Raw genomic sequence first — 72,089 nt, forward strand, 5'->3', positions numbered from 1 at the left:
ATTTCACTTACTTTATGGTAAAGTGAGACCTTTTATGAAATGATGTGTATATATTCTACTCTACATGATATGTGTAATAATCCATCTATTTAAATAGTGATAATATGAGCATAATTTATTATATGCCAGTGACACTCGTGTGGAGTGAACAGTATAGATTCAGAAGTCAAATTATCTGGGTTGAAATGCCATCTTGGTCGGTCCCTTGCTGACTAAGATCATGTCATCTTGGACAAGTTACTTTGCATCTCTGGGCCTCTATTTTCTTATTTTTTTAATGGGAATAACAACAGCACCTACCTTTCAAGACTAGCGCCTGTGCGTGTCTCACAGTCAGTGTATGTTAGCCCGATACTTCCTGAGCACGTAGGCACAACAAAGATCTGCGTGGAGTGTTATCTCCATTAATCCTTCAGCAGTACCAGAACTGTCCCACTATTATGCCTATTTTACAGGTGAGGTAATTGAGTTTGTGGTTGTTTAATCCCCGCCCTTATGGCTGTTGTTTTTCATATATGTATCTGATCTGTCTGACGCTCCCTTCTTGATTAGAAATAAATCCCTGATTTTATCATTGTTCCCATGAGAAAATAATATCTCCTTTGCAACAATTTGTGTATGGCGGTATTTGGGGAAATGCACTGAAGCAAAACATGAAATGAAATGAGAAATTCACTAAATGAAATAAAGGAAAAGGAAGTATAAAGCCGGCCTGGTACAGTCGAAATAAAGAACATCAACCTGAGGCCCCTGACACCCAGGTTCTGCTCCTGTTTTGCCTCTAATTGTCACCTGTAAAACCACAGGGCTGCTGTGCGGTGACGAGGTTCCCTCCCGTCTGTGTACGCCGCGGCTGGAGAGCAAGGAGACCTGAACCCTTGTTCTCGTTGCTTCTTTTCTCTGACTCCAGATTTCTTTCTTTTTTTATTATTAAATCATAGCTGTGTATATTAATGCGATGATGGGGCACCATACACTGGTTTTATAGACCATTTGACACATTTTCTTTTTTTTTTTTTTTTGTAGAGACAGAGTCTCACATTATGGCCCTCGGTAGAGTGCCATGGCATCACACAGCTCACAGCAACCTCCAACTCCTGGGCTTAAGCGATCCTCTTGCCTCAGCCTCCCGAGTAGCTGGGACTACAGGCGCCCGCCACAACGCCCGGCTATTTTTTGGTTGCAGTTCAGCTGGGGCTGGGTTTGAACCCGCCACCCTCGGCATATGGGGCCGGCACCCTACTCACTGAGCCACAGGTGATTTTCATCACACTGGTTAACATGGCCTTCCTGGCATTTTCTTAGTTATTGTGTTAAGACATTTACATTCTACATTTACTAAGTTTCACATATACCCTTGTAAGATGCACCACAGGTGTAATCCCACCCATCCCCCTCCCTGTGCCCACCTCCCCCCTCCCTCCCCTCCCTTTCCCCCTTCCCCCTATTCTTGGGTTATAACTGGGTTATAGCTTTCATGTGAAAGCCATAAATTAGTTTCATAGTAGGGCTGAGTACATTGGATACTTTTTCTTCTATTCTTGAGATTCTTCACTAAGAAGAGTATGTTCCGGCTCCATCCATTTCTTGCCTGTCACCTCGGTAGATTGAAGCCAGGAGCCTCAAGACTCACTTTCTATTCTAATATTCCCTTTGCCAGAAAAGTTATCCCCTTTATCAGAAGTTACATGGCTCAAAGTTTCTAGAGACAGTCAGTTACTGGCGCTGAGGAAGCAGCAATGCGTCGAAGGTTGATAGATTTATTAGACAGTCTCGTTTAGTATTATCACAGATTTATTATACAGTCTTATGTGGTATTACTACAGATTTATTACACAATTATTAATTTGGGGAATGTATTGCTCAAAGGCAGCCACAACTTTCTGCTGTATGGTCTTGTTACCATGTGTTTGTTTTATACGATTGGGACATTGGGAAGAACTTCCCTTTGTGGGGAAGGATAAGAACATGTTACTTTTGTTATAACACTCGATATCCCTACTCCGTGGGATCCTACATGCACACTGCACAAACTGGAAAACGTTTTGAACAGATGGCATAAGCAAATCCAGATGAAACTGATTATTTCATCAGATTAACCTCTTTCCTTGGCTGATGACATGAACTTTCCAGCATTCCCATTTGTTATAACTTTAATCAGTTTGGACCCCCTTGGTTTTCAAGTATCTATGTCAGAAACAGTCACATTTAGGAAAAAACAGTTGAACTCTCTCCAAATTCTAATGTGAAACTTTTAAACCAAGCTCTAGTCTGGAAGGAAAGAAAATTTGGGAAGAGTGACATGTGACATGCAACAGGGGCTCAGAAATTTCTGATTTTGCCTGTGCTGTAGCTAGTGACTTCACCTGGGGCCCAGAGCAACTGCTCTCACTACCTAGGTCTCATTTACCCCAACTGTAAAGTGAGGATAATAGCTATTTATATACCTCGAAGGGGTAAGGTGGTGATGAATTAGTTAATGTGTTTAGTGTGCTTTGAAGTGCTAAGTGCTATTAAGCCTCATTTAGATTACCCAAATAATTTCATGAACTCAGGGTTCTTTCCACCCATTCAGGAGTTGGGAATCTCTTGATCAGATTTTTCAAATGGCAGAGCAGTTAAAATGCAAACACTGTCTCAAAACTGGTTCATACTGGTATTTGCAATTAATAAAAAGAAAGAGTTAAACAGTTAAGCAATTGCTATGTCCAAGCGTACCAAAGGGCAGACTAATCTCCCCACGATACTGGAGGTAAATATTAGTTCCTTTTCCCCTGTTTGTGTGATTCCCTCTCCCCTAGTCTCTTATATCTCAATATCTTCTAGAATTTCACAGTTCAAGAAGTTTGAAACAGAAACTCAAAGTGATGACCTTCCACAGCTCCAGAACCACAGCGGGCAGTGTGCTGGCTGGACCCTTTCTGCTGACCGGTCCTGAGAACACAATGCCAGTTGACATGGGCTGGGCTGGGTATTTACTGCTGCCAGCCACATGGTTTCAGCAGGTGTGCAGTGGGGGCTTGATTTATCATCTAAGCCCCAGTCGAAGAATACCCGAGAAGATGAGGCTTTCAAACAGGCTTACTCTGATGAGGCACCAAAACTATTTGAAAACAGTTAATTTGAAACAAGAGCTTGGGGTTGTGCACACAAGATGTCACGTTGTCTTTTAGGCACTTCCTTGGTAGGGTGGTAGGGCAGGGCTGGTGGCCCAGCTGGGGCTCATGCCCCGCACTCTCCTCCCTGACTCATGGTCAAGGCACACACTGGGCAAGCTGCCTGGCGCCAACCTCTCCCCACCCCCCAGATAAACCTCCTGCAGGTGTGTCAGTCAGGGCTATGGGAACCAACAGCAAGTGTGACGGCAGTGTTGCCCAGCGGTCAGGGAAACAAAACCTTTCCACTGTTAGTGGTGTGCCCTCATCTAAAACTATCAGGCGGTGGGTTAGAAGTAAATCCAGATCATCAGCATCATGGGGACAGTGCTAACAAGAGGGGAAACTCAGTGAAACTCCACTCCCCAGGCCAGGCCGACTGGCTCTTAGGAGAACCACTCTAATAACTCAGTCCTGTCATCACTCGTCCACTGTAAGAGCTACACAGGAGTCCTGGGCACAATGTCAGGAAATCCTTCGGGATGGAAGTGCAGGCTTCATTTGTAAAAATTTTATGGAAGAAAATTATACTGCTAAAGATCTGCCTATTTCTTACTTTTCTTCCTTCTTTCAATAAATATCTTTCATTTTTATGGCTCCTACTTGGGATTGCGTGACATATAGTACTACTTATCTCTCTTTTGAAAAGTATATTTAATCAGCATTTTTGGAATCCGGATATAGGAGAAAATATTTTCGATTTTTTTTCATTTAGTAGGTTCATATGATTCTGATGTAAGATAAGACACCCTTGCTTGGTTTTGCTTCCCTGCTGGAGATAAACATTTCTAATATATATAGTATGTGTATCACGGACACAGCACAGGCGATAGAACTGTGATAACTTGCTGGACCTTTTCCAAAGTGTGGGCTGGGTGGTTTCATTCCTGGCCTGGCCAGTGGTGCATGAGGCGAAGTTTGTGTGGTCTGATTGGCAGGCCTGACCACGCTGCCCCCAGACCTCCAGGTGTTTGTTTACGAGAGAGGGATGGAGACATCCTAGCTGGGATAGAACAGTATGAACTGTCTGAAAAACAGGCTTCAGGGATGATGATTCCTCTTAAGCTACTTTACTAAGTGCACTTTGTATGCATTCTTAAAAATTTGTAACAGTTAGAAATAGCCCTGAAAAGGGTATCAGCCTACACGTTAACATAAATCATAATGAATATCTTTTACAGAAAAATTGGAATGTAGTAATTGACTTAGGAAATGAGTTTAGTGAGTCTAACTTATTTTTTTCTTGCAGTCTTCCTAAGGATTGAGCAAAATATCCATTTTTGTTTGCTTGCTTCAAGTCTTTGCATATTTTTTCCCCTAAAATTACCTGCATATTTTTTCCGGCCTTGCTACATTCGGGAAATTGGACTTAGCTAAATTGTTTTGGTCACTAAGCAGCAGGCCCAGCCTCTGTGGAACCCGGTCAGGACACACTGGCTGGACTTCTCCCCTCTGTCTGCCTCCCTGGACTTTCCACTGCAGAGGTACTTTAAGGAACAGAAGGAGGATGTGAAGCAAGATCCATGGAAAATCCATATCCTGCTTCATTGGGATGAAGAACTGATTACAGTCGTCAGAGCAGTGTCTGGATAGTGGGACACACTGGGACTGTCATGTGCAACAAAGGGATTCTGCTACTTGGGACATTATAAAGCCTAGTATGACTCCACCCTTATCACCTAACAGACAACAACATACTTTCACACCTTGTTTAATTAGAATTAGATGACTGTGGGTGATAAACTCCATAATTGGAGCGTTATGCTTTTTTTCCAGGCTCCTTTCTCAAGGGCTGGAGAACAGCACACAGCCACCAAGGTTCCTTGCCTGTCCCTGGTCTGCTTGTGCTGGGTGCTATGCACAGAGGTCATGGTTCCTGTTCTGTTCTGCCCTGGGATGGTGTAGCTGCCTCTCCCATGAGGACGTCTGAACCCACTGCCATACTCACTAACTTTTCCTGTCTCCCACTGCTTGTTCAGACTGAATGGGATCACCTATACAGTTGCGTCTGTGTACCACCAAGACCCAAAGGGCTCTCCCTTCAACACACTGTTCAAACGACAGTGCCTAGCTGGGCGTTGTGGTAGGCACCTGTAGTCCCAGCAGGGTCAGCCTCCAGCCTACAGATCCCACCTTGAGTCAGCAACCGGGGCATAGTTGAGCAACAGCCGTACCCACCCTAGAGAAATGCAAAATCCCTGGGGCGGCCTGAGAACTAGTTCACAACTTATCTAAGAAACCGTCAGTGTTGATCAAGGGTATGGCTTGTGATAGCATTTTCACTTAATACTCCAAGTAGAATGACCTAACTTGCCACACCTGTGAACTTTGAGTCTGAATTAGGTTTAGTCACAAAGGAGAAAATACTAGAAGTTTTGCAAAAAGTGGGGTTTTGTTTTGTTTGTTTTGTTGTTTGTTATTCAATGTATGTCTAGAACAGGGACTGACCACCTTTTTCTATATGGGACCCAAGAGTAAACATTTTGGGCTTTGTGGACCATGTTGTATCTGTCACAGCTCTGCTGTGCAGCATGACACAGCTGCAGGCAGTACAGAAACACAGGGGCATGGCTGTTTTCCAATAAAACTTTATTTACAAAAGCAACTGGTTTGTGGCCCACAGTTTTGTGGCTCCTAGTTTTTTTTTTGTTGTTGTTTTGTTTTGTTTTTGAGACAGAGTCTTACTATGTCACCCTTGGTAGAGTGCCATGGCAGCACAGCTCACAGCAACCTCAAACTCTTGGGCTTAAGTGATTCTCTTGCCTCAGCCTCCCAAGTAACTGGGACTATAGGTGCCCTACACAACAGCTGGCTATTTTTTGGTGGTAGTTCTCATTGTCATTTGGCAACTCCAAGCTGGGTTTGAATCTGTCAGCTCTGGTGTATGTGGCTGGCACCCTAGCCGCTGAGGTACAGGTGCCAGTGGCTCCTGGTTTAAAAAAAATAAGGGTATAATGTTCTCTGAATTCCTTGATGTGGGTTTTTCAATAGCCAGGCTTCCTATAGGCGTGTAGAGGCCAGGGCAGAGAAGAGGCTGTGTCCTCCTGGGGAGCTGTGGGGGACCACTCTCTGCCCTGGGCAGCCTCTGCCCCACCTCCTTGTCCTCTGCCCTGAATCCTGTTGTGCAATTTACCTAGAAGTTCTCAGAGCACAGGTGGGATCCCCAGGCTGGAATCCTGGGACTAGCAGAAGCTCTGAGTCTTTCTAGTTCACCTACATGACTGAACTATTCATTGAAACCTCTTTGTATTTGTGTCTAAGCCTAGATTTTACTTCACAAACTTCTAGAATATGAAGCCTGCTCTTGGTAAACCAAACCTCCAAGACTCTCAATTATTAAAGAAGAATGGAAAATCTAGACTCATCATGTCCATGGAGAATCAACCAAACACACAAAAATGTTTGAAATCTTACCTAAAATGACCTGAACTGGAGATGAATGAGGAATATGAATGATTTCAAAATTAAACTCCCAAAAGTTACCTGAATCAGTGTTGTTAGCTTTGGTAGACAAAGTATTTTGTCTTGTTTGTTTTGTTGGGAGTTCACATCATATTCATATCACCTTTGCTATATCAGATTTTGGATATTTAGGAGACCAAGAGGCTAGGAAGACATGATGCTAGCTTTTCCACATGTTCTGCCTAAACTGCTCTTCCTAGCGTCTGTATTAACAGGAGAACAACAGGAGACTACCTCCTAATAGATAGTAATCTTGGGCAAATTAGTAAAGAAGAAACATTCTGAACAGGCTTTGGGAACAGAAAAGTGGATTTAAATAAAATAACCAACATTCAAATTCCTCATCTGTGGGATATTTCCAAAACAAATTTGGTGCTTGCTTTGGCCAGAGTTTGTTTGGTTCTAAGGAATAAAACCCCACCAGAACATAATAAAAGGAAGCACTACTAGAATTATACGGGATCCTCGGGGACCAAGGGCAGGTGTAGGAGCAGGAATGGTACCCGAGCTCCCTCTGGTCCCAGGCCTCCCATCCCTAGTTTAATGTGGGGACATGTACATTTCCCAGCATTGCTTTGCAAACTAGCCTTTCTAGCTTAGTCACCCATATTCCCCGGAAAAGCACCTCATTCCTACATTCCCACATCTCAAAGAGGGTCAGACACACAGAAAGCCCTTTGTAAATATTTATTAGCTGATCCCTTGGCAAGATTGAGTAAGTTTGGTGTTCATACCTGACTAGAAATTCCTTGGCCAAACTTCACATTCCAGGCATGGAGATATTAATTGATGCATCTTGAACCTGTGTCCACTGCTTGTCCCTTCAGCCTGAGGCTGTGACTCTCTGAATGGAGGAACCTGACCTGACATTGTGGAAGTAATTTTCAGAAGGCAATTTTGGGGACCTGGGCTCCCCAAAAGGTACTTACTCTTCTGCTCTCACTTTAAAACCCCGGTTGCTGAAATTAAATGAGATGTCAATTTAATAAGTGACTTTCATCATGTCAGAGCCCAGACAACTTAGTGGCCTCCTGCTTATATGTTTGTTTAAATCTTACATAAATTGACTAAGATGACCTGAATTTGAGATGAACAGGGAAGATGTGACCCTGTTGTGTATGTTATTGCCGACTCTTGGTAGGAGGGGAAGTGTGGACTTCAGTGGAATATGATTATCCCACAAACAGCCTGGAGTTCTTTGTCTGTTATTTATCCCTCTTACATTGGGGTCAGGAGGACATTGATGGATTAATGATAATGTACCTTTTAGTATCATAAGTTTAAGCAGTGGCATATACCATGCTCTTGACTAGAATGTTCCACCAAAGAAAAATGCATCAGCCCTAAGGGCACCACCCTACATAAGGGTGACCATCTGTGCTGGTTTTCCTGAGACCATCCCAGTTTTAGCATTAAAAGTCCTATGTCCTGGAAAATCCCAGTGTCAGGCAGGTTGGACATCCTACTCTACAAACACTTCAAGCCATAAGAGTGTGGCTATGGGTCGCCAGCCCTCTGCTAATCCAGTCACATACAACCATCTCTACGTTGGTTCTGGAAGTGGACTCAGCATTAGGAATGTCTGTTGAGTTAGTGGCTACCTCCCTGTGTATTTCCTTAACTTGTGCTAGCAACATCTTTACTTTCTAGCAGCTGTGCACTATAAAGATTTTTATTCTGGAAACCAGGCCTGAAGTTTGGTTCAGCACCTCAGCCACCTGGCAGAGAACACTGTCATAGCCCATCACTTCCTCAGTTTGAGAACATTGGGGTTTGCCTGTCTTCGTCTCTTTGGGTCGCACTAACAAAACCACCACAGACTTGGTGGTTTATTAATAACAGAAATGAATTCCTCACAGTTCTGGAAGCTGGAGCCTGAGATCAGCATGCTGGTGCTGTTGATTCTGGTTGCAGGTTGCAGGCTGCTGACTTTTTGTTGTATCCTCACAGAGGGATGAAGATGAGGGAGCTCTCTGAGATCCCTTTTATAAGGGCACTAATCTCATTCATGGGGACTCCACCCTCATGACCCAAATGCCCTATCTCCTAATGCTGTCACATTGGGGTCAGGATTTCAACATACGAATTTTGAGGGGAAACAAACATTCAGTTCATTGCATTGCCCTCAAGCAGTCAGCAGGGAGAAGGACTTGCCCACCCAAAAGGCACCTCTAGTCTAGAGAGGATAAGAAGTCACACATAATAACACACAGCTTTCACCACTGACAGCATCCCATATGGGAGTCTGATGTGAAAATACTTATCCATCCATTTACTGCTTCCTGTGGAATGTGTGTATCTTTTTTTTTTTTCTTTTGAGACAAAGTCTCACAATGTCACCCTGTGTAGAGTGCTGTGGCATCATAGCTCATAGCAACCTCAAATACTTGGGCTCAAGTGATCCTCTTGCCTTAGCCTCCTGAGTAGCTGGGAATACAGGTTCCCGCCACAACACCTGGCTATTTTTAGAGATGGGGGTCTCACTCTTGCTCAAGATGATCTCAAACAACTGAGCGCAGGCAATCCACCTGCCTTGACCTCCCAGAGTGCTACAATTACAGGTGTGAGCCACTGTGCCCCACCTGAATGTGTCTATCTTGAAGATGAAGATTTTATTTTTATTTTTTGTAGATGGTATGTCCCCAGGGCCAAGAACAGTGAGTAGTGTGTAGTATGGACACCTAATAGGCTCTTAACAAACACTCATTGAGTGAATGAGAACAAATGAAGGAAGGAACTTAAGGTAGAGAGACCAGTTAGATAGATAAATGAAACAGTCTAGGTAACAGATAATAAATAAAGGCTAAACTAGGTTGGTGGTTAGGGGAAGGAATTAGAAAGACCCTCTTGTTCTCTGCCTGGGTATTGCACAACCATCCATTTTCTTCTCTTGGGATATTTTCAGCCACTTCCTCCTTTCCCTGTTGTCCCTCCAACTATGCCCTCAACATGGTTTTTGTAATTCCTGTTCGTATTCCTGTATCTTTGTATGCACATTTGTGCATCTGTCCATATATATATATAATTGCTTAAAAAATTATAAGGAAAATCCAAAACATGAATAAAATGGAAAGAAGATCATGCTGAGCCTCAGGTGCCCACCCCCAGCATCCGCTGTGATCAGCATGTGATCCATCTTGCTTCATCCATGTCCCACCCATGTCTCCCACGTCCCAGATTAGCAGAGAAGAAAATCTCAGAAACCATAGGATTTCATTGGTATGACATTTGCTTTTTAAAGAACTTACTACTACTGTTAAAATTGGTAGGTATTTGTCAGGAACCCAATTAGAGAAGGAGGAAACAGACAAGGGAAGTATGGAAGCTCAGCCACACTGGCTGCTCTACGGAGTGCTGCCAGTGTCTGACGGTGTAGGTATGACTTGGGCATGCTTGCCTGTGGTCGTGGTGGCAATGGATGGTACGTGACTCCCCAAATAGCTTACAAGCTCTTAAGCTCTTAAGCCAGACACAGAGCCTTGTTCATCATAATGTCCTAAATACTCAGCCTATGGAAAGTCCCTAATAAATATGTCCCTATAAACATTGATTTTTCAATGAATTCTATGGAAACATGGGCCAAGCTACTAGGAAGAGAATTTGGTACTAGGCTTGGCACCAGAGTGAGTAACTGAAGACAGGTGACACCATCACTCCAGCCAGGGAGCCGGCCGGGAGGTGCTGAGTTGGGATTGGCAGAGTGGAGTCCAAGATGCCTGCTGGGTGCTGGACTGAGGAGTTTAGCCAGCTCACCCTAGAGAAGTGATTCTCAACTTGGGTGCTGTGAAAGGATCTTAAGGGTGCCTTAAAAAATTTTTAAAGATCATTAATCAAATTATTTTCAAAAGAAGTTTAAAGAACAATAAGGATATTCTATTTTCACTCCTTTGTTTTTGGTCAACATAATTTAAGTATGCCGTGAGATTTTTAAAAAGGTTGAAAAACACTGCTCTAGAGACTAAGGTTGGAATGCTTACCAGTTAGAATGCTGAGTTCTGAGAATGAAATCGAGGGAACCAGGATGGGAAGCCCAGGGTGGGAACAAGGGCAGGAATGTAAAGGCTAGAAAAGGAAGAGATGAAACAAAGAATTATTGCATGTGAGAAGTGGAGATATAGGAAGATCATTTGAACAGTCCATTTTAATTCAAGATAAAGGAATTGAGCATACAGTATGAATGTACTTTAGGCCACCAAATTGCACTTGAAAAAGTCAAGAGGGTAAGTTTTGTGTTAACCACACACACACACACACACACACACACGATAGGGGAATTGCAAGGTCCCAGGAGCACAGGAGAGAGTAAGCATCCATGCCGTGCTGAGGGAGAGCTGAGTACCAGACATCTATTTGGCAAGTATGCTGTCATTGCCACTGTCCTGCCACTGGCAGTGCAACAGAGGCACAAGGGCTGCAGGGGAGGGAGATGAGATGAATAGACTTCAAGGAAGGATTTGGCTTTAGAGAAAGATGGTAGACCCTTTGGACAGTGGCTTAAGGCAATTGTTTCTCCATGAGTGGTCCTTGAATCAACCACATCACGATCATCTGGAACATCCATTATAAGAGCCTTGGGTCCAGCCCAGATGTGTTGAGTCAGACATCTCAGGGACAGAAGCTGCTTCTTAGACAAGTGCAGGCGGTGCTAATGGACTGCATGGTGTAAGCTGGAAGGTTATCTGGTGGAAGAAAGTGCTTCAAGATGAGTGTATGTGAGCGCGTTTCCAGCAAAAATCAGGTGGAGAGGAAAATGTTTAGAATTTGGTGATGGGATGGTGGCCTCAGATAAATGCTGGAGAAGACCAGAAGATCCTGAATGAATGTGTCAATGAATAAAGGAGCTGGGGTGGGGGAAATGGTCAGGAACAGGACCCCATCCTGGCTGTGATAGACCAAGGGAGCCGAAGATGAAGGGCTGGAGTAGCCCAGCTGTGTAACTGAGCTGTTTAGCTGAGATGGTCTCACATATGTCCAGCAGAGCTCTGGAGTAGTCTTGGGTCTCAGGGAAGACAGATAGCAGATGCTACCCAGGGCACAGTGCAGAAAGCTAGGGCTGGCACAGATCAGGGGAGGGACAGTTGTGTAGGGGAGGCCAGAAGAAGGAAAAGAAGCTTGAGGACAGTGAGTAGGGAAAGGGGATGGCTGTCACCCGTGGTTGGAGGGGGCTTTGGAGAAGGACTTGCTCTGCAGGGGTGGGTGGCATGTGTCTAGCAGCCAGGTGTGAGCCTCAGTCGATGTGCAGGACTTCTCTACGAACATATGTGAGCACCGTCAGGAGCTGCCAAGTACAGTATTCAGTTGACAAGATGGAACTGCATTTCCTATGGATTCCATTATTCACACTATTACTCTGTTGAAAGGCTTTTGTCTCAATCCCAAGAAACCTTGGTTGGCTGGTATTTCCTTTATCTGGGTTCTCTCACATTCCCTCCGAGGGAAGAAGCTTTGAAATACCAGCTGGAGGTGGTGAAGGGGAGCTCCTGGCAGGGGTTAGGCTGGCATGGCCCCTCAGAAGTGAGCTCTGCACCCCCTTCTGCTCCCCAAGAGTGCGAGGATTATGCCTTTTGCATTACAAGGTGCAAGGAGTAAATGGAAAACTGGAAAGTAATTAGCTCATTATCTGGCATGCATAAGCCTTTAACAAATGAAGCTGTGGTAGAGGTGATAGTTATTATTACCGTTATTGTCATTATTACTGGAAGAAGCTACCGAGACAGTGCTCTGATGCAGACACTAGAAACCTCTGGGGGGTCTTCAGGAGAACCCCCTCCCCTCCACCCTAGGCCTCCATCCTTCTCAGTGCTTCTCATGCCTGGCTGCACATTAAATTGGAAGTCTGAGAGATTCCTTCAGCCAGTCCTGCCCCAGCTGGACACAGAATCTGAGGTCCAGATGGTACTCCTTTCAGAAGCTCCTCAGAGGATTTCCAGGCACCGCCCAAGGCAAACACTGCTGACTGGACCCTAAGCACAAGTGATGGGATGGGGACGTGCAAGATGCCACAAGCAGGTGAGAAGTTACTGCCACAAGATTTCAGGTGAGCAAAGGAAAGCGCGTGGGGCCCCACCGCACCTCCTGTCCCTGCACCCCAGCTGCATGCCAGCTTTGACAGCTTATTTTCCCCATCAGGACCAAAATGATGTTTTAATGTGAATGGATGTCTCAATGTGGATAAAAACAGCTGTTGGGTGAGAGGGCAAGTCTGTGTGATGCCTGGATTCTCCTTCTACATCCCACCTTGGCCGGGCAGATGTCTTGGGAGACCCCAAGCCAGGTCGCTGCTGTCTGCTTCCTGGGGAAAACCTTCTGTGCTTCACTTACTTTTCCCTCGAATTGGATTCCTCCATTCAAGGTGAAGTTTGTTTTTCTTTGACTGCCCTTCACAGTTTCTTCTCCTTCCCAAGGGGTGGGGTAGGGCAGGGCTCTGCCCTCAGCCATGTTTTCTTCAACTCTCTCTGGATAGTCTCCCAGTGTGGCACAGATGAGGCTCCATCACACCTACCGCAGGGCAACATGGCCATTGATCTCCAGGTAGAGAGAAATTACCCCACATGAAAGCCACTGCCTCACCGTGGGTAAATAGGGGGTCTCATCATCAGGTCCAAGTTCCCTATACTCAACCATCCTGGGTTGATTTTCCATTTTAACTCCCTGTGGGGGAAATTGGTGTGTCTCTGTGTGTGATGGGGTGGGGAAAGCAAACAACTGGGGTGAGAGGAAAGAGTAGAAATGAGGGTGCCTAGGTTCTGGTGCAAATTTCCCACAAATTACCTTTATGGACATAGATTGCCTCGAGATTAGACCACATTGGGGGTTCCCTATAGATGTCCTTTCTTGAGACACCAGGGGTCTGGAGGTCTCTTTTAATAATTCTGAGACTTGATCAGATGTCTCCCAATTATTAAATTTGGGAGCCACTACCCTACGTGACATTTGCGATTCCTCTTAGTTACAATATTTTCTGAACTTCCCCATCCTCTGCTCTGCAGCCTGGTGAGGCCAAGACCTCCTGGGCTGGGAATTTCCAAGCCACCACGGTAGGCCCATCTGCCTGAGTAGTGTCTGGGAGGTATGTGTTGGCTCTCAGGGTCATTTTAAATAATGAACCCGGCAGGGAAAATCACAGTGGTAACCTATCCCTGGGCTGCTTTCCAGCCCCACGGCCCTCCCCGGCCATCCTCCTTTGGCTGTTGAGAGCTTTGGTTACTCTTGGGCAATGCCCTGTCATGTGGCAGTTGTGGATTTAATTTAATGAGGGCCACGTTGGTGTTAACTGCCTTCCCTAGTCATGCTAGTAATTGGATGCCAGGCCTATCTGCAGGGTTTTTAGTGTTTAGAACAGATGGCTGTGTTGCAACCCCTATTGCCACATGGCCCAGGGTGACTCCCCAACATTCTTCTGCCAAGAGAATAGCAGTGTCTTCCTCACCAAAGACGAGAAAGCTCTGGGCAGAAAGAAACACATGAGGAGAAGGGTGCCCAGAGTGTCCAGCCTGCGGGTGACTGCTGAGTGGCCACTCCAGCTGTGGGGGAAGGGGTGTTCATGTGCCTTCTCCTTTTCCTGGCTGGAGCAGCTGAAACTGAAAGTTCTGGCAAACAACCTGGCATTTTGCTAATCTGCTGTTACTTCCCTGTGCAGTAACAGCAATTGCTGGGGGCCTGCCATGTACCCGGCCACACCCTTCTCGAACGTGCACATCTGCTGCTCTTTCATCTTTGTGAGCTCATCAACATCTTTACCTTTCCAGGCTCAGCTCAGACACCACTTTGTCCTGCCTGGGAAAGTGAGCTTGGCTCACATCTTCTGAATCCTGCGATACTGTCTCCAGTGCATTAGCGTGGCTCCCCTGCTGGCCCCGCAAGCCTTTTACTTACCTGTGTGTGTCTCAGCTGCTTGCGGGTTTGCAGGGTCCATGGAGGCAGGTGGGGGCCTCAGCCCTTGTTACCAGCTCACTGGGGTACACTCTGCAGGCTGGCGTCAATGGCTCTGAGTGTGCACATTAAATCTTAAGCAAATATTGTTGGGTTTGGGGCTCCTTTGCCTTTATCAGAGCAGGAAATGAATATGTTGCAGGAAGAAAATTTCTTAAACCCTCTGAAGGCACTGAGTTAGTGTCTGGAAAGTCCTTGTGAATTAGGACTGTTCGGTTCCTGGTGTTCTTTCTGGCTCTTGTCCCCTTCCTAGCCAGGGGTTCAGGAACTGCTGCCCCCATCTTCCTGGGCCTGGTGGTGTTTGGAGTGTTTTGTTTTACGAGGAAGTAGCAATGTGTGTGGGGGGCAACTATCTCAGTGTGCTCAGGACTGAGGACATTCATAGGAGGAAAGACATCCAGCGCTAAGCCAGGGCTGTCCTGATTGGTCCCTCTGAGCACAGTCATGGGGCTACAAGCATCTGAGGGACAAACGCAGGCATTGAGGGTGGGGCGAGGGTTCAATGACTATTTTTTTCTGGTCGTGTTGGCTGTGTGGGAGTTGTGACCACATGACGGCAAGGACAGACCTGAGGAGGTAAGGGGGGGCTGAACCGAAGAAGTTCACACACAAGCTGTGCTCGGAAATTGCAGCAGACGGCCATAAAACACGGGAAGACAAGTCCTGCAAACACCTGCCAACGCCCAACTTATCACACTCAGGATTTATACGCAGAGCCCTGGAAGGCACAGCTACCCCACATCGGGGAAACATAAACAGAATAAATAACAAGCCCCCCTCCTGTAGGACTCTTGAAAATGTGAAGTATCACGTAGAGAGGACTTAGATGAGTTCACTCAAAACTTGGGAGGAGATGGGTATTTCAAAGCCCGTTCAGATTGAAGCAGGTATTGGAAGCAGTCACAGGAGGGAAACGAAGTGGCTGAGGTCTCTGCTCACTGTGATTGAGGGGCCCAATCCTGGGTGGGAGGTGGGCAGTTTAACTTCCAAGAAATGGGAAATGTAGGAGGACAGCTGCCATCTCAGCACAGGGGTTATGCAGCTTGCAACATCTGTGTCTAGTTTAATTGCTGGAGACGGGCCTCCTGCAGATACACCAGTCAGTACTTACCGTGGTGACTGACTGAGTTGGTCGATTATCTGGGGAGTTTCAGATTCTCTTGATCTTTTAGGGGATATGATCCCTTCTGGGTGAGTTACCGTATTACTCTCTGAGAACATCGGCCAAATGGAAGAGAAAAAATTTCATCTTTACATCTTTAAAATGTCAGGTATAGCATCTTAAAAATTCCCTGCAGAGGGCTAAATAAATCTTTAGAAATTAACCTAATTTAGTTAATCTGCTGGGAGTGGGAAAGTGCACTAAAACTTTGAAGAGAACCTTCATAGAAACCTCTTCCTTCATCTTTGAAGAGATTCTGTGCCTAGGCCAAGCAGGAAGAAGATAGGGCCTTGTGTGACAAGGAGGCATTTGCTGGGCACATGGGCAGGAGGTGTGAGGGAAAGGGAGAGAGAGCAAGAGCCTGCGAGTATGGCCTGGAGGGCCCTTGGAGGGAGCGGGAGAGGAGAGCTGCCTGCTACAGTTCCTCAAGTCTGTTCTAGTGTAAGTATAGCCTCAAAATATATCCCCTTTCATCATGCTAACTCAAGTGAGTTTCTGACTTTAGGATGACAAACAGGGCTACAAGCTGTGCCTAGGCAGTAACACAGGACACCACCAACTTCTGTGTAAGTCTGAGCTGTGGAATTGAGTAGACCTTTTTTGAACAGAGAAGAAAAATAATCTCCTATAAGGAGAACCTTGACCTGAACAAAGAATGGATGGATTGGATGACTAGTGACTTCTCAGTGCCTGGTAAGTCAATTTTCAAAATTGTATCCCTAAAATTAAAAAAAAGAAAGAAAGAAAGAAAAGCAAAAGAATTTAGGAAATCATTATCATGTCCAAAAAAGGCTACTCCATGTTCCTGATGATTTCACTATCAACTCAAGTGATTTATTTTTTCAAGAATGTTATCTTTAGAGACAATTTTCATCAGCGAGTCAACCTTTGTTTGCTTGCATTGGTTTCACCTTCTATTATCTTTTCCCCACGACTCATTCAGCTTTCACCATTTAGTGAACCCTGACGGAAGAAGGACGCCTGCTCACTGACATGCTGACAGCTTGATAAGCCGTCCCACACACGCACACACCACTCACCAGACTCCTCTCACACAGTGGCTAGTGTTGATCTATCTCCAAAGTTGGCTACTTAGTAAGCATCTTCAATTTCCAGAAACCCACATGTGTCTGTTCCTATTGTCATAAATGGAAACTTGGCCACTGTGCACTTCTTACTGTTGGCTTTGACAAAGAAGGTTCTTCATGCCTGATGCCAACATCACTTGAGCAGTCTCACACCTCCTCCGGGAGGGCGTGCTCCCGGGGTCAGCTACGTCAGGCTGGTGGTGGCTGCTGGTCAGTGTCTGGTGTGTGTGTGTGTGTGCGCGCGCATGAGTGTGACTTTTCCTTACACGGAGGCAGAGGTGCTCACTGGGTGGAAACCCAGGAACCCGGGGCTCCTCTTCCAGGCCTCCAGTCAATAAACGCCAGCATCTTAGAATATTCCAGTCAACAATAGGGAAAACTGCTTATTGCTTATGTAAATTATGAATGTGAGTGGCAAATTCTGAGTTCTAGCTGATGTCCTTCTAATATTTTCCCTTTTTATGGCACTTCAAAACATCAAAGAACTCTCACACCCTTCCTCCTCGACAATCATCCCAACAGTAGTATGAAAAGTGTGTCATTATTCTCACTGAGTTCGCATTTGGGAAGCAGAAGCTCTGAGAGATGGGCCGTCTTGTCCACCATTGATCAGTCTTCAGGATCCACCTGGACAAGACTCATGAGCTGCCCCACTTTCTTCTTTACCAGCAGGGGAAACTTCCTTCTTTAACCTGTTGCTTTAAGTTCTGTCATTGTGCTGTTCTCCACCCAGTGCGTTTGAAGATAACAAGGCTAGCGTGCAATTAGAATGCAGAGGGCAGTTGTGTACATGAAACTAGATAAATCATTGTAAATTATCATTTAACAGCTACAGAGTTGCTGTAGAGCATGGTGATGGCATGCCCAGGGTTGTTACCTTTTCCGGCTAACTGCCTGGCTGTGACACATCAGGCAAGCTTCATACATGTTTTCCTCTTAATTTATGATTATGAAACTTGGAAAAGTATCTTTGTGGAATAGTAGTCATGTTTCCTTCAAAAAAATCCCCCTTACTCTCTAGTTTAATCTATTCCATCTGAAATGAGTCCACGATACAGGGGGAGAGAACAGAGCACCTGACACCTGTCGCATCACCAGCCACACAGATAGCTCAGGAGCTTGGTACGAGCCAGAGGTCATGTCTCAGAGCAGCACAGGAGTAGGCCGGTGCCTCTGCTTCTGTTGCCAGCATGCCTGTGTTCCCTCCCAGATGAGGGTGGAAAGCACGGTGCTCATCTGAAATGCATCTCCAGCATTTTGCTAGTTCTTTGAGGAGCACAATGGATTGATTTGTCCCTAAACTGTCCTTGCATAAAACCAGGGCTGGTGTCCCATGTGTGATCTTCTACCTCTGCCTCGTCATCCATTTGGGGTGGGCCTGGAAGTGGTGATTCTGTTATTTGCTCTTGTTTTTATGATGGGAATCTTATCTCTCCAATTTCCTTGGGATGAAGAGACATGATTTGTACTTGTTGATTTAGCAAAGTCCTCTGAAAATGCTCACCAGGGAACTGATGAGGGATGTAACCCATATCCCTGTGGATAAGGATTATCTGCTTCAGTCTCTGTTTACCCCGATTAGATTAGAAAATGATACCTAGACAAAAGTCCCTCTGGGAACGCTGAAATTCCAGAGAAGGAATCTCTTCTCTCCCCTGAAGGCCTGGCCTCCCTGTCTGGGGAACTTTCTATTCCCTGAGATTAGGGTGTATGATAGTAAAGTAGCTTAAAGCATGAGTTTTGAGTCAGACTTAAGAGAGTGCCACCCTAGAGGGATGACCTTGGGCAAGTTACTTAACCCCACCTGGTGACTCTGTTTTCTCTTCTCTAATATGGGCATAATCCTGGTGAATTCCTCATAGGATTATGAGGGGTACATGGTTTAATCCACATCTAGGACACAGAACCTTGCTCCATGTGTATGTGGGTTGATCAGATGCTTGGGATTTTTATGGTTATTGCACTGCCTCTCCACCTTCTCTTGGTTTTGCTTTGTTTTTATTGACATCCTCAATGTATAACATTCTTAAGGCTATTTACACAGTCATACCCAACAATTTCTTCTCAGTTTATCTCCCTTTATCTTTAGCAACTTGTTTAAATTAGCTGAGCTGAGGAGCGGGCTCTTCTTAAGACGGGTCTTCCTTTGGGTTTTTCTTTTGCAGGAACAAGACGAGGGAGAAGTTACTCCCCTTTTGATCCTTTCCCTTGTTTCAACTTTATTCCAGACCTCTCCTTTCCAAAGGCTAGGTCCGTGACTTTTAATGTCCTCTGGGGTCCCTGTCCCTGTTTTTGCCATCCTTGGTCTGACGCTGTGCTCATAGAAGACACTGCAAGGCAAGGGTTGTACCTTGTGAACCAAGTTCAGTTCATGGGTATGTGATTTAAAGAACAAACAAAATTAGTTGCCAACACAAACACTTGCAAATAGATGGCTTTGAAATTTTGGGCTTCTGGCTTTTCCTGAAAGCTAAAAGAGCCATAACACTGACCCTGCCTTGCACAGGGCACAAACCTTCAGGAGCTGAGTGGACATGGTCATCTCACATCTGTTATGGACTCCCTCCAGTTCCCGCTGACCTTCCAGCTAGCTTCCAGCCAGCTTCCCTATCTTCCCTCCCTACCCTCCCTACATGCATAGAAGCTTTCCATGTTGTGTTATGTGTTGTAAAGCAAGAAAACCTGAGCATAGAGACCTCCCGCGGTGCAATGGCTTTGGAGTGTGAAGACCTGGCTACAAGTCCTGGTTTTACAATGGCCCAATCCCTAATCCCTTTATTTCTTGTGTATTTCTTTATCTGGTAGGGGGTAAAGATACCTCTGGACGTCTACCCCTTACAAAGCCATGGAGAGGAACTTTTGAGGCAGTGGGTATACAAGTACATTGTAACAATGCAGACATTGGCTCCGAGGATGGGGCCTCTGTTGTTCATCTGTGGGGTTCACCACACAGTTTGTGCTGAATCTTCCTCTGCCTTTGGCTCTCTAAGTATGAGAACTTTTGCTCATGGAGGTTGGAGGCCATGGAAGTAACAATCAATCCAGGCCAGCCATTCTTTCTCCACACTTGTGATCTCCCTGACAGAAGGAAGTAAAACAGAGATGCACAATGCGCTGACTTTCTTACAGGCAGGCTGCCTTACTTGGTCAAAGGAAGGAGGTCATTCCTACACACTTGCTCTCCATGCTGGTTTCCACTACTAAGAGCCTCACACACCCACATACTGCCCACGAGCTGGCCTGTCTCCAGGATAAATAAAGCCTGCATTTTTCATATTAATCACCAATAGGAAAACACACGGCCTCTCTATTGTTTTGTGCCTGGTTCACACCCTATATAATTTTATACTGTTCCTACAGCCCTGACATGCCCTCAGCTACCATTGACATTGATTCACTGACTTATAAAAGTGTATTATCTGTTCCCTGTGTCTACATGGAGTTCTCTGACAGTTGCCCAGGCGGTGACTCAGGCCTTCAGAGAATGGTGCATAGAGAGGTCACACACCAGGGAGGAAAGCGGTTTGTAACTCAGAACTCTTCTTATCAGAAAGCACATTTGGGCTTGATCTGCTTGTTGATTTCTGTAAGAGTGACCTCATGACAATTTCTAGCTGAATCCCCACATTTGCTTTTCAAGTCATTTTAAATTCCACTAAAATTAGATCCATTCTATGTCTACTTTAAAAGGCAAGGTCTCTCAAAAGTTGTCATTAAGACCCAGCACTCTTGACAAAAAGCACACAGAGTCTTAGAAACAGATATCACACAACTCTGAATGTCTGTAGAGAAGAAAATTTGCTTGGAAGAAGGCAGAGATTTCAACAGCCATACTTGCCACAAACACTAGATTCTTGAGAGAAAGTCCACTGTATGGATGTGGTGAACTTAAGTGTATCAACATAGCAGCAGATGGTGGTGAGAGAAAATGTTTTGTGTAATATGTCCAAATTTTTTAAAAATAAAAGTTTTTAAGTTTAAAAATTGCAACAAAAGTCTACTAAATTTCTAATGGAAGCTAATGTTTACAACTTCTCTTTAATTAAGGTAGAGTGTTTTAGTTATTGCTATAACGCATCTACTCAATTTCATGCCCCTTCCTTCTGACATATTTGTAAGTAGGAAATAGTTGAGTCTGGAGAGATCATGGGTGCTTGCTAAATGTCTGGGTGTCTCTCTCCCTTTTCCAGCCACTTTTGTAGTTTTTCTAGACCCATGAAATAAGAACAAAAGTATCATATGACATTTCCAGGTAGAGATACTGAAAGCTGGTGAGCCACCTTCAAGCTCTAATCCCCTGACTTTGGAGGCCATATGCTTCTTATAGCATGGCCACAGAAGGACAGCTGTTCAACCTACATTCAAGCGTGATGTGAAAAAAGAGTGAACCATAATGATGAGAAATGAGACTTGTGGGCTTTATTTATTACTGTAGCATAACCTAGTCTATACATTTCATATATGCATTTAAGGTCCAAGGAATTTTTTCTTGTCAAAGAATTCAGAAAGTACAGATTTTACATTTTAGTTTCAGTGGTAGACGAGAAACCATGGAAAAGCAGTAATTGTTTCCAGAGAAGTGGTTCTCAGTTGGAGGTGGGGGATGCCTCACAGTCCCTTGGAGAGCACTTTCCCATTCTATCTACCCCACTCCAATGCTCTTCCCCTCCAGATGTAGAGATAACTCTTTTTTTTCCTACATACTTTTGAGCGTCACAAATTACAGAGAAAAATATTCCAGAAGCATAGAAAAGTTGACCCTTGATCAAGGCAGGGGTTACGGGGGCCATTCCCCTCACAATTGAAAATTCACAGATGACTTATGACTCTCCCAAAACTTAACTCCTAATAGGCTGCTGCTAATCAGAAGCCTTATCGATGAGATAAACAGTCTATTAAGACATGTTTTGTAGGTTATATGCATTATATTTGATATTATTATAATAAAATAAAGTAGAGAAAAGACTGTACAGGAGGACAGACAGGGATGGGTTGGTCTCATCCCAGGGGTGGCAAAGGCAGAAAACATCTGTATATGAGTGCACCTGTGCAGTTCAAACTGTGTTAAGAGTCAACTGTAATCATATTCAGATTAAAATTTTACCCTCACCTTCCCTTTATTTTTTCACTTTAATTTGTTTAAAAAAATATGTAATAGAGGAGGCCAAGGAAGTAGGCCGTGTGGGGCCTAAAAGAGGCTGGCAGGATTAGGTCCAATGAGGAGGCTCCAGAGGCAGCCAGCAGGCCAGGCTGGGCCTGGGGCTGAGAAGAGACCCCAGAGGAGATCTGCTGGTCTAGGTCAAGGAGGAGGCTGATACAGGGAGGACAGAGAGGATGACCAATGGGGAGACTGGTTATATGCAGAGAATTGATAAAATTGGTAAATATGCTGAGAATCATGGGAGTCAGGCTTCCTACTGCTGAAGAAGATAGCTGTAAGCATGGAAAAATAGGCTAGAATAAAACGCTGTACTACTGGGTTGCGTCAGAGGTTTCTCGGTGAATTTGAGGGTTTTGATTTGTATAACTGAGATGGACATGAACACGCTTGCACCCATGTGTGGAGGAGTGATATGTACACGTACTCCCTAGACCTAGGTGAACTCAGACACAATCCCAGTGAGTCCATCTTGCATCCAGAGATCAGTTTCTAAATAGCATTCTCTGCCAAAAGGATCCAAGACTTCTTGGAGAAATGTCTGATTCCAGGCTGGGGGAGAGTAAGTCCAAAGGGAGCCTGGAACATCTTCTACCAGCAGGTGTGGATGTGTCCAAGAATGATGGAGACATGTAGAAAGGGTCCAGGAGCTTTGCCAAATCAAAATAAATGACAATAACAGACTATAACCCATTTAATAAAATAAGAATCCATTTTGGTGGGATTCCTGCCAAATGCATAACCTCAGTCTCATCATAAGACAATGCCAGATAAACTCAAACTGTGGAACACTTTACTGGCTGTTCTCTTCGGAAATGCTGAAATCTTGAAAACAAGTGATGCAAATGCCAACTGTTAATTTCCATTTGGCAACCAAAATAGTGATCGTTGATTCAGGCAAGAATCATGAGTGGTGCTGAAGCCAGTGAGTGAGCTTGATAAAGAACAAAGTATTCACCTATTCTCAAGGTATTTCACTACAGAATACTCAACAATTATGAGAGCAAACAGGAACTTTGCAGTGGAGAAGTTGGGAGGATGCCATCAGCTAAGTGACCAGCATTAGAAGCAGCATCAAGACACAGCGGCCGCATGCATCTTCCAAGGTGAGCTGCTAAGAAGGACACTGTGCCATTTTGGTGGGATTCCTGCCCACACGCATAACCTTCGTCTAAGCACAAGATAGAGCTAGATAAACCCAAACTGGGAGACACTTTACTGGCTGTCCTCTTCAGCAGTGTTGAGGCTGTAAAGGACAAGGCAAGACTGAGCAACTCTTCCCAAGAGAAGGGAAGGAGACAGGTGTGACAGGTGGTCTTTTTTTTTTTTTTTTGTATTAAATCATAGGTGTGTACATTAGTATGATCATGGGGCACCATACACTTGGTTCATAGACTGTTTGACACGTTTTCATCACACTAGTTAACATAGCCTTCCTGGCATTTTCTTAGTTATTTTTTTATACCTGTGGTGCATCTTACAAGGGTATATGTGAATCTTAGTAAATGTGGAATGTAAAGGTCTTAGCGAAATTACAGGTGGTCTTTGACTGCATCCAGGACCACCGTTTATACATAGTGATGTACAGTGTAGTAACAGATTGTGTATGTCTTATATATAAGTGTGTATATGTGTGTGTGTGTATGTATCCATGCTGCCGCTGAAGAAGCTTAGGAAATTTCACCCCAGAATATGACTCCTTGGTATAAGAAGTTGTATTTTGAATTAAAGACCTGTAGAAATCAGCAGGCACTGGAAGGGTTTTCCCTTTATCTTCCTAAAAACCAGACGCATCTACAAGAACAATTGTCTTTTCCTTTCCCCTCCCAATTATCTCAATATATTGCTGGAAAGAAGATCAAGAATGCAACCAGACCTGGTTCAACTCACTTTAAAGATAGTACCTGTCTCTCAGGTTAATTTAATTTCCAAAGAGAATCATTTACAAGTCAATCTGTTTCCCTGGAACAGCCTTCCTACATCTATTCATCCTCCCTAGTAATTATATAGTCTCTCTCAACAGATTTACCTATATTCCTTATCTCCCCCTCCACTCTAAAATGAAGGTATATAAATCCCATTAGGATCCTGGTAATCACTCTGTGATTCTCCCCATTTGCTTGGTAAATAAATTTGTAATCTCTTTCTCTTGTTAATCTGCCTTATTGTGAGTTAATCCTTCAGTGAACCTTTTGGGGCAAAGGGAAGTTTTCCTTTACCTCTCACACTTTAAAGAAATTTGTTGGGGTAAATAGGTGAGATTTGAAAAGGGTCGGTGAATTAGAGGATAGTGCTGTATTAATGTTAATGTTTTTAAAATTTATTTACATTTTATTGCAATTAAAATGCATAACATAAAATTTACCATCTCAATCCTTTCTAAGTATATTGATTATTGGTAAGTACATTCTCATTGCTGTTAATATCTTGATTTGGATAGTTGTACCGTGGTTATAGAAAAGTCTCTTCTTTGCCTTTAGGAAATATGTGGTTAGAGGTAAAAACTGTGTGTGTGTGTGTGTACGATATAGATACTTGAAAAGAGAAAAATGATAAAGCAAGTGTGGTAAGATAACAATTGGGAGAATGGAGATAAAAAGGTATATGGAATTCTTTGCACTATTCTTACAATGTTTCTGTAAGTTTGAAATTATTTTAAAATACAAATCACAGTGGTGGCTCCTTTGACTCTCTGCTCCCCTTCTCACCACACAGGTTCATTTCTGGAACCGCAGGCAACCTCTTTGTCATTAGCCTTTTGTGCATCTGGGTTCCCTTGGGTGGAGTGGGGGGAAGGAGTGTGTCTCCAATGGATAGTAAAGTGGAAAAAACTAAGGAAGAGAAACTAGTTTGTCTAATACTCATCCCCCTTACTCATCATGAAGAAAATCAAATTCTTTTTTTTTTTTTTCTGAGACAAAGTCTTACTATGTCACCCTCCGTAGAGTGCTGTGGCATCACAGCTCACAGCAACCTCAAACTCTTGGGCTTAAGCAATTCTCTTGCCTCAGCCTCCCAAATAGTGGGTCTACAGGCGCCCGCCACAATGCCCAGCTTTTGTTGTTGTTGTTGTTGCCGTTATCATTGTTGGTTAGTTAGCCTGGGCCGGACTCGAACCCCCCAGCCTCGGTGCATGTGGCTGGTGCTGTAACCACTGTGCTACAGGCGCCATGCCAGAAAATCAAATTCTTTCTGGTATGGCTGAGTCCCAGGTTTCTCTTGCTTCTGAAACCAGCCTCCTCTGCAAGGCTTAACCCGCAGGCGCCCACCTCCACCCCTGCTGCCATGCCTGTCTCAGGACTCTCGGAGCACCTGATCTGCATTATATAAAAGTGACTCCCAGCGGGACTGAGGAGATTCTGTGTTGTTTTTATGTGTAGGATACGTAAAAGCAAAGTGTTACATTTTCAGTTTTTCTAACTGTGGCAAAATATACATATCATAGGGCAGCACCTGTGGCTCAAAGGAGTAGGGCACTGGCCCCATATGCCAGAGGTGGCGGATTCAAACCCAGCCCCGGCCAAAAACTGCAAAAAAAAAAAAAAAACATATACATACATACACACACATATATATACACATATCATAAATTTGCCATCTTAACCACTTTTAAACGCACAGTTTGGTGGCATTAAATACACTTACATTATTTGAACAAGAGCCACCGCTATCTGCGTTCAGAACTTTTTCATCTTGCAAAACTAAAACTCTGTACCAATTAACCAATAATTTCCCATTCTGCTCCCCTCCCTTGGCTTTGGGCAGCCCCCATTCTACTTTCTGTGGCTATGAATTTGTCTATTCTGGGTACTTCATATGAGTGGAATCCCACAGTCATTTCCCCTTTTGCATCTGGCTTATTTCACTTAGCATAATGCCCTCCAGGTTCATTCATATTGCAGCATGTTAGAATTTCCTTCCTTTTTAAGACTGAATAATATTCCATTGTATGCATAAAGCATGCTGTAAATTCATCCATTACCAGATGCCTGGGCCGTTTCCACCCTCCAGCTATTGTGATTAGTGCTGCCGTGAACATGAGTGTACAAACCTCTGTTTGAGTCCCTGCTTTCAGTGCTGCTGGGTGTATGCCTAGTAATGGAAATGCAGGACCACGTGGTAATTCTGTGTTTCATTTTTGTGGAAGCGCCATACTGTTTCCACAGCAACTGCACCATTTTACCTTCCCACCAACAATGCCAAGTCTTCCAAAGGTTTCAGTTTTTACATCCTTTGTATCTCCTGGTCAACGCTTTGATATTATGTTATTTAAGCCAAAAGGCTTTGTATAAGATCCTCTCCATCAGCTGACCCGCACTGCTGTGGGAAAGCATAGCTAGGCCCAGTGGGCTGAGAAGCTCCCCCACCGTGTCTTATTCCTTGCATTTGGAATCACAGAGCATCAGAGCTGGAATTAAATCCAGTATAAACTATGACAGGCAAACCGGACTCCTCTTCAACTATGTCCTAGTTACGTTGTTCGTACCTGTACATAAGCGTTTGCAGGATATATGGATAGGTATAAAAAAATTGCAAAGCATATTTTTAAGCCACACATATCAAAGTGATGATGTGACAATGTGTGGGTCTTTTGAAGGCATCCACACGTTCCATAAACAGGAAAGGTAAGAGCAGGCATTAAAGAAATCTCCATCTTGTTTAAAACAAACAAACACGGAAAAAGACTTTTAATTTTAATTTTGTGAAGGCAAAAAGTGCAAGCCTAATGAACACATGTATATGTGAAAATAAGAAAACAAAACAAAAAGAGACTGCCAGGAGACTTCAATGCTCTTTGCTATCAGGACTAGCAGTTTCTGAGTACATGTGGCAGATGAGCCTTGCCATAACCTACCCTTTAGAGCAGTTTCAAAGCAATCTGGATCTCCTTTTACCCACTCCAGGAAGAAGAGGCAGCTGGCAAAACCTGGGGAGACTGGCTCGATGGTTCTCAGATGCCTCAGTGCTGGAACCCACATGTAGTTTCTATGGGTTTTACTTGACTCCTGGGGATTATGGGAATGTATGTGAGGCCGAGATGGTGACAGCCCTCATTTTAATTCTTAAAATTGCTAGCTCTGCCCTTGACCCTACCTATCTACCTTGTAGAAAGCAGCCAAGCCCCCCGGAGCTTACTGCTGTCAAGGGTCTCTGAGCTGTGGGAGGTAGAAGTCGAATGCTGATGAACAGAGCTGGGTGCAGGCAGGGTTTTAGGGCTGCAGGAGAACTTGAGTAAAGACCTTCTCCAGTTACTTTTATGCAGCACAGGAGGACTGAGGTTGGCCCAGGTAGCTGGTGCTTACCTATAAAAGGGCATTAACAGGAAGACCCAGGAGCAGGTTTTCATCCTGGGTTGCACAATGTAATTATCTGAGGAGATTTTTAAATACAAAGATTTCTCAGAACATACTCAGACCAATTAAAAAAAAAAAAAGAACTCTGGGGTCAGATTCTAGGCATCAGTATTTTTAAAAACTGCCTGGGTGAGGATAATGTGCATTGACGTTTGAGAATCACTGCTGTAAGATCATACTTACATATTGAATGTGTGATACCCTCCAAAAAGTAACATCATTTTGGGAGGGATTATCAATAAACAGTAGTAAATAACTTTTCTTTAAAAATGTACATATTGCAAAGAACAAAACTGGATGAATATAGACAAAATGTTAGTGATAGTTACCTTTGAAGAGCTGTGTGGGACTAAAGTTGCTTTTCTTCTGTTTTCTTCTCCATATTTTAAAAAGAATTCTCAATTTCTCTGCCAGTAAACGGTAATAAAAGCCATTTAAAAATCTTTCAAAAAAGATAGCAGTGGTAAATAACTTCAGATTTCCTCATAAAAAGAGACACCATATTATTTAAAGAATGAAAGGGTGCCATGGGATCTAAGGAGGGCTGGCGTGCCCCAGGAGACCACCGTACTAACACATGGTCCCCTGAAGCTCCAGGTCGGGCCGTGGACCAGCAGTCTGACCCTTGTGTTTATCCTAGGTGAGGCTGGATTTCCTGGCTCTACCCAGGCTGCAGGTGGGCTCACCGTGCACTGCTTACCTCCCAGGCACCAGGTGAGGACACTAGGACTATAGAGTCTTCTGCTTCCAGATGTGACAGTGACTTTCTAAATGACACACATGAAGTTGTTTATCCCAAATCTCCACTGCCGGTGGAGATTTTTGCCCCTGGCAAAATATTGTTGGTGAAAGGCCTGGTTTTCTTCTCGCAGGAAAACCTGGGTATACAAAGTGCAAGAAATAAATATTTGAGGATACTTCAGATGTGGCCTCCTAAAGACCTTCACAAAGAGGGATATACCTAGATGTTACAATCCTTGTCATGAAGTCTCAGTAAGTCCTCCTACTTTATCTTTGATTTTCAAAGCTGTCACAGTGTTATTTTAGAAATAACTGCCTTCAATGATCTTCTCCTGGTAACAATAGAATTCCGAGGTTCATTTGTTCCTATACTGGTCTTATCTCTTTTTAAGTAACCACCTGTCTCCTGTGTTAAATAAGGTAAGGTCAGAGAAGCTGCTTCCATGCATTTATTCAATATCAAAATGTACCTTTATGTTCTTCTCTTCTCCTGAGCAATGACAAGAAGTCGGGAATCCCTGAAGTGATGAGCAGGTCCTGTTTCCTGGCAGGCTGGGCATGAATGTCCAGGAATAGGGGCAGATTCCTGACTACAAAGGGGAAAGGTAGGGGCTGGAGATCTTAAAGAGGCTTTTCTCATCCTAGGATTAAAAGAAGTTTGGAATGCGGAAGAGCTGCTCCCCTCTGACATATTTCAGGCAAGACTTTTATGTCAAACGCTGTCATTTCTTCTAGTCTCTTTGTCTTCCACAACCCTGCACCAAGTCCTCATGGCCCCCCATGGTAACTCCGGGTTTGTTCCCTGAAGTGCCCCGCCCACCCTTTACCAAGACCCCAAGCAATGGTGCAGGGTGCTGCCTCCCCGGGCTCTATGCTTAGGCAGCCTCCTCCACATCCCCTGTAAAGGCTCATTTCTTTCCTAATCTCATCTTTTGTCTTCGTTCCCTTGCCAGTTCCCATCATTGGCACCTGGAATAAAGGATGGGAAGAAAGAGGGAGCGAGAAAAAGAAGAGGCGTCTGCTGTGGCCTTGTTTGCACACTTCAAAGAGTTTGCTAATGAGTCTGCCTATTGTCTAAGCTCCTTGTCTATACCTGAGTTTTGCAATCTACACACCTAGAGAGATCACAGGAAACCAAAAGGAGCCTTTCAGGACAGGACAGGACAGCCCACCCTCCCCCTCTACATGTAATCAAAGGGGTGATTGTCAAAGGCAAATGAATTTGATCTGGAGGACTCACCCAGCAATTGGAACTGGTTCAGCGAAAGCGGAAACAATGTGCATAGTGGCGGAGGGGAGAAGATGAGGAAGGAAAGCCAGATTAAATTCATTCCCATTAAGATAACCTCTTGGTATATTTTTTGCCCCATCGGCCAGGTGTCCTTATACGGTGGTGAGACTGAGGAGAATAATAGGAATTCTTTTCCCGTATCTATTCCCAACTCCACTCTGTATCCTTGTAAGCCAGTAAATGTCAACTGGTGTGTGTCTGTCACATTTGTCAACGTCTGGAGACACTTTCAGTTGTCACCACTGGCTCCCCAGGTTACTGGCCCCCACTACTGGGCAGAGACTGGGATGTGTCTAAATATTCTATAATACTCAGGACAGGAATTTTCTGGCTCAAAATGTCAAAAGTGCTAAACCCAAGAATCTAGTGTCTAGGAATTTATTCCTTTAATGAAGAGAATTAGAAGAGCAATACTCATACCTCTTGATGTAGCTTTCAACAAGCTTTTTGTTGTTGTTTCTGGGAATTTTTACCCTTGTATTTATTCATTTACTCACCTCTGTTGTCCTACTGACTGAGGTTGGGCTACTTCTGCCTCAGGGTCTTCCAGACCTCATGAATATCTCAGAAGTCTCACACATAGCCTTTTAAAAATCTTATATATCTCCTATATTATTGGTCTTCTTTTATCTTTATGATCTATGTTTTTCTTTTCCATTTCATCTCATTTTCACTTTTCTTAATTCTGTCATTTATTTTCTCATCTTTTTTTGGCTCCTCTCAATCAGAAAGCAAAGCCAAACTCAGAACATATCCTGTTCCCTCAAACCTGGAATAAGGGAATGTTCTGACCAAAGTAGAGAATTTAAGAGTAGCCTCTAAAATCATGCTTCACACAATCACAGGCTTTTGTGCCTGTTTCCCTGTAATAAAGAGAAATGTTTCTTTTCTGGTTGCCACTGTGAGCTCAGTAGTCAAGTCATTTTGAATGGGAGGTTACCATGGACAGCAAGATGCTTTGCTATAATGGAAACTCAATTCCTGGGAAAGGAGGGGAAAAGTAGTAAGAGGTTTCTTTTAGAATCATGCATCACTAGATAGTTATAATACTTATTTAAATTGGTGAAAAATATAAAGTAAGAAATACCAAAAAATGCATATAAAAATTTGTGTGAGATTGGAGAATTCCCCATCATATCAGTGATGCCAATCAAATTGGCATGAAGTCCTTTGAAAGTTATAATGTGGGTGGCGCCTGTGGCTCAAAGGAGTAGGGTACCGGCCCCATATACCAGAGGTGGCGGGTTCAAACTCCATCCCAGCCAAAAACTGCAACAAAAAAATAAAGTTACAATGTTTCAGTCAGCTGTGAGTTGCAAAGGCTACACATCCCAGGTCATAGCCCAAGACAGGCCAAATTGGAGAGCCTAACAGACTTGAATATGGTTTGAGATAAGAGGGTGTGAACAGACAGATCTGTATATCGGTGATGTACATTCAGATAAGAAAGCAATACCTCATTGAGGAAACGTTCTGAAAACCAATCCAATGTTATATACATAATGCCTGATTTTTTTTCATCATGAACACTTTAATTCCTCCCACACATGAACCAGTGAAGTGGCAACAATACCAAATACAGCTTCCAGAATCCAGGATGATGTATACTGGGCCATCTACATGCCGAAGGGGGATAGTCACTGCTTCCCAACCAGCATCCAGGGCACTATGATGCCATGGGGCCCACACACACTGGGGAAATGTTACAAAAATGTCCTTAGTGAGTTTAATGTTCCATTTCTACATTTCTCTTGCTGTAACAGGATCCATGGAAGACAAAAGTCTATTGATATGAGTATGTACATGTCTGTGTCTATGTGTATAGCTGGAGCTTTGGCTATGTCTATGTCTATGGCTCTGTCCATGGTTATGGCATGGCTATATCCACGTCTATGGCTACATTTATGTTTATGGCTATGGCTTGGCTAAGTCTATGGTTATACCTATGTCCATGTCTATGTTTATGCCAATGGCTATGTCTATAGCTATAGCTGTGGCTACGGACATGTCTATAGCTATGATTATCTCTATGTTGGGGCTATGTCTATATCTATGTTTATACCTGTGGTTTTGTCTGTGTCTATGTTTGTTACTATGGCTTAGATAAGTCTATGGTGATATCCTGTCTATGGCTTTGGCTATATTCATGGTAGGATATGGCCATGTCTACGTCTATTTTTATGGCTATGGCTTGGCTAGGTGTATGGCTATGGCTATGGCTATGTCTATGTGAGTTTTCAGATAGAGACCTAAATTAGGCTCAGCTGTAGAGGATGAAGACCTCCAGTGTATTGTACCATAAAAAGCATACCCAGAGGGCAGTGCCTGTGGCTCAAAGGAGTAGGGCACCCACTCCATATACCGGATGTGGCAGGTTCAAACCCCCAGCCCTGGCCAAAAACTGCAAAAAAAAAAAGAAAAAAAAAAACATACCCAGAGAACAGACTTAAGTTACAAAGCTCTATGTCTTGTACAAGAGCTTACTTACTATCACCACACATGCCTTTCCACAATCCACACATATTATTGAACTTTCATGATGTCACTAGATTAGCACAGAGTTCATGTGGGTGAACAGGACAGACAATGCCCATCCTCACAAAGTAAGTAGTCACTTGGTTGCTCACTTTTTCTCTCTTCTCTTTCAAAACTTCCATGGAAATTCCATCCTACATCATGACAGAAGGCTATGAAGTACAAACGGTAAAGGTAATTGCAAAATAATAGCATAGAGAACATATGCCATGCCTGTCATGTACTTTTTAAAAAATTCTTCAATTAAAAAATTTGTGAAAAGACACATTTCATAGCAAATTGTAGGAGCATGAATTATATTCTGAGCTTAAGTCCACTGTTAAGGACTCACATCTGTGTGCCTGAGCATGCCAACTGAATCAGAAAGGTGTGGCTGTGAAGCCTCTGGGAATGAACTCATTCTGGAGCCAGAGGGAGATGAGAATTTTAATTGTACACCAGTGACCAAGCCTCCCTCTTGGGAAAGGAGAAGTGATTCTGAGTACATTTTCAACTATGAAGGTCACATAAGCCCATCAAGCCTTGGGAACTCTGAGCCTTGTGAAAGAGGAGCTAGAGATGGAAGATGAAGACACTGTGTTCAGGAAGAGACAATAGGATCCAACACTCAGTGGCCAAGTGGGTGGGGGAAGCACAGAGTGTCTTTGGCAAAAGAGGACCAAAGAGGACACAGGGTGCTTTTACGTCTTGAGGGCTGGCAGCTATAGGAACACTGGGAGAAGACACCTGCTGGCTCACGTAGCAGTGCCATCCTTACGGGTAGACCTTGGAAAGGTGCCACCTTCACAAGCTCTTCTTGCAGAGACTTTGTTATGGACCGAATTGTGTTACCCTTAAAATTCATATATTGAAGTCTTAACCCTAGTATCTTGGACTGTGACTGTATTTGGAAACAGGACTTCTGGGAGGTAGTAAGATAAAATGAGGTCATACAGGTGGGCCCTATTCTGAGATGATTGATGTCCTCCTAAGAAGAGATGAGGATTCAGACAACAGTTGGAGGGTGGCCATGTGAGAACACAGGGAGAAGACAGCCATTGGAAAGCCAAGGAGAGAGGCTTGAGAGAAAGCAACCCTGCTGGCACCTTGATTTTGAACTTCCAGCCTCTACAACTGGGAGGTAATGAATGGTTGCTGTTTAAGCCCCCAGTCTGTGGTATTTTGTCATGGAAGCCATGGCAGGTGAACACAGGCTTCGTGAGGAAGGACATTGGTTAGAAGAGCACTAGAGGGCCTGATGACTTCCAGTAATGGCCACCTCTGGGCCTGTGAACATGACAGGGTGTCAGGAGAGACACAAGAGCAAGCATCACACCAGTGAGTGAAGTTGTGGTAAGAACTGCTGCTGATGCTTATCCCTCCAAAGTTGAGGTTGAAACTTAATATTCCCAGTGTGGCAGTACTGAGAGGTGGGGTCTCTAAGAGGTGGTTAGGTCATGAAGGTTAACCCCTCAGGGTTGAATCAATCCACTCATGGATTAGTCGGTTATCAGGGGAGCAGGACTGGTGTTTTATAGGAAGAGGAAGAGAGACCTGAGCCAGTGAGCTCAGCCTCTAACCTCATCCCTTGAGCTGCTGCAGGACTCAGCAGAGTCCCCACCAGCAAGAAGGCCCTCACCAGACACAGCCCCTCCACCTTTGACTCCTCAGCCTCCCTGAGTGTAAGAGATAGATTTCTTTTCTTTTCAAAATACCCAGTTTCAGGCAGTCCATTGTAGGCAACAGAAGAGAGACTGAGACAAGAACCCACAGAATGAAAGACCTATGAAGACTCAGACAACCAAAGGATCTCCTCCTTCCAGTCCTCCCGGAGGCTCAATCTCATCCACGTCTTGGACCATTTTTCTTCTTTTTCATCCCTGCATTTATTCAGTTTTGGAGTTCTAGTGGCCTGCATATCTGCTCCTTCCTCTCTGTGTGCACATCCACCTTGCGTGTCTCGACCTCCCAGGCCCACTGAGGTGATTTCTGCAGGGTCCTACCAGACCCATCCACATGGCCCTCCAGAGTCTAAACTCCTCTTTCATCAAGTGATTCTGTGACTGTATATGCGGTCTTCAATCCACTTCTTAGCACACAACTCCTGAAATCCTCCGAATCTCCAAAGTGATGCCTTTCTGTGCTGATGATTGACTGGTGGCCGGTAGCCCCTACATAGCTTCAGGATAGAGCTAGTCACCAGAGAGGCCAAGGCAGGCCTCTCAGATTTTAGCATCAGGACTTTCTACCCCCCTCCAGGAAAGGAAGAAGGCTGAAGGATGAGGGGATCACCATTGGCCAGTGCTTTAATCAATTATGTCCATAATGCCCAGACAGACTGGGTTCCAGGAGCTTTCAGACAGCTGAAAAGGTGGAGCTTCCCAGACGTTGATGCGCCTGGGAGCACATGGAAGCTCTGCACTCCTTCCCACATACACCCTTCCCTATGTATCTCTCCACCTGTATCCTTGGTAAAATCTTTATGATAAACCAATAAGCATAGATGTTTCCCTGAGTTCTGTGAGCCACTCCAATGAAGTAACAAACCCAAAGAGAGGGTCATGGGAACCCGAATCTAAAGCTAGTCTGTGGGAGGTTCTGAAGCCTGGACTTGCTGACTGGTGGGTGGGGGGTAGTCCAGTGAGACTGCACCCCCATGGTGTGAGGTGTGATGCTATCTTCAGGTAGATAGTGCTGCAATTGAATTGAAGAACACCCAGCTGGTGTCCACTGCAGGACTGATTGCCTGCTTGCTAATGGGAAGAAATCCCCAGACATCTGGGGTAATAAGTGTGTGAGACAGTGGAGTGGGAGGGATGTAGTCTGGGTTTTCCACTCACATTGCTGCCTAGAAGTCTTTCCCAAGTCCCTCCACGTTGGGTCCCACTCTGTGCTCCCTTTTTCTGTTTCTTACTGTTACCAAGGACTACCTGGACCAGGTCTCTAAGGTGGTCTTAGAAGAACTCAGCCCAGTTCTTGCATCGATGATCAGCCCTGCTGCTCCTCTGACTGAAGTGTGCCCTGTGGAAGTCAGGAAAACCCATTCCAGAGATTAGAGAAATTCCACCCATTCCTGAAACTTGGGCTCAAAGACCTGGATCATCCACAAACCCTTTCCTGGCTACTTTGTCTCACCCTGAGACAAATTTTCAAAATTTACATCACACTATCGGTCAACTGGGCATGTAATTTAATATTCAATCATTTCCTGTAACTGTATATTATAATTTTCTTTAAGGCGTCCATCTCATTTAACCAGTCTCTCTCCTGCTGTTCCCTTCCACCCTCCCACAGCCATAATTCTCCTCTGCATACAGCAGTTAGATTTCTGATAAGAGCACAGTGTCCCTTTACTCCAAACCCTCCATGTCTTGCTATCTCACAAGGATAAAAAACAAGCATCTTTAACTGACCTAAAAGGGTCTTCATTAGTGATCTCCATGCAATCTTGGCTGTAGATAACACTCACCTGATGAGCTTTAAAAAAAATAACAACAAAGTTTTGGCCCCAACCTACAGCAATTGAATCAAAATTTCTGAGAAACCATTCCAGGAATTGGCATCTCTTACATTTTAAATCTCTAAGTTGACTGTTAGTAGAACATAAAGTCCATGAATGTACAAAGTGTGTCTACTTTGTTCACCACTGAATCCGTAGGGCCTAGTAGGTGGTCATTAAAAATGTATTGAATGAATCTTTCAAATAAAATTTTATGGGCGGCACCTGTAGCTCATTGAGGAGGGTGCCAGCCCCATTTACTGAGGGTGGCGGATTCGAACCTGGTGCTGGCCAAACTGCAACAAAAAATGGCTGGCATTGTGGTGGGTGCCTGTAATCCCAGCTACGTGGGAGGCTGAGGCAAGAGAATCGCCTAAGCCCAGGACCTAAAGGTTGCTGTGAGCTATTATACTATGGCACTCTACCGAGGGTGACAAAGTGAGACTCTGTCTCAAAAATAAAATAAAATAAAATATAAATAAAATTTTACATGTCTTTGGGGATAGGTACCAGAGGAAAAACTTATTTTTATATAGTGATGGTACTGAGCATTTGGGGCTCAAAATGCTGGGATTTTATTCAAATTTTTCATATATTTTCTCTACTGTGAGTTTGAATGATACCTTACTCTTTGACTGTAAGGCATAAAAGTTTTCAGTCTTCTTAGCTACTAAGTACCCAATGCAAATAAGTGTTGCTTTCAACCACCAGCAGGAGAAGTAAACATTCATTTTCTTTCATAGTCCATCAATTTTAATTTTTAAAAAATCGGTCTATTTTCCAAGCTATTTTGAAGGTGTCAAAAGAATAAAATACAGTAAAACCTCTATAAGTTGACCCCAAGGGACTGTAACAAACCAGCGGTGGCCACCATAAGGCACGAGGCATAGTGTACTGATATGTACCTAATTCTCTGATCTATGAAAATTAGGTCAACTTAAGGAGATGTTCAGTGTGGGAAGGTGGTCAACTATGGAGGTTCTACTGTATTAATCTTTGTCTACCATTCTGTTAACTGTCCTAAGTTCCTGCTGTAATCTAGCTCATGCCAAGTTTCAAAGAGCACAGGAAACATACTATTAACAGTAACACTAATAATCTACGGATGATTTATTTGGTAGCAAGCACATTACAAGGAATTTTGAATGAATTATTTTTTCTTTTCTTTTTTTTTATTTTACTATTTATTTTTATTGTTGGGGATTCATTGAGGGTACAATAAGCCAGGTTACACTGATTGCAATTGTTAGGTAAAGTCCCTCTTGCAATCATGTCTTTATTTTTAATTAAAAAAGAAAAACCTGGGTGGCATCTGTGGCTCAGTGAGTAGGGCACCGGCCCCATATACCAAGGGTGGCGGGTTCAAACCCAGCCCCAGCCCAACTGCAACAAAAAAATAGCCAGGCGTTGTGGGGGCGCCTGTAAGTCCCAGCTGCTCGGGAAGCTGAGGCAGGAGAATCACGGAAGCCCAAGAGCTGGAGGTTGCTGTGAGTCCTGTGACGTCATGGCACTCTACTGAGGGCGGTAAAGTGAGACTCTGTCTCTACAAAAAAAAAAGTGTAAGGTAGGAATTAGTGTTCCCATTTTCAAGATGGAAAAATTGAGGTTCAGGGAGTCCAGTTTCTTGCCCAGGAAATAGCGAATAAGAGCCCTGTTTGTTAGACTGACCTAGCCATGTCTGATGATGAAGAGCCTGTTCTTCCCACCACACCATACTCTTTTCAGAACCACCTGCTTTTGGTAAGCAAGAATTCCCACCACAACAGACATAGTGGTGTTGGCTACTAAGTAATGTTTTTGAGAGGCTTGAGACCCCTGGATAGCAAGACTGGGGGTGCCTGTGGCTCAGTCAGTAAGGTGCCGGCCCCATATATATACTGAGGGTGGCGGGTTCAAACCCGGCCCCCGCTGAACTGCAACCAAAAAAAAAAAAAAATAGCTGGGCGTTGTGGCGGGCTCCTGTACTCCCAGCTACTCGGGAGACTGAGGCAAAAGAATCGCTTAAGCCCAGGAGTTGGAGGTTGCTGTGAGCTGTGTGATGCCACGGCACTCTACCGAGGGCCATAAAGCGAGACTCTGTCTCCACAAAAAAAAAAAAAAAAAAGAAACATAAAGTTTCCCAGTCAGATTTCAAACCACATGTGGCAGAATGTAACAAAGAGGCTGAACATGGAAATACACTGAGGCTTCTCTTTTGGAGGTGCTGGCGAGTGTGAGCTCCCTTCTGTCCTTAGCAGGAACCTTTCCTCCACTGCTAGATTCTCTGTCCCCACCAGCCTAAGCAGCCAAGACAACAGGAAACAGATGACAAAACACTGGTCCCTCAGCCCACAAGGTCACCTGTTGTGTCATAGGTAGGTCTTGAGGAAAGGTCAGGCAACCCTGGAGCAGCCCCCTGGAGTTGAACATCTGAGCTTAGAAGTCTTGGAGACCTAGTGTCTTTGAAAATGAGGGAAGTTTAATTATTTTTGAAAGCTGGCAGAAGTCCAGGATGCGAGAATGTTTTCTTTCTTTTGTACAAGACAAGCAAGCAAAGGGAAGAGTGTGTGTATGTGTCTGAAGGTGGGAGGAAGGGGACCTTCTATTTTGGTGCATGACAGCAAGCTACCCAGAAATGTGAAGTCGGCCCCTCTCAGAACCAGAGAGCAGGCAGAGGCCAGGGGCATGGCTCCGGGCCAGCTCTTCTTGGGGAGAAATCCGAGGTGACGTGATCTTGAGGGAAGGCATGCCGCTGTTTTGTATTTCCTTCCCGTGGAGGTCAGGGTGGGTGGGGAAGAGGCTGAAGATGCTGGATAAGAATTCTCTGTTTGAAAGCATTAGTGTCATCAAGAAATAGCCTGTGATCAGGTCCTGGAGGGGTGTTTGTGACCCCGTGAACATATGTGGCTGGTCAGAGAAGGTAGAAAGGAAATATTGGTGTCGTGACTTGCTCCTGAGAGCACTTAGGAAGATTTTAGCAAAATGGTTAAAATGGTTGCTAAACAAGTTGGAGACAAACTCTGCTAAGAGGAAATGCTGAAATGTTAAAAAGAAATTCAAAGGCTTTCAGTGACATCTAAAAGATATTTGCAGCCCACCCAGAACTATTCTGGAGGCTCTGCCTCTGTCGAGGATTTAGGGACCAAATATCTTTTTTATATTCCTTCTATTTGACACATAATAATTGTTTGTATTTATAGCATATAGAGTGATGGACACGTGTAGTGATCAAATCAGAGTAATTGGTAGATCCATTGCCTCAGACCCTTACCATCTCTTTGTGTTGTGATTATTTAAGACTCCCTGTTCTAGCTTTTTGCCAATACACAATAAATGACTGTGAACCACATTCACCCCACAGTGCTGCAGAGCATGGGACTCATGCCTCCTCTTAGCCAGTGGTCATCGCCTGTTAGCCACCTCCCCTCTTCCCACCTTTCCTACCCTTCCCAGCCTCTAGTGGTCACTATTCCACTCTCTACTTGTATGAGTGAGAACAGGGCCTGCCTCAGACACGTGTTTCCCACTGACCAGTTGAAAAGCCTGAGAAACAGAACATGCTAGTGTTGTACTTTCTAGTTTTTATTCCCTTACTCCTTCCTATTTGGTGATGATACCCTGTTTCCCCGAAAATAAGACAGTGTCTTATTTTAAGGTGTGCTCCCAAAGATGCGCTAGGTCTTATTTTCAGGGGACATCTTATCTTTCCTGTAAGTAGGTCTTATTTTCGGAGGATGTCTTATTTTGGGGAAAACAGGGTGCCATTCTAGCCACAAAGAAGAGAGATTCGAAAATTATAGAAATAGTTTCAGTTCCACAGGGGTTTGCAATGTAGGCAGAGGATGCAACATGCATACTGGGTGACTCAGTCTGCAAACTTAAGTGTGAAAGAAATGGACTTCATTGTTGAGTCATTAAATTTAATTTCTGTTAAGAGCCGATACTCCACTGGTTACAAGCTTCACCAGGTGAATCTCAAGAGAATTGCTGAGAGAAAAATATAGACTGTGAATTCGATAGAGTTTGAACTAGGGGAAAGGAAGGTCGGAGGGCTGTAGACTAGAGGGGAGAGCTGCGGGGCCCACTGACTGCTGCAGAGAATAGAGCTGAAGGACACAGATAGGTGACATGATTCATGGGGACAGTGTGAGAGAAGTTCAGTGGATAAGTACACTGACTACGTGTCAAAAAATTACTCCAAAAAATTCTAGGTCTTCAACCACTTGTTCTATACTAAAGATTAATGCACAGAATATTCCCAGGGTGCACCAGCTAGAACCCGTGGGCAAACAGAGGGACTGTCTGGTCTTCAGACCCCTGCTTCTGCACAACCTCCGTTTGGCGGGCTGCCCCTCTGCACCAACTAAAATATTCCACCCCTCCTGGTAACAGCAGACACTGGGACATGCCTTCTGTCATTGGCAGAGTGGCCGTGTGCCTCTGCACCATCAGGTGCTGTGAAGTCACAGCCCAGCGATGAGCCTACCTGCCTGCAGCTTGGCAATTTACCAGCAGGGAGAACAATAGGCCCCTCTTTTCAGCTGGGAAAGTCACAGTCTTTCTCATTCTCAGCCCAGAGAGAGGGTAGAAGCTGTGTGTCACCTATTACTTTAGGGGGCTTTGGAGAAATCAATCCTCTTAAGCATTCTTTGGGTATTTGTTTATCTGGAGACCCAAGAGACAGCTGAGAGTGGTGTAATCTATTTCCTAATTAATGCAATTTATTTACCTGCGCCTTTCAGCAGAAAAGCATGAGAAGTTTGGTAACAAAAAGTCAAAATTGATAATCTCTAACAAAACAGGTTGAAATTCATAAAATTGCTAGCAAAGATTATTTTCTGATACGTGTTTGGTAATGACACTTTCTCCTTCTCATTCTCCCTCTCTCTATATATATTTATACACACATTTATATACATATATACACACACATACATACACACATACTTGCCACTTCTTAGTCCTAGATTTCACATAGAAGCAGTTGTTCAGAATCTGTACCGCATTTTCCTCACATAAACAAAGCTGCCAATAGTGATACAGTTTCAGATTAATCCACAAAATCCTGATTTGGAGTGTTGATAGCACTACTGCTCCTAAGCAGTGCCTGGCATACAAAGGGCACTCATAAATGTTTTCCTTCTTCCTTTTCCCACACTCAGTCACAGCAAATTCTTTTAAAGGGAAGGAATTCATATTTACTGCAATTTATCTGTGCAAAAGGTACTCATTAATCTCATAAATTCTCCTGAATCCCGTAGTCTTCCTAAATTAGGAGACTGATTATCTTTTTTTTGCGGTTTTTGGCCAGGGCTGGGTTTGAACCCACCACCTCCAGCATATGGGGCCAGCGCCCTATCCCTTTGAGCCACAGGTTATTATTGGAAGAACCCGAGACTCATTATCTTTATAGAAAAACGTGATCTGAGTTCCAAGGTGCAACATCAGGAACACCACTCTTTTTGTTAGGAATAAGGATTCTCTTTTTTCCTCAGCACCCCTGATGATAGGGTTAGGAGCACCTTCCCTCCGAGGGACAGGCTTCAGAGGGGGGACATCTGGGATTGGTGAAGGAACAGGGACATTGGTAAGTTGCAGGTACACGAGGAGGTGAAAATGAACTCTACCTTGATGTGTCTCCATGGTGAGACTGCTTGTGGAAGAACACAGCCTTTGCTGTCATCGGGTTTTGACTAGATTAAAAAAAACCCCTATTTATGGGGTACTTTCTTGGAATTATTAAGAAGAAAACACATCATCTTCATTTGGGGGAAGCATAAGTGAATTTTTCAGTGCTCCCTTCCAACCCTCACCCCCTGGCACCTATACAAATGCCCATAGGAGGGTCAGTTGTAAACTTATGCCAGGGGCTAGGACCTGGAGCCGGGTATGGCAGCATCAACCAAGTGAAAATGTCCCCACTCTTTCATCTCTTCCCTCTCCCACCACCCTGAGACTGTGTGCAGGTCAGAAACCTGGCAAGCAAAGTAGACAAATGGAGAAGAATCAGGCTCACCTTCCCCCAGCCCCAAGCTGCCACCACTCTAGGTTGGCAACGCAAAGGGCTGGAGATATCATTCCACATCAGTCTGGAGTTCTGTGTAGCATTCGGACTGAGCACTGGGATTCCTAAAATTGGGTTGCTTTTATATCTCACAGCATTGGTAGGATCTTGTATCATAAAACCAGACAGTCCTGGAGAAGGGCTGGGAGCGCAGGGGCAAGGGGGTGACTGCTAAACATCATTTGGGTTTCAAAAGGTAGTAGAAGAAAAATGAAAATTGCTTTCGTGATTTCACCCCCCATTCTTGCTCTTCATCATACCAGTTACACAGTTACCAAAATGGTTCTCCTTTGTCTTTCAACCTCACTTGCAATCACTTCACCAGTTAAGATGGAACAGATTCAGAAAGCAGACCTGTAGCAGAAATGGCCCCTTTAGACTTCTGTTTTTCAAAATAAATGTCTCCTGGGAAACTGAGAAGCAGTCTGCTCTTTCTTCTTCCTTGTTCTCCCTGTCCTCTTGGTGATGCTGACACCTTTTATTCTTTCTTGCCTCTACTAGAAGCATTTTTGCCACATATTTAACCATGACTTTTGCTTCAAATCCATGTCAAAGCCAAGGCTTTGCTTCCTTCCACTTCAACTGCCTTGCCTCCCTCGATGTAGGTGGGAAGGAAATCACAGTTTCTGTCATTCTGTATGTCAAAGGAGGTTTGTTTATTCTACCAGTAAAGTCAACACACCAGTGACTTCCTGCCAAGGGTCGCATTCTGGGGACAAGAAAGCCTAACTGATAAAAGCAATTGTTCTGAAAAGCCTGCTCATGGTGCACTTGATAACTCCTCTCCCTGTAAACTCACCCACTAAAGAGGAAGCCTGGGTGTTCCATGGTCTGGGAGGTTTGGGTTGCAGTTGACTGCCCAGCTCACAGGCTCTTCCCAGTTCCAGGAACCACAGGGTGGACACACAGGCTGTGCCCCTACAGAAGGAGCCAACACGGCTCCCACTCAGGACATGTGCCGACAGGAGGTCTCAATCAATGCAGCACTAGGGTTTCCAATGATTTATCTCCAGCAGGCCCTTGCTATCTTGGCAAGACCTGTTCAGAGTAACAAACTGATTCCATTTTCTCATGATCTTCTCTGAAATAAGCCAACTCCAACCTCATTTGAGCCTTTAAGGCTTAAACTATATTCCTGCAGCACCATGGTTTCATCTACTGGGGTACGCTGACCACACCTGGAACTAGTGTTCAATGTCTATCTTCCCAGAGGATTTTGGGGGAGGGAAGGGACCTTTCCCTGCATTTCTCTCATTTCTCTGTCTGCCACTTAGTAGGACTCAATATTATTCCGTAAGATTTTATTCAAATGGTATCAGATATTGTCCAAATGCTAATAGAAATGGGTGCTACAATGATTAGAGGACGACATGCTGTTTGTTGTTGCGAGCAGTTCAAAGAGAAGAGTTTAGGATTTAGGTTTTGGGATTCCTGGCCCCCAGAGTGATGTGCTCATTTCTCCCCACCCCACAGTACTCCTTCCTAAGACACACGCCTCATGGCTTACCACTGGTAAACACGGCATGTCTCCAGATAATTATATGAAGAAAGGAAGAGAGGTGAATTGACCAGAGTATTTCAAAACAGCCGACCTCATTTCCCTTACTGTATACAGCATTCAGAGAGCTACAAGCAGAAGAAAGCAAAGTGCTGATTGCAGCAATAGCTATCGTAGGGTAGCTGGGACAAGAAAATTCACCATAGGCATGTGTTTTTGGTAAAAGACCAAATGCCAAAGAACCCAGAGGAAAAAACTAATCATCACACATTGTTTCCCTTGGTGTTTTTGGCCACAGCGTGCTGACTTGCCCATAAGGAATGAGATCTTCCATGCAAAACCAAAGGCACATCTGCTGAGGCAGAGGTTTTCCTACACAGAAGCAGTCAGATGTCTGCCTGAGTCGCATCTCCTGAGTCTCAGCAAGCGTGATGAAGCAGAGGTTAGAAAAGAGCTCAGCGGTCCTCACCTGGACCATATCACTTTCTTCTTGAAACATTCATATGTGTAAGTATTGGCCGAAAGGAGAGGTTTTTTTCATTACTTAGCAACTGGACTAGTTTGACTTAGATAAAGTCGTCCTTTTTCAAAGATGACAGTACAGGCGTGAGCATCTGACAAACACCATTACCTGACAAGTGAAACCTATCAATCCATCAAGGGCAGGAGGGACAAGAGGTCAGCAAGCATCCAATGCCTGTACTCACCAGATTCCTCAACAGGGATTTGAAACCCTGAGACCTTGACATGGAAGTCCAGTCATGCTCTGCCCAGGGCTCAATGATGACCTGCTGGGTCAGACAAATGCTGGGTCAATAAAGCTTTTGTTTATTACCACAAGGAAAAACTGCACCAACTTAGAAATCATCATGGTTTATTTATACGTTGATGCACATTTCATGTTTTTTTAAAAATAACTGTCTTTTAAAAAAATTACATAAATATCCTGTTAGTTTTTCTTTGCTAGGTCCTAAGTTCCTGTACAGTTTAGTATTCCTATGCTGTTGATGACTTCCCACTACAAGCCTTCCTTCCTACATTTGTTTGTCCAGCTCTTTGATTATTTAGGCTTTTAGGCCAATATTCAGGCTACTAACCCAGGAAAGTTTCGCAGTCTAACCAGACTCAACCCTTTATTATTTTGTGCATTTTGAAGACCACTATAACTCATTTTCAATGAAGATTGTAATCCCTCTGATGTGAATCACAATTTTTATTCAATCCCTATAAGGGGGTCAAGATTCAAAGTTACAACTTTCAAGACAGCTCCTATCCGAACTTCTGAAAAGGTGGAAGGAATAATCAAAACCATTTTTACTGAAGATTACTTATTACAAAGCTGAAAGTCACCGGTAGAGGGAACAACAGACTCAAACCTAACCATGAACTCCAAGGGCCCCAGCCACAGCTGAAGGTATCATGGTAATCTGTCCAACGGTAGTGGGATTCAAACAGCAAGAGGATATTTGTAAACCCATGTTCACTGCAAAAAATCACCTGCAATAATAGCCAGAAGGTAGAGGCAACCCAGGTGTGTCCATCTGCAGAAGAATGGATAAACAAATGTGTTATGCACATACGATGGAGTATTATTCAGCCTTAAAAAAGAAGGAAATCCTGTCACATACAACACAGCTGAACCTGGAGGACATTACAGTCAGTGAAATAAGCCAGTCAGAAAAGGGCAAATACTGAATGGTTCCTATGTGAGGAGCCTGGAAGAGTCAAATCCATAGAGACAGAAAGTAGAGGGGATTGCCAGGGGCTGGCGGAAGGGGTGTGGGGATGTGGTATGTAATGGGGACAGAGTTTCAGTTTTGCAAGATGAAAAGAGTCCTAGAAATGGTGGTGATGGCTACATAACAGTGTGAATATACTTACTGCCACTGGCCTGCACAATGAGCAGTGGTTAAATTTTATGTTATATGTTATTTTACCATAATTTTTTTTTTTTTTTGTAGAGACAGAGTTTCACTTTATTGCCCTCGGTAGAGTGCCGTGGCGTCACACGGCTCACAGCAACCTCCAGCTCCCGGGCTTAGGCGATTCTCCTGCCTCAGCCCCCCGAGTAGCTGGGACTACAGGCGCCCGCCACAACGCCCGGCTATTTTTTTGTTGCCGTTTGGCCGGGGCTGGGTTTGAACCCGCCACCCTCGGCATATTTTTAAAATGCCAAAAGGGCCTCTGGGTTATATTATTATATATTATTATATTTTTTCCTAACCCTAGTGCCTACAGGGTATTATGGAACAACTGTTTTTGGTATTAAAAAGACAAACCTGTATTTAGTACTAGTTTGACCAGAGTATTTGGTTTTATATATTGGACTGTTTTAATTAGAAAATTTTTATTTCTGGGAACTTATAACATATTATTAAGTGCACAGTTAATAATATATTAACTGTGAATTTATAATATATTTTGTTCTGGTAAATATTTTGGTTAAGAATAAAATGGTTAGGGATAAAAAATACCTTTCAGTTTGTTTTTGTTTAATCAAATATTTTACAGATATTTGGATGAAATACCGGATTTTGCCTGTGTATTTCAAGTATTAGCCATCACTGAGAGAAAGGCTGTATGGTCGTCATTGTATTTTCCTTGAAGCTTTTTCCCCATCTTTGGCTGATGGGGGCAAGCAGGTGAGACTAGAGTGGGGGCACTAGTGACCCCTCTGTGACCACTCTGTCCCGTTCCACTTCCCTGCCTACCCATCCCTTTTTCAGGCCCAGCGCCCCAGCCCCGCTGGCTGCCCTGCCTGTCTGTACTGATGAAGAAGGGAGGTCAGCTCCTAGCTTCTGAAAACTCACCTGCCTGCCACATCAGGGACAGAGATACCATCTGTCCCAGGGGCGTTTGTGTTTTTAAAAAGTGACCACAGATATGATGTATAGCAATGTGAATGCCCTTACCACACTTAACTGTGCACTTAATAATAGTTAGAATAGCAAATTTTGTGCTATGTATTATTATTTTTTTTTACCACATGAAGAAAAATTAGTTTTAAAATAAGTGGAGGCATAGGCATAGAAAGCAACTCAGTAACCTTGTGAAGAATAGAGCTGGATGTCCAGGCAGAAGCCTCCAGACCAGAAGGAGACAATGATGTGACAGGGGCAGGGCCTGGGGCTGCCAAGATGAAGCCTCCTGCTCAGTGCTCGGTTTGGCCAGGAGCTGACTAGATGAGTTTCCCAGCAACCCAGCCATGGCTGCCGACTGTGCACGACTGAGCATGCACTGGGCCAGCTCCTCCCTGGGCTAGGCCCTCTGCGAGACCTCGGGGCACCGCCCTGGGCTTCAGTCAGTTCTTGGCAGCAGAGAGATGGGAAAGGGAAGTCCTGGTCACTGCCCCTTGAAGGCTGGGTGGGTCTTCCCTGCGGCAGGTTGGCAGCAAGTCCAAGCCCACTCTTCCCAGGTGAATTCTAAGCTATGTCTCTTTTCTTCTTTTATTGGTCCTATTCTTTGAATCGCAGCCTCCACGCAGCTGTCAGAGTTGCCCTAAGCCTTGAGAAATGCCAAATGAAACTAGAAGATCTTCCGCCCAAGGGGAGCTCGGAGGGCCCCAGGCCACGGGTGAGAACAGAAAGGTGTGGGCAGCCCTCTGAGGGGGCAGGGCCGTCCGTCTGGCTCCAGGTCAGGCTGGAGTGCAGGGCTGGCTGGTGGCCCTGCATCAAACATAATTGATAATGACTTTCAGCTCAACCTGGCGGTGGAGCAATCCTCAGGAATTCAGCACCCTCATCACTGGCAGAGTTCTAAGTAAACAGCAGCAACACCTACTTGTGTGGGTGGCAATTAATCAAGGCAGTCAGTGAGTTCTACTTGCAGAATCTCTTCTATTCCTTTGTCCCTGGTCCCCACCCTTTGGCGTGGTTCCCCTTGAGATTTTTTTTCTTCCTGGAGTTAGGGTTATGTACACAGGCTTCAGTAGTCAGGCCAGCAAGTTGACTTCGGGTTACATCTGTCCCCTCCATGGACACACAGTACAGGACCCCAAATGTAATTACCCAAGTACTTGTCCGGCTAGGACATTTTTAGGCCCTGTGCCCTTTGGCATTTAAGGTCTGGTTTTGGACTGGAAAAATTTAGACATTGATGTCTGTTTTAGCTATTTCACGCATATGTGAAAGCATGTTAGCATTTTTTACAAATGTTAAATATCCTAGGAAATGATGGGGGATGCTGATGGTTCTGGTGATGGTTTGGAGAACAAGTTCAAAATTCGTGGATGTGAGGTGTTTTTATATTGGGTAAAATAAAACTGCTCATTTTTACAAAGTGGAGGGGAATTCTCTCTCTGTCTCTCTCTCCCCCCCTCTCTCGGTTTGTAAGTATGGTTTATAGCCCTTAATTGGGATTTAGGAAAAAAAAATTTAAGTGCCCATTAATTAACTATCACTGGAGAAAGTTTGTTTTAAAATCAATGTGAAAGCACCTAAGCAAATCACGCCTTGATTTAATGAAATCACACTTGAAAACTAGAGAATTTTGAGGTCTAGACCCAGGAGTCTGTTGTTTAATTTTAGGACTCGTTCTCGTCCTGATGAGAGTGCTGTGCGTTATGAATCTCTTGAGTGAGGAGGCCAGCCCAGGTCTCCTGTCCTGGACACTGACCCATGTGTCTTCTTTCCAGATGCACCAAATGTTAGACACCAATTTCCTATCACTGTGGGCCAGAGTAGTTGACATACGGAGAGATGGGTGTTTCCCCAAAGTTACAGAAGACAACTCCCATGCCTTGCTAGCTGACTATAGGGAACCACAGCCCTCCACTTCACAAAGAAACTAACAGCCCAGAAATGAAATACTGATTGCAAGATCTGTGACCTATTTAAATATAAGGTTCAATCATTTTGTTCTTTAGATGAAAGCTGTGGTCAGAGCACAGCACAGTGCCTGCCACAGGGACTGAGATCCTGTTTGGTCCCTCCCTGGACCCCTGTATCCACTCCTTTCATTGCTCACACCTCTGAAAATGGAGATGTGCATAGCATGGACGAACAGCTCTTGTTAGTGGGTTCATCAATATGCCTACCACGTGGTGCACACATAGTGTGGCTCAGGCACCAATGGATCTGTCTCACGTACTGCACACGCATTACTCAGAGCCGCCTCCTGGGACAGATGGTAGCAGATGAGGAGACTGAACTGGCATTAGATTTTTTGCCCAAGGGCCATTCAGCTAAAGTGGCAGTCTGGACTCCCTCCCTTTCCAATTTTTTGTTGTTGCCTTTTTGATAACACATAGAAATTACAAAAATTCTTTGGCTCTGTTTCCAAAATTGTGGGGAGGGATCGGATAGCTGGAAGAGGATGTCAGGCGGGACCTGCAGAGTGGCGTCCGGTTCCCTCGTGGTGCCATCCTGTTACCCATATCGTGATTTCTAGGCAGCCTCTGCTTTGTGGCTTGTGAACCATGCCTCTGGAACATTTGGGCTCCAGAGATATGCTCCAGTGGTTCTGCAAACATTCTCTTCCAATTTAATTTTGAAAAACAAAACAAAACCTTTTTTAACTGTTTGAAAATCATAGAAAAGAGCATGGGTCCTCAAAGGACTTGTCTGAGGACTTTCCCTACACTGTGAGCCACCAATGCAATGACTTAAGCTACTAGTTTGAACCTTTAAAAAAAAAAAGACTTAAAAATCATTTTCTCTCCACCCTATATGTAAGTTTTAACTTGTCTGTAAATCAATAATTTAAAAATATAGTCCTGTATTGATCTTGTCTTAAATGGAGGCCTGTGGATATAGGCAGGGTGAGATCATACAGGCAGCTCTCCTGCCTGGCACAGGGTCCCCTCTTTATTAAAGGCTGAGGGAGGCCCAGAGCAGCTGCTCAGAGTAGCAGTCATCAAGGCATAATCATCTCCTAATCGTAACTGAACATATCATGTTATAGCTCGTTTAAACATAGTTTGGAATATTTTCTTTTTTTGTCTGACAAAATTATTATAAATTTGGAGATCGGTATCTTTCCAATTGAAAATACTTATAAGTGATAATTTTTCCTTACTTTCTATTTTTATTTTCTAATTTTTCCTTAAAATTAAAATTAGATCATTAACTGAAAGCTGAAAATATTTGAAAAATTGAAGATGAATGTGAAATATAGACCAGACTTAATATCAATAGCAAATCATACTAGACAGCAAAACTGATATTTCAATTGTGTTAACCCTACAGTAGGACATAAAACCAATGAGGTGAAAAATAAGAATGTGCCACACATTTTTTCATGAAGGTTCACCTTCTGAGATGATCAAATTGCCAGAACCCTTCACTATTTTATACATTTTTGGAAAATAGTCTTATGGCTTCTGCCTATATGAAATATCCTATGAAATTATCCCTTCAAAAGAAAACCAAACAGAGTATCAATATAAGTATCTAAGATTTTTTATTTTTTAGCATAAATGGAATAGATCCAAGTTATAAGAAATGTATATATACACCGTGTTTAAATCCAGCAGTGCAAATGCATTTAGAATGTCAAAGGTAAGTTCACATTACTTACACATGAGGGAAAGCACATTTCCCTGGGCCAGATCTCACCACACTAGTGATACTGTGCTGTCTGTTCAGTGAGCAGGTCCCTACGAGAATGCAGTCACTGGTATTGTTGTCTGCCCAGCTGTTAAGGCCAGGAGGTCGTTCGCTGTACTTCTTGATATTTTCCATCCTCTCCTCCTACACCGATGCCATGGCTCTCAGACAGAGCCATCATCTCCTCAGGCTCAAACCGCAACCAGAGCTTGCTGAGTGATTTTCAGCTTCCACCCTTGCCTTATTTTTAATTCATCCCACACTGATAATCCAGGAGGATATTTTAAAACTGTGAGCACTAACACGTAACTCTCCTGATAAAAACCCTTTCGTGACCTCCACTGTACCTGAAACACAGCCCACGTGTGTCTTCCCTTGGTCTGCGAGGCCTGGTGCAGTCCAGCCCCAGTTTAGGTTTATCTGATCATGGCCTTCTCTCTCTATCAGGGCTGTGTCCACAGATAGAGAGCAGGTTGCCCCCCGGAGGCTCTCTTCCCCCAACCTCCACAGTGCAGGCCGCTCCTCAGCCTCAGGCTGCAGAGGAAAATCACCTCCTCAGAGACACCTTTGCGACTACTCTATCTAGACCTTACCATCCCCGCAACCCTCCTCCTCTGGCATCTTGTTAATTCCTTCTTGGTGCTGCTCATCCTCAGGGATGCTTATTTGTTGGCTTGCTTGTTTATTGCCTGCCTGTCCTCAGCAAGCTCCACAGGATTGGAAAAGAATCAATCATCTTTTGTCATTGTCTCCCCAGCATCAAAATCTCTAGCACCTGGGCAGTAAGAGATACAACTCCATCACAGCCCATGACATACGTTTTTGTATTTCTATTGTGTGTGCTCCACTCTAGTATTTTCTGTTCTATCATGTCCTATTCTGTTTTGTTTTGTTTTTTGAGACCCAGTCCCCCCTGGGTACAGTGCTGTGGTGATATAGCTCACAGTAACCTCAAACTCCTGGGTTCAAGCAATCCTCTTGCCTCAGCCTCCGGAGTAGATGGGACTATAGGTGCCTGCCACAATGTCCCGCTCATTTTTCTATTTTTAGTAGAGATGGGGTCTTGCTCTTGTTCAGACTGGTCCCAAACTCCTGAGCTCAAGCAATCCTGCCTTGGCTCCCAGAGCTCTATGATTACAGGCATGAGCCACTGCACCCAGCTTCTCATGTCCTATTCTATTTCATTTTCTTAAAAGGCTAGTTGTGACCTAGTATTTATTTCATAACTCATTAAGGAATCCCCAGCTGTCATTTGAAAAATGATAATCCAAATTACACACCATTCAATATTCCTGATTCATTTGGAATGAGAAAGTATGTAAAAATCTTTATAGTTCAAGTAAATAAGATTACAGGTTTGACAAAAGTTTAGTTCTCAAAATAATTGAGAACATATATATATAATATTTTCAGGCAGTGAATAATGGGAATTTTTATTATTTTGTAATAAAGATGAGGGGAATTTGTTATGTATTAAATTATTTTTAATCTTGCATCCAGTAAATCATATACATTTACAGTAATGCAGAGTGACATTAATTAAGATACAAATAGGCAACAAGTGCACATTAGGTGTAGTGGCTCCTGCACAAGCCACGACAGAAATCACAACAAAGTCAGCCTGCCTCACGGCCACAGACAAGTTGGAAAAACAGAGATAATCCCAATTTCCCAACGTGTGGGCTAATCCCACCCCAAATTTGCCAATTTTATGCAGGAACATTTTTTAATTTTGCTTCACTTATTTCATTTGCTAACTTTGTTTTTAAAAATAAATAAATATTATGACAATAAAAATTGACACAAACATATATTCAGAGGAAAACCTTTCTTTGTCCCGGCACCCAAGCTCTTTTCTTTGAAGAAAATCAGTGCTATAGGTTCTTCCATATACTTTCAGGGATATTTTTAGGCATATTTTTCTCCCTATTAAAAGAATGGTACTCACATTTCTGAGTTATGTTTTCCTAAAAAAAATCTTTGCAACAGATTTGGAGCGCTGATTCATATCAAGGCATACAAAGCTTTTTTATTTCAGTTGCATAATATTCCACTACATTGGTGTTCACCTTCATTTGCTTAACCAATCTTTTTTTGAATTTTATTTTATTTTTCTTTTCTTTATTTATTGCTGGCTCAAGTTATTTTTTTTATTAAATCATAATCACATAGATTATGTATACATTAATGAATTTATGGGTTACAATGTGGTGATTTCATATAGAATTAGGAATGCTTACATCACACTGGTTAATATATACCTTGTGTCGTTTACTTAATTATTGTGTTAAGACATTTATACTCTGTACTTAATAGCTCCAACATGTACCCTTGCATTATGTACCATAGGTGTGATTCTACCATTCTCCCTCCCTTGATCCGATCTCCCTCCTCCCCTCCTATTCTCCCCTCCTCCCTCCTTCATCTTGGGCCAAAGTTGTGATATATTCTTCAGATGAAAGTGTGAGTGATTGTAAATTGGTTTCATAATAGTACTGAGTACATTGGATATTTTTTCTTCCATTCTTGAGATACTTTACCAAGTAGGATATGTTCTAGCTCCATCCATGTAAATGTAAAAGAGGTAAAGTCTCCATCTTTTTTTAAGGCTGCATAATATTCCATGGTGTACATATACCACAATCTGTTAATCCATTCAAGGGCCAATGGGCACTTGGGCTTCTTCCATGACTTGGCTATTATGAATTGAGCTGCAATGAACAATGTGGTGCAAATATCTTTGTTATAAAGTGATTTTTGGTCTTTCGGATATACGCCTAGTAGAGAAATTGCAGGATAAAACGGAAGGTCTACTTTTAGATCCCTGAGTATTCTTTCCAAAAGAGTACTGAGTATACTTCTCTCCAAAAGGGACATATTAGTTTGCACTCCCACCAGGACTGCAGAAGTGTTCCCTTTTCTCCACATCCACGCCAACATCTGTAGTTTTGGGATTTTGTTATATGAGCCACTCTTACTGTAGTTAGATGATATCCAAAGTGGTTTTGATTTGCATTTCTCTGATGATTAAAGATGATGAGCATTTTTTCATGTATTTGTAGGACATGTGTGTATCTTCTTCAGAAAAGCTTCTGTTCAAGTCCCTTGCCCACAATGAAATGGGATTACTTTTGTAATTACTTTGTTCTTTCAAGTCCCTTGCCCACAATGAAATGGGATTACTTTGTTCTTTTCTTATTAGTAAGTTTGAGTTCTCTTTGGATTCTGGTTATCAAACCTTTGTCAGAAGCTTAACCTGAAAAATCCTCTCCCATTCTGAGGGCTGTCTGCTTGCTTTACTTACTGTGTTCTTGGCTGTGCAGAGCTTTTTAGTTTCATCAGATCCCAGTATTTTTGGTGTTGCTTCAATTGCCTGGGATGTCCTCCTCATAAAGTATTCTCCCAGGCCAATTTCTTCAAGTGTTTCTCCTGCACTCTACAACAATCTTTATAGTTTCACGTCTTAAGTTTAAATCTTTTATCCAGTGAGAGTCAATTTTTGTTAATGGTGAAAGGTGTGGGTCCAGTTTCAATATTCTATAGGTCACCAACCAATTCTCCCAGCACCATTTGTTAAATAGGGAATCTTTCCCCCAATTTATATTTTTTGATGGGCTTATCAAAGATCAAATGATGATAAATGTCTAGGTTCATCTCTTGGTTCTCAATTCTGTTCCATATATCTACCTCTCTATTTTTGTGCCAATACCATGCTGTTTTGATCACTATAGATTAATAGAATAGTTTGAAGTCAGGTAGCATGATTTCTCCTGATTTGTTTTTAACTTTTTTTTTTTTTTTTTTTGGCCTGGGCTGGGTTTGAACCTGCCACCTCCAGCATATGGGACCGGCGCCCTACTCCTTGAGCCACAGGCGCCGCCACCTGATTTGTTTTTATTTCTGAGTAATGTCTTGGCTATTTGAGGTTTTTTTCTGGTTCCATATGAAACAAAGTACTATTTTTTCCAGATCTTTAAAGTATGATGGTGGTGCTTTGATAACAATTGCATTAGATTTGTAAATTGCTTTGGGTAATATGGACATTTTGACGATGTTGATTCTTCCCAGCCACGAGCATGGTATGTTTTTCCATTTGTTAATGTCTTCAGCTATTTATTTTCTCAGAGTTTCATAATTCTCTTTATAGAGATCTTTCATGTCCTTTGTTAGGTAAATTCCCAAATATTTCATCTTCCTTGGCACAATTGTGAAGGAAATAGAGTCCTTGACTGTCCATATTACCCAAAGCAATTTACATTGCTCCTTCAGGGATTCCTGTGAGGCTAATGTTTGTTCTTTTGGAGTGGTGCCACAGTTCTCTCAGGGAATGATCCATTTTTTGGTTTCTTTGTTTGTTTTTTTTTTTTTTTTTGGCTGGGGCAGTTTTGAACCTTCCACCTCCAGTATATGGGGCCGGTACCCTACCACTTGAGCCACAGGCACCACCCAAGGGAATGACCCGTTTTTGCTCTCTGTTTCTCTTCCTCTTTGGGTATTAGGGAGTGTTCATAAGCTTTGTCTTCAATATCAGAGATCCTTTCTTCTGCCTGCTCCATTCTGTTACTGAGGGGTTCTACTGTATTTCTCAGATCTTTGAGGGCTACAAGTTCTTGCCTCAATGTGTCAAAAATCTTTGGTGATTTTGTCTTTGAATTCATCGAATTCTTGAGAGTACTTTTGAATTGTTCCTTGAATTTGTAATTCCATCTTTACCTCCATTTTGTTAATATTATTTGCAATCCAAATTCTGAATTTGATTTCTGACATGCCAGCTATTTGTTTATGAATGAGATCTTCTGTTGTGTCTCCTTTGTTATTCCTTGATGGAGCTAATCTACTCTGATTATTCATGGTGCCAGAGATTTTCTGCTGATTCCACCCCATGATTATTTTTCACCTTTTGACCAGAGAATCTGGTAAGGTGAAATTGAATTGAGGGCTCCTGGAGTTATAATTAACCAGCCCTTTACCAAAGAACTGGGACTGGTGATTGCAGCTTTTACCCTATAGCTTTACAAAGGTCCCATTCAGTACTATAGCCTGAAACTCTGGGGACAAGCTTGGTGTGGTGGGACTAGATGGCTCTGACCTGTATTCAGCTAGTCTCTATCCAATCCTAGTGAATCCGTGGCTTTGGGCTGAAATCTCAGCTGTAGAGATATATAAGCAACTAAGACACCCTGCCTCCCCCCCCCCCCACCAGGCAACAAGTGGAAGAGGAGAATCCCATATTCCCACAACAACATGACCAGGGTACAACCTTGGTGGGTCCTGAGATGATCATCCCAGGTCAAGAGGTCCAAACCAATTGTCCCAGCCAACACAAACACTGATCAGGTAGAAGAGTTCAAAAGGTCTTCAGCACCTAGGCAGTGGAGATCCACTGGCAGCTCAAGTGTAACTCACTCCAGTGCTCTGTGGAGTCAGAAAGGCCTGCCCAGCAAAATATTCCAGGGGGACTGGTGCCTCCTTCCCCACCTTGCACCTCCATAACAGCCAGGCACTGGGACCCCCACAGGGCTGTGGCCAGTTCCCTCCAATGAGCAAATGAGCCAAGGATTTGGGCCTGCCAGAGTCTGAGGGAAGTCAATGCCTTGTGGGCCAAGCATCCACACTCTGCCACCAGCTGGCTGGGGGAGTTGAAGTCTGATTACCTCAGATGCTCAATGGAAACTGGGGAGAGTTTAGCCTGAGTGTGTGTTCCAAACCAGAAGTTAACAAAGCAGCAAGTATTTTTTGCCCTCAGAGACCGTGCCTCTGCCCCAGCCACTCTGCTCCACTGGTATCCCTGCAATACGAGATCTATCTCCCTCCAGCAGTCCTCAGAATTGGGTAGGTGTCTCTCCGAAATTTGACCCTGGCAGGATGGCTCTATGAATACTGCTGCTAGGTGGGAGGTGTCTCCACTTGGGTTCCCACACCTCAGTAGTTCCCCAGCCTCCTCCCATTGTATGGAGGCCCAAGCCTCCACTCACTGCTGAGTTGCTCTTTCTCATAGCCAAGCCAGACACCTTCCCCCCTGTGCCTTTCTGCACTGTTACTGGATTCACAGTTACAGTGTAGCTGTGCTACCTCAGACCATGCAATGCCCATTCTTAGCAAAGAACCATGAATGTTCTATTCTCTGCAGGTGTTGGGCTTCTAAACCGCCAGGCCAGAGGGAAGGATGGACTGGGAATTCAAAGTGGCCAGGAAGATATTTGTTCAACCTTCATGCCAGACAAAAGAATGCCCAGGCTTACAGCAGGGACTCTCTGGAGAAGGAGTCCCAGCTTCCAGCAACTCACACCCATGGGGTGAGAGAAGATGACCTCAGTTCACAGCTCACTAGTAGAGATCTCACAGCAAGCAAGCAAGCAACTCTCTTGGGGGAGGGGATGGACACACATCCTCTTTGGGGTAGTTGTGTACCTGAAATTTGTTTCCTTGGTGTTGCAGTTTGCCTCAGCAGAGAAGATGTGCAATTATCAATCTCTTCTCTCAGCTCGGCTCCCACCCTTCAGCTTTGTTGGGTTCTTTCTGGCCATTATCTCTCCCTCTGGACAGGAGCTTCTGTTGAAAGCTGGCTTCAGTTGGCTATCATCCCCCACACCTCTTTGCTCATGATCCTCAGTGTAGGGGCCACATTCTCAGCAGGGAAATCCATGGTTCTAGTACTCTGAAGCTGCTGCTGGGCTCCCCTGGCTACAGGAAAACAGGCCTTGTTGAGGACCACACTTGAATGATCAGATATCTTGCCGTGGCATCCTTACCCATAAATGCAAATCTGTGGCCTGGCAGCACTCTGCTTAACCGATTTTACATTACAGTTGCATTACAATAATGTAACCTTACACAAACCTCATGTAGCACAGCATAAGTATTTCTATCCAGTAAATTTCCTGGAATGGAATTGCTGGGTCAAAATTACAAATGTGTGAATTTAAAATTTTGATAGGTATTTTTAAGTACTCACCATTGTGGAGGCAGCAGTTTACACAACCAACAGCAGTGTGGTAGCAGATCTGTTTCCCATATCAACACAAGATTTTGACAAACTTTTTTATATTTGCCAATCTGATGGGTAAAAATGGATGTCAGTGTAATTTTAATTTGTATTTTTTCTGATAATGAATGGGGTTGAGCATCCCTTCATGTGTTTAAGATCCATTAGTAGTTCCTTTTCTGTTATATACTTTGCTTACTTTTATTATCAGTCTTTTTCTTACTGATTTCTAGGGTATACAAAGGAATATATGTATATACATACAGATAAATGTGTGTGTATAAAATCTCAGGGAACTTCGTTTTTGCCTATATTATGAATTGCGATGTGGTTTATAATTTTATTGTTTACCTTTAACTTTACTTCTGGTAGATTTTTCCATATAGGAATTGTTATTTTTATGTAGTTGAATTTATCAATCTTTTTTCTGACTTCATTGTTTAATTCATATCAGAGTTTCTTCATTCTAAAATTATGAGAATTAAAAATTCTCCCATAGTCTCTTCTATTTTTTAATGGTTTCTTGTTTTTCATTTAAAATATTTGATCCATTTGGAATTTCTTCTGATGCATGGTTTGAACTCAAGTTTATATTATTTTTCAATTGGCTATGCCATTTAAAAGAAAATGGTCTATGTTTGTTGCATAGTTCATCTTCCCTTCACAGATTCAACTCTGCACCTTTATACCCTTTGCATTCCCAGAGGTATAAAGATTCTTTTTTTTTTTTTGAGCCAGAGTCTTACTTTGTTGTCCTGGGTAAAGTGCCATGGTATCATAGCTCACAGCAACCTCAAACTCTTCAGCTCAAGTGATTCTCTTACCTCATCCTCCAAGTAGTCAGGACTACAGGCACTCACTACAATGCCTGGTTATTTTTAGAGATGGGTCTCACTCTTACTCAGAATGGTCTCCAACTCCTGAGCTCAGGTAATCCACCCACCTAGGCCTCCCAGAGTGCTAGGATTACGTGTAAGCCACCGCACTAGCAGGTATGTGGATCTATTCCTTGACATTACATACTGTGCTCTGATTGTCAGCCTATTAGCATTTGCCTTGATTTTAAAACAATCCTCATTTTATAGTATGTTTCATAGTGACTAGGGTGATCTCATCTCATTACTATTTTATGGGGTTTTTTTCCCAGAATTTCTCTGGGAATAGCATATTTATTCTAATATGAATTTTTGAATCAGCAATAATGCTTTCTTCACATTATCACTCAAAAAATACTTTTCTTATTTTATTGAGGCTGTGTTATATTTATAGATTAATTTTTCAAAAATTATAATTTTTAAATGATACTTTTCTTATACAGGGACATAGTATTGCAAATTTTTTATATCTTAATGGGGGACACTGATCATTTTTTTGCAATTCTTTTCATCTGGATCTCAAACACCTATTCTAGGTAATTTATATATATATATATAAATTATATATATATATACACACACATATATGTGTAAATTATAGATATATATATATATATGGTGCTTTAAAAAGTAAAGGGATTGAATTAGTAATTGAAGAATCTCCCAAGGAAAAAAGATTTGGATCAGTTGGCTTTACTGTTAAATTATACCAAACATCTAAAGAATTGATACCAATTCTTTCTCAAACTCTTCCAAAATATTTGAGAGGATGGAACACTTCTTTACTCATACTCTGACGCTGGTATTACCCTGATAACAAATCCAGAAAAAAATATTACCAGAACAGAAAACTACAGACCAATATCTCTGATGAATATTGATGCAGATATTTTCAACAAAATATGGTAATTATCCCTTGGTACTCATGGGGAATTCGCTTCAGGGCCCCCAAGTAAATAACAAAATCTATAAATGCTTAAGTCTCTTATATAAAATGGTTTAATTTTGCATGTAACCTATGCACATCCTGCCATATACTTTAAATCATCCCTGGATTACTTATAATACCTAAAAGTTGTTACAGTGCATTTTAAAATTTTGATTTTTTTAAATGTTGTATATATTGTTTTTTTTTTTCTGAATAATTTTGATCTGTGGTTGGTTGAATCTTAGATATGGAACCTGCTTATTTGGAGGTGTGACTGAACTAGAAAATTGAAGTGAGATTTATTTCTGAAGTGCAAGAATGGTTCCACATAAGAAAATCAATTAATGTAATGTATCTGGAATGAAGAAAAAATATATAATGCAAAAAATATATAATATATATTACATTACATTGTATTGTAATGTAATGAAGAAAAACACATAATAATATCAATTGGTACAGAAAAACATTTTGACCAAATTCAACTCTCTTAAGTGATAAAAACTTCAATAAACTAAGAATAGAGGAAAATTTTCTCAACATGATAGAGGTCATATAGGAAAAATCCACAGTATCATAATTAAAGTCAAAGGACTGAAAGATTTTTGCTTAAGATTAGGAAAAAATGGGAATACCTGCTTTGTCCACTTCTATTTGACATAGTATTCAAAGTTCTAACCAGAGTAATTAAATACAAAAAAAAAAGAAATAGAAATTATATAAAATGTCACCTTCATATTTGCAGGTGACATGATCTCATATGTTGAAAATTCTGAAGAAAATTATTAAAAATACATTAAAGCTAATAAAAAAATCAGCAAACTTGTGGAATACAAAATGAGCATACAAACTCTGTTGCATTTCTATACATTAAAAATGAACAATCCAAAAGGGAAATTAAGAAAACAATCCCACCCACTTACAATCATGTTAAAAAAAAAAAAAAACACCAAAATTCTACAAATAAATTTAACCATGCAAGTGAAAGATTTGTACATTGAAACTGCAAAATATTATTGAAAGAAATTAAAGAATACTTAAATAAGCATACAGCTATCCCATGTTCATGAATCGGAAGATTTAATATTGCTAAAATCACACTACATCTACAAAGTCAATGTAATCCTTATCAAAATGTCAACAATATTTTTTGCAGAAATAGAAAAACCCCATCCTAAAATTAATGTGGAATCTCAAAAAAACCCCAAAAGCCAAAAAAATATTGAAAAAGAATAAATTTTGAGCAGTAACATGTCCTGATTTCAAAACTTAATACAAAGTCACCACAATCAAAACAGTGTGGTACTGGCCTGATGATAGACATATAAACCAATTGACTAGATAGACATTGTAGAAATAATATATAGCTGATTAATTTTCAACAAGGTTGTCAAGATTATTCACTGGGAAGAGGGTAATCTTTTCAAGAAATTATGATGGGAAAACTAAATGCCCACATGCAAATGAATGAAGTTGGACCTTTACTTCATACCATGTGAAAAATTAACTCAAAGCAGATCTAAGACCCAAGCTTAAGAGTTAAAATTATAAAACTCATGGGAAAAAAAACATAAAAGAAAATTTTTATAATATTAGATTTGGAAATGATTTCTTGAATATGACATTAAAACTATAGAAAACAAAAGAAAAATATATGTTGGTCATCATGAAAATCAAGTACTATGCATCAAAGGATATTATCAAAAGAATGAAAACACAACACATAAAATGGAACAAATTATTTGTAAGTTATATATCTAATAAATGATTAATATCCAGAATATACAAACAGCTCTTACAATTCAATAACAACAACTACATTGCACGCATTTCAAAATTGATCAAGGAACTTAAATAGACATTTATCTCAAAAAGATATAAAAGTGGTTAGCAAGCACATGAAAAAATGCTCATATCACTAATAATGACAGGAATACAAATCAAAACCACAATGACATATCATCTCACATCCATTAGGATAGTTATTATAACAAAGAAGCAAAATAAAAAATAATAAGTGTTGGCAAAGATGTGGTGATATTGAAAACCTTGTACATTTTTGGTGCAATAGAAAACAATTTATGGTAGTTCCTCAAAAAATTAAAAATAGAATTACTAGCAATTCTAGGCATTTACAGAGAGTGCTAAAAACATATATACACATTTTAAGAAAGGAAAATTTTTGTATTAAAATTGTACTATCAAAGTCATGTTTGACTTCTTCAATTACAAGAGGTGTAAGCTACAACATACAAGATAACAAACATTATCATTATATATTAAGTATCACCATTTTAATACTGTTTTTTCCTTTCTTAAAATGTGTATACATTTTTTGGCACACTCTGTATTCATAAAATAATTAAAAGCAAGAACTTGGACAATTGCACACCAATGTTCATACCGGTACTATTCACAATAGACAAAAGGTAGAAAGAATGCAAATATCCATCAATGGATAAATGAATAAGCAAAATGTGTTACAGACACATAATAGAGTATTGTTCTGCCTTACAAAATGAAATTCTGATGCACGCTATGAATGGCATTACCCTTGAAATAATTTGTACTAAATGAAATGAGCATATGAAGTACCTAGAACAGACAAAGTCAGTTTGGGGAGATGAGTTAGTAGTAATGGTTTTGCAACATTGTGACATAATTTATGTCACTGAAATATATATGAAAAAATGATTAAAATGCTAAATTTTATGTTATGTATATTTTATCACAACAGAAATTAAATTTAAAAAGTAAACTTTTCTATGATCGTTTCTAATTGGTTGTCTTTTTTGTGTATATGTAGAATATTGATTTCTACATACTAATTGTATACACAACCAACATTCTGAATTCTGGGGCAGGTGCTGTAATAATTTCTTAGTTATCTTTTTTTTAATTTTAGATTAATATGAGGGTACAATTAGGCAACAATGTTTGCATTTATAGGTAAAGTCCCTGTTGTAGTTGTATCCTGCACCCAGGAGATGTGCCATGTATCCCCACATTGTGCCCATTAGGTGGGAGCACACCAATCCCCCTGCCTCTTCTCCTTGCCTACCCTCCCCAACTTGAATTGAGTTTTTCTTTTATGTAGGTATATATTAGTTCATCTACTGGTCTCATATTAGTCTTGAGTACATTGGATACTTGTTTTTCCAATCTTGTGATACTTAACTAAGAGTAATGTATTTCAACTCCATCCAGGTTAATACAAAAGATGTAAATTCTTCATCTTTTTATGGCTGAGTAGTATTCTATAGTTTTATACATATACCACAGCTTATTAATCTATTCATCGGTTGATGGGCACTTGGGTTATTTCCATATCTTGGTGGTTGTAAATTGAGCTGCAATAACCAATCTAGTGCAAATGTCCTTATGATAGAATGATTTTTTTCTTCTGGATAAATGCCTAGTAATGGGATTGCAGGATCAAATGGAAGGTCTATTTTGAGTTCTTTGAGGATTCTCCATACTTCTTTGCAAAAACGCTGATTTGTTTGCAATCCCATCAACCATGTAAAAGTGTTCACTTCTCTCCACATCCACACCAGCACCTATAGCTTTGGGACTGCAATGTGGGCTATTCTCACTGGGATTAGGTGATATCTCAGGGTGATTATAATTTGCATTTCTCTGATGATTAGGGATAAGGATCTTAGTTATCTCTTTTTAGAAATTGTGCTGAAATATACATAAGATAAAAGTTACCATTTTCTCCACTTTTCAGCGTATTGTTCAGTGGCCTTAAGTAATTCACATTGTTGTGCAACCATCACCATCATCCAGATGCAGAACTTTCTCATCTCCCCAAACTGAAACTCTGTCCTCATTAAAACCTAGCTCCCCATCCTCCCATCCCCCAACCCTGGCAACTCCCGTTCTGCTTTCTGTCTCAGTGAATTTGACTCTCTAGGGACCTCCTGTGAGTGAAATCATATGGTACTTGTCGTTCAGTAAGTGTGTTATTTCACTGATCATAATGTCCTCAAGGTTCGTTCATGTTGTAACATGTGACAGGATTACTTCCTTTTTAAGGCTGTATAATCTTCCATTATATGGATATTCCATGTTTTGTTTATCCATTCACCTTCCACCTTCGGGCTGCTATAATAATCTGCTAGGAACACGGGTGTACAAATATCTGTTCTTGTTCCCACTTTCAATTTGAGGGGCATATACACAGAAGTGAAATTGCAAGATTATATGACAATTATATTTCTAATTTTTTGTAGAACCACCATACCATTTTTCATAGCACTTGCACCATTTTTATTTTCCAACCAGCACTTAGTTCTCTTTCTTAGCCATGTGTATAAATATGTGATTTTCAAATAATGATCATTTTACCTCCTTAGTCCAATTTTTATGCATCTAATGTCTTTCTCTTTTCTCATATCTGTTAGGAACAGTTTTTTATTGCAAAAATTTCAGTTTATTAAAAGTAAGATGTATAGTTATATCCAGGGCTTAATTTTTTATTCTTGTTCATTGGTTGAGAAGTGAGATTCTAAAACAACTATTTCAATATACAATAAATCACTATTTTTAGCTGATAAGGCGTCTCCATTAGCTAAAATATCATCATAACTTGGTTATAAGAACTTTGCATTTTGCTGATGGAATGAATACACTGACAGACTTAGTACGAATTCACAATTACCCATTGTATTGTAAGTTAATGAGCAACTTAAAATACATTTTAATATCTGAATAGTTTTGACAGAGATAAACCCTGAGGTATTTGAAATTTTGAAAAATCACATTGTGGAATATTAAATGCTTACTAGGTGTTATGTACTGAATTGTGCCCTCCCACACACAAATTCAAATATTGACCCCCTAACCCCCAACGTGACTGTATTTGAAAAAAAGGTATTTAAGGAAGTAAGATTAAATTAGGTTACAAGGGTGACCTCTAGGCTGTTAGGATTGGTATCTTTATGAGAGAGGAAGGGGCCCCAGGGACCTTGCTCTTTTGCCATGAACACAGAGGGGAGGCCACGTGAGGACCTGGGGAGAAGATGCAGCCTTCTACAGGCCAAGCGAGAGGCCATAGAGAAACCAGCTCTGCCAACATCTTGCTCTTGGATTTTCAGTCTCCAGAACTGTGAGAAAATAAATTTCTGTTGTTTAATTCACCCTGTACATAGTTTGTCATGGCAGCTCAAGCTGATTAATACACTAGGTATATTTGAAAGACACATTTCTGTCAAATAATAACATGTTAATTGGCTAAGGAACCCACTCATTGATTCCTTCTTAATTGAACATTTAGCAATTTAGGAATGTGAGCAGTTGCAATTTGCTCTTAGTTACTCAGCCGGACAGACATTTATTACTCTGATTTCAAACTTCCGGATCTGCTTGATCAAAGAACATCCTGAATTTCCAAAGCTAGCTGTTAATGTTTTAAAGTATCAATTTGAACTAATTATCTGTATGTATCATGAGTTTTCTATTATGTATAGCCAAATACATAAGCTATAAATTGGAGGATGAAATTGGCATGAACGTAGAACAAACGCATATACCCTGATTTCAAATGTTATGGTCACCCAAAGAATCTTCATTCTCATTCATTGACTCCTTAAGTAATTTTTTTTTTTTTTTAAGTTTGGACTTCAAAAAGTAAAGTTGTGTTAATCAGACATACCGTTTATTGATTCCTTGTTACGACATCTGAGGACGTAACAGCAGTTAAATTTTCCCCTGGGTATTTTTCACCCTCCATTTTCAGACATTTAAGTTAAATTTTAATTACTTTAGAAAGTTATAATATTTATATTCTCTTATGTGACTGTAATTCTTTCAATTTTTAAACTTATCCTTATGTCTTGATAATTTGCTTATAAATTGCTATTACATTTCTAAAATTGGCAGAGTTGATTTTACTCAGCTGGACAGACATTAATAAAATGTATTTTATTAAATAAATTTCATTAAATAACTGTATTTAATTAGCTCCATAATTACGTGTAATGTCCACACTGGGTTCTTTTATTTTGCTACCTCTGCATTCCTGAATTCTTTATTTGTTTTTTTTTTTTTTTCATTGTTGGGGATTCATTGAGGGTACAATAAGCCAGGTTACACTGATTGCAATTGTTAGGTAAAGTCCCTCTTGCAATCATGTCTTGCCCCCAGAAAGTGTGACACACACCAAGGCCCCACCGCCCTCCCTCTGTCCCTCTTTCTGCTTTTCCTCCCCCCCATAACCTTAATTGTCATTAATTGTCCTCATACCAAAATTGAGTACATAGGATACATGCTTCTCCATTCTTGTGATGCTTTACTAAGAATAATGTCTTCCACTTCCATCCAGGTTAATACGAAGGATGTAAAGTCTCCATTTTTTTTAATGGCTGAATAGTATTCCATGGTATACATATACCACAGCTTGTTAATCCATTCCTGGGTTGGTGGGCATTTAGGCTGTTTCCACATTTTGGCGATTGTAAATTGAGCTGCAATAAACAGTCTAGTACAAGTGTCCTTAGGATAAAAGGATTTCTTTCCTTCTGGGTAGATGCCCAGTAATGGGATTGCAGGATCAAATGGGAGGTCTAGGTTGAGTGCTTTGAGGTTTCTCCATACTTCCTTCCAGGAAGGTTGTACCAGTTTGCAGTCCCACCAGCAGTGTAAAAGTGTTCCCTTCTCTCCACATCCACGCCAGCATCTGCAGTTTTGAGATTCTGTGATGTGGGCCATTCTCACTGGGGTTAGATGATATCTCAGGGTTGTTTTGATTTGCATTTCTCTAATATATACAGATGATGAACATTTTTTCATGTGTTTGTTAGCCATTCGTCTGTCATCTTTAGAGAAAGTTCTATTCATGTCTCTTGCCCATTGATATATAGGATTGTTGGCTTTTTTCATGTGGATTAATTTGAGTTCTCTATAGATCCTAGTTATAAGCTTTTGTCTGATTGAAAATATGCAAATATCCTTTCCCATTGTGTAGGTTGTCTCTTTGCTTTGGTTATTGTTAGCTGTATAGAAGCTTTTCAGTTTAATGAAGTCCCATTTGTTTATTTTTGTTGTTGTTGCAATTGCCATGGCAGTCTTTTTCATGAAGTCTTTCCCCAGGCCAATATCTTCTAGTGTTTTTCCTATGTTTTCTTTGAGGATTTTTATTGTTTCATGCCTTAAATTTAAGTCCTTTATCCATCTTGAATCAATTTTTGTGAGTGGGAAAGGTGTGGGTCCAGTTTCAGTCTTTTACATGTAGACATCCAGTTCTCCCAACACCATTTATTGAATAGGGAGTCTTTCCCCCAAGGTATGTTCTTGTTTGGTTTATTGAAGACTAAGTGGTTGTAAGATGTTAGTTTCATTTCTTGGTTTTCAATTCAATTCCAAGTGTCCATGTCTCTGTTTTTGTGCCAGTACCATGCTGTCTTGAGCACTATGGCTTTGTAGTACAGACTAAAATCTGGTATGCTGATGTCCCCAGCTTTATTTTTATTACTAAGAAGTGCCTTAGCTATACGGGGTTTTTTCTGGTTCCATACAAAACGCAGAATCATTTTTTCCAAATCTTTGAAGTATGATGTTGGTATTTTGATAGGAATGGCATTGAATAGGTAGATTGCTTTGGGAAGTATAGACATTTTAATAATGTTGATTCTTCCCATCCATGAGTATGGTATGTTCTGCCATTTGTTAATATCCTCTGCTATTTCCTTTCTGAGGATTTCAGAGTTTTGTTTATAGAGGTCCTTCACCTCCTTTTTAGGTATATTCTTAGGTATTTCATTTTCTTTGAAACTATGGTGAAGGGAGTTGTGTCATTAATTAGCTTCTCATCTTCACTGTTATTGGTGTATACAAAGGCTACTGACTTGTGGACATTGATTTTATATCCTGAAACATTACTCTATTGTTTGATGACTTCTAGGAGTCTTGTGGTTGAGTCTTTGGGGTTCTCTAAATATAAGATCATGTCATCAGCAAAGAGGGAGAGTTTGACCTCCTCTTCTCCCATTTGGATTCCCTTTATTTCCTTGTCTTGCCTAATTGTTTTGGCTAGAACTTCCAGCACTACGTTGAATAGTAAAGGTGACAGAGGACAACCTTGTCTGGTTCCAGTTCTAAGAGGAAAAGCTTTCAGTTTTACTCCATTCAGTAAAATATTGGCTGTGGGTTTGTCATAGATAGCTTCAATCAGTTTTAGAAATGTGCCACCTATGCCTATACTCTTCAGTGTTCTAATTAGAAAAGGATGCTGGATTTTATCAAATGCTTTTTCTGCATCTATTGAGAGGATCGTGTGATCTTTATTTTTGCCTCTGTTAATATGGTGGATAATGTTTATGGACTTGTGTATGTTAAATCAGCCTTGCATCCCTGGAATGAAGCCTACTTGATCATGATGAATGACTTTTTTGATGATAAGCTGTACTCTATTGGCTAGGATTTTGTTGAGAATTTTTGCATCTATATTCATGAGTGAGATTGGTCTGAAATTCTCCTTTTTGTTTGGGTCTTTTCCTGGTTTTGGCATCAGGTTGATGTTTGCTTCATAGAATGTATTCGGGAAGATTCCTTCTTCCTCAATTTTTTCGAATAATTTCTGCAGTACAGGAATAAGCTCTTCCTTGAAGGTTTGATAGAATTCTGGTGTGAAGCCATCTGGACCAGGGCATTTTTTGGTTGGAAGATTTTTTATTGTTTCTTTGATCTCAGTGTTTGAAATTGGACTGTTCAGGAGCCCTATTTCTTCCTGGCTGAGTCTAGGGAGAGGGTGTGATTCCAAATATTGATCCATTTCCTTCACATTGTCAAATTTCTGGGCATAGAGTTTCTGGTAGTATTCAGAGATGATCTCTTGTATCTTTGTGGGATCAGTTGTTATTTCCCCTTTATCATTTCTGATTGAGGTTACTAGAGATTTTACTTTTCTATTCCTCGTTAGTCTGGCCAATGGTTAATCTATTTTATTTATTTTTTCCAAAAACCAACTCCTTGTTTGATTAATTTTCTGAATGATTCTTTTGTTTTCAATTTCATTGATCTCTGATTTGATTTTGGATATTTCTTTTCTTGTACTGAGTTTAGGCTTAGATTGTTCTTCTTTTTCCAATTCCATAAGATCTCTTGTGAGATTGTTGATGTGCTCTCTTTCTGTTTTTCGAATGTATGTAAGCATCTAAAGCGATGAATTTTCCTCTCAAAACTGCTTTTGCAGTATCCCACAGGTTTTGGTAGCTTGTGTCTTCATTGTTGTTATGCTCAAGGAAGTTAATGATTTCCTGTTTTATTTCTTCCTGCACCCATCTGTTATTCAACACAAGATTGTTTAATTTCCATGCCTTTGGGTGGGGTTGAGTGTTTTTGTTAGAGTTGAGTTCCACCTTTAGTGCCTTATGGTCTGAGAAGATACAAGGTAAAATTTCAATTCTTTGGATTCTGTTGATATTTGTTTTGTGTCCCAGGATATGATCAATTTTGGAGAATGTTCCATGGGGTGATGAGAAGAATGTATATTCTTTATGTTTGGGGTGGAGTGTTCTATATGTGTCTATCAAGCACAGTTGTTCTAGGGTCTCATTTAAATCTCTTATATCTTTGTTTAATTTCTGTTTAGAGGATCTGTCCAGCTCTGTAAGAGGAGTGTTAAGGTCCCCTGTTATTATGGTATTATCAGATATCATATTGCTCAGACTGAGTAAGGTCTGTTTCAAGAATCCGGGAGCATTTAAATTGGGTGCATAAATATTTAGAATTGAAATGTCTTCTTGTTGTATTTTTCCCTTGACCAATATAAAGTGACCATCCTGGTCTTTTTTGACTTTAGTTGCTTTAAATCCACATGTATCTGAAAATAAGATTGGAACTCCTCTTTTCTTCTGAATTCCATTTGCCTGAAAAGTTGTCTTCCAACCCTTGACTCGGAGCTTTAATTTGTCTTTTGAAGCCAGGTGTGTTTCTTGCAGACAGCAAATGGATGGCTTGTGTTTTTGAATCCAGTCAGCCAATCTATGTCTCTTTGGTGGGCAATTCAAGCCATTAACATTTATTGAGATAATTATAAGTGTGGTAGTATTCTATTCGTCTTATTTTGTGAGAGTCCATTGCTTAGTTTTATCTTTTGCATCAGTGTGGAGGTTAGGTTCTGTCCTTTAATTTCTGAGTTCTTACTTTGCTGTTGATCCATTGTGGTGGTCAGTGTGCAGAACAGGTTGAAGTATTTCCTGTAGAGCTGGTTTTGTTGTGGCAAATTTCCTCAATGTTTGTATATCCGTAAATGATTTGATTTCTCCATCAATTTTTAAGCTTAGCTTAGCAGGGTACAGAATTCTGGGCTGGAAATTGTTCTGTTTAAGTAGATTAAAAGTAGATGACATTGTCTTCTTGCTTGGAAAGTTTCATTAGAGAAGTCTGCGGTCACTCTGATGGATTTGCCCCTGTAGGTCAACTGGCTCTTACTCCTGGCAGCTTGCAGAATCTTTTCTTTTGTCTTGACTTTGGACAGGTTCATCACAATGTGTCTTGGAGAAGCTCGGTTAGAGTTGAGGCGACCTGGGGTCCGATAGCCCTCTGAAAGCAGTGTGTCAGTATCTTTGGGAAATTTTCTTTTATGATATTTTCTAGTATGGCTTCCATTCCTCTGGGGCATTCTTCCCCTTCTGGAATTCCTATAACTCGTATGTTGGAACGCTTCATAAAGTCCCATAATTCTGACAGTGAATGTTCTGCTTTCTCTCTCTTCTTTTCTGCCTCTTTTACTATCTGAGTTATCTCAAGAACTTTGTCTTCTACCTCTGAAATTCTTTCTTCTGCATGGTCTGACCTGTTGCTGATACTTTCCATTGCATCTTTAAGTTCCCTAATTGACTGTTTGAGTTCCTTCAGCTCTGCTATATCCTTTTTATATTCTTCATATCGTTCATCTCTGATTTGATTCTGTTTTTGGATTTCCTTTTGGTTATTTTCCACTTTATTAGCAGTTTCCTTCATTGTTTCCATCATTTCTTTCATTGTTTTCAACATGTGTATTCTAAATTCCCTTTCTGTCATTCCTAACATTTCTATACTGGTGGAATCATCTGCAGTAGCTACCTCATGGTCCCTTGGTGGGGTTGTTCTGGACTGGTTCTTCATGTTGCCTGGAGTTTTCTGCTGATTCTTCCTCATGAGTGATTTGTTTTATCTGTTTCCTTGCCCTAATTTTCCTTTCACGTCCTCTTGTTCTTTAAGTTCTCGTGCCTGTGGACTAAGGGTTACAGGACCAGAAAGGTGAGGAGGATGAAAAGCAAAAAAGGGATGAAAGAAAGGAAGACTGATTGATAAGAAAAAAAAGAAAAATAGAGAAAGGAGAGGGGGTGGGTAAAATGAATATTGACAAAAAGAAGAGAGGCACAGAAAGAGGGAGACAGGGCAATATAGGTGTACAGTAGGGTACTTTGACACAACTTAAAAAAAACCCCCACCTTCTGGGGGTGCCCAGTTGGGTGGTTCCCTTGAGGTCAGCAGCTCTTTGCTAACCTGATCAGACACAGTACCCCACCTCCACCAAGTAGAGAGGAAAGACAAAAATGCTATAAATCAAACCAAAACAAGCAAACAGAAAACTTTACGGGATAAAATTGGGTGAAAAACCAAATAACAGTGGTAGAAACACTAGCAAAAATGAAGTTCTAGTTATTGAAAAAGGCAGCAATGGGAAATTATAATTAAACTAGAAAAATTGAGAAAGAAAAAGGATCTGTATGGAAAAGGTTGACATTAAAAAAATAAAACATCAACAACATCAAAATAAACAAAAAAACAAACAACCAAACCAAAAAAAAAAACAACAAAAAAACAAAAACCAAAAAAAACACAACCAAAAACAGAGCAGTATGTATATGTTATTGAATATTGTCTGGGCAACACGTGGTCTTCTGGGGTATGAGATGTTAATCACAGTTCTGATACGACTGGAGGCTGCTGATTTCTCAAACCCCAGCAGGTAGACACCCTAAATCTCTCTTCAGCCCACTTAAAAGGCAGTTTGAACTTATAAACTTGCTGAGCAGAAGCTTTCTCAGGAAAGTGCTTGTCGCTGGAATCACTACTGAAGTGGCTATCCACTTACCCATTGTGCCAAAACCGGTCTCACTCTGCCCCTGAGGGTTAGGGCTGCAAGGCGTCTCAGACCCCACCCTTAGGCTACTTGGTCGCTGGGTTACCAGCTCCCACCCGATTCTAGCTCTGCGACCCTGAGGGCGGAGCTTGCCGGGGCAGATCGCTCACAATGGCTCCCTGTGACCCGCAGCCAAACATTATTAGCTCCGTCTGGCTCAGCGGCTCAGACTGGGGCCCTAGACAACAGCCAAAGTTCTCCGCACTCCCGCTCAGGCTCTCCCCAAGGCAGTTCAACTGAGTGCCAAGTCCAAAGACACCAAAGCAGTTCACAGGCAAGGCCTTTCTGGTTTGCAGTCTCGCTGCTGCTGAACTTACAGTTGCAGGCAGGTTTAGACGGATTGAACACACGTGACCACTTGCCGTTTTTCCACTGTTTTAGTCCTCCTCTTGGGGTCCAGAAGTCTCTCGCTGGCTCCCTGTATCCTTACTGGGGTGATGATAGGCAGATCCCACCAGCCAGAGATGCCTGGAGTCCTATCTCCCCAGACTCACGGTGCCCAGATCCAAGGAAGCTGTTACTCGGCCGTCATCTTGCTCCGCCTCCTCCTGAATTCTTTATTTTGATTCCTCTCTCAATAGCATAAATATAATTGTCAAGTAATTTTCCAGAAATGTTTCATGGCTGTTATGGGCCTCGAATATTACATAATGAACTAAAATTTGGGTAGAAAATTGGCAGGTGAGAACTTCAGAATTCTAGAACATTTTTTAGTTTATCTTATGGCACTAACTATTCCTAGAGAGAACTTAAGAGGCTCAACTTCTTTTCCCCTGTATCCAGCATGCTGTCTGTCTAGATGTCTCCAGCATTTGCTTCTCACCCTTAAAGCTCAGAAACTTTACTTAGTGTTGAAATTCAGTATCATTTTTTTTTTTCCTGGAACAAAATGTGCCTTTTCATCTTCAGGTTCAGGTTTTCCTTCTATTTTAGAAATGCTGCAAATCCATTACAATAGAACCCCCTAGCTGACTACCTCCCTACAGTAATGCTCTCCCTGAGTTGACCTAATTTTCATAGACCAGTCATGTACCACATGTAGATAGCAGCACAGTAGGCCTTGTTCCTTATGTTGATCACCAGTTTGTTACAGTCCCTTGGGTGATCAACTTACAGAGGTTCTACTGTATATTTAAGTACTTTTATTTGACTGTTTATTCTTTCCACTTCTTTGGAAACAATTATACTCAATTTAGTTCTTTTCTGTGCTGCTTTAGATAGTTTTCATTTTATCATTATTCATTATCTCTTCTTATTTAGTTTAGTTTTGGTATTTTCTTGTATTATCAACTCTTGTTCAGTGGTATGTATTCTAATTTTTTTCCTTATAACAGTTACATGATTATCTTCAATTGCTTTTCTGGGTTCTGTGATTTCATTCTACATATTTGTATAACTTTTCAAAGACATTTTCAACCACGAAAAGACTCAAAGTGGTCTATTCATGCTCCAGTTTATTTGAGAGTATAGAGAAGTATTTGCCTAAAATTTTATTTTATGGTCTACAATGATTCTTCTTAAGCGAATTCTTGTTTGCTCTTTGCTTGTGATTTTCCTTTCCTCTACTTCAAAAGTTGTGGTGGTTATGAACATGGTCCATCTTATGTCCTTTCTGATTATTACTTATATGTTGATTGGGATGTGTTATCTGGACCTGCTATTTGGTCAAAAACAGTGTGGGGAGTGTGGAGAGTTTCAGCTGGTACGGTCAATAGCTTCCAAA

General features: G+C 41.9%; 1 long non-coding RNA gene across 1 annotated transcript; it reads left to right on the plus strand.

Annotated features, from left to right (window-relative positions):
* The first annotated feature begins 12,418 nt into the window (after window positions 1–12,418).
* LOC128594471 (uncharacterized) lies at window positions 12,419–28,750 on the plus strand. The gene is made up of 6 exons (XR_008382566.1): window positions 12,419–16,404; window positions 16,655–16,806; window positions 22,927–23,063; window positions 27,952–28,025; window positions 28,184–28,304; window positions 28,698–28,750. It is a non-coding gene; the product is annotated as an uncharacterized LOC128594471 (long non-coding RNA).
* The last annotated feature ends 43,339 nt before the right edge of the window (window positions 28,751–72,089 follow it).

Source organism: Nycticebus coucang, chromosome 9 (genome assembly GCF_027406575.1).
Source record: "Nycticebus coucang isolate mNycCou1 chromosome 9, mNycCou1.pri, whole genome shotgun sequence".
NCBI lineage: Eukaryota > Metazoa > Chordata > Mammalia > Primates > Lorisidae > Nycticebus > Nycticebus coucang.